Consider the following 72,089-nt stretch of genomic DNA (forward strand, 5'->3'; position numbering starts at 1 on the left):
TATGAAAAAATATTCAATATCATATGTCATTAGGAAATTGCAAATTAAAACAACAATGAGATACTACTACACACCTATTACAATGGCCAAAATCCAAAACGCTGACCACACCAGGTGCCGGTGAGAATGTGGAACAACAGGAACTCTCATTCATTGCTGGTGGAAATGCAAAGCCATTTTGGAGGATACTTTGGCAATTTCTTACATAACTAAACATACCCTTACCATATGATTCAGCAATCATATTTCTTGATATTTACCCAAATAAGCTGAAAACTTACAGCCACACAAAAACCTGCACATAGTTGTTTATAGCAGCTTTACTCATAATTGCCAAAATTTGAAAGCAACCAAGATGTCTTTCAGTGGGTGAATGGATAAACTCTGGTACATCTGGACAATGGAATATTATTCAGCACTAAAAGAAAATGAGTTATCAAAATGTGAAAATATGTGGAGGAAACTTAAATGCATATTACTAAGTAAAAGAAGCTAATCTGAAAAGGCTACATGTATGATTCCAGCTATATGACATACTGGAAAAGGCAAAACTATGGAGACAGCAAAGTGATTAGTGGTTGCCAGGGATTGGGGATAGAGAGGGACGAACAGGTGGAACACAGGGTATTTTTTAGGGCAGTGAATCTGTTCTGTGGAATTCAGAGAAAATACAGGTAAATTTAGGTAGAATTTCGTGTCCAAAGACGATAAGGAAGAATGTTTAAGAGGATCTGGAGGCTTTAATTATTAATAATTAATTCTAAGTATTCAAACACAAGTGATCTAGAGTAAAAGATAGTAAAGCTCTATTTGATTAAGTTCAGGCATCCGATAAACTCTTGACCTTGACCTGCCTGGATGCTAATTCTGGAGATAAAGACACCAAGTCTGAGTGAGTTACAGATCCCTGTGTAGCAGGTGGAGACAGGGCTTAAACCACAGTGTGATTCCAAATCCCTCTTACTACCCAGCCCCACCCCATGCCTCTCACTTGAAATGGGGGGAACCTGCTGAACCCAGAGAGTGGTCACAGTGAGACTAAACTGAGTGTCCAGGGTCCTGGGCCAAAGGCTACTTCGTAAGATGAGATGCTGGCATAGAAACCAGATGACCATTCATGGAGAGGTTAGCATCAGTTTGGTGTGGGCAATGGTGTAAGAGGATGACACATAAATACAGTGCATTTCTGGTTTTTGTCCTATAATGAAATCTGAAAATGAGTTCATGAAGATGAGAAGGAAGGTATGAACAATCAAGCATCCTAATCACATTTATTCCCAACTAACTCATGCAGACCTCTGTTTCTCAGGAGTTCTCAATTCTGACTGCACATGAGTCACCCAGGGAGTCTTTTAAAAGTGCAGGTGCCCAGGCTTGCTTCCTCTAATTTAAATATTTTCCTACCATGCTTACTTGGAAAGGGTGGACTTCTTCCTCTTCCTGCCAGGGCTTCATTAACCCAGCTTTGCTGGGACTGTGGCGGGTCCAAAATTTTAATAGAACAGTTTAGTGTCTGTAATCTGGTTGTTGGAGAGTTTGTGTGTGTGTACATGTGCCCATGCACATACTTAAAGCTCTGTTTTTCTAGTATTTGCATAAAATGAACACATTGTCAAAGCAGAAAAGGCTGGAAGAACTGGGCTAAGGCCTGCTCTTATTGGAGGTTCTACTACTAACCTGTTGAAAAACTGAAGCTTATCCCACAGTAGAAAACTTTCCAGTTTTGATGGAAACCTAAATTGATCTTAAACACAGTATGACATTTAACTTTTTCCTAAGTGTCCTCTTATAACTCAATGGGGCCTTTGTGGATTGTCCCTATACCAGGTGGCATCCTGAAATCCTTCCATCTGTTTTTGATGCTTCGTCTTCTTCATTCTCGGCGGGTACTGACTTGTTTGGTCGGTGCCTACCACACACCTTCTACTCTCATGCTTCTCGGCTGTTGTGAAGTGGAAAAGCAGTTGCCTAAGCACGTGACAAACGTGTGTCCCATGAACATAGAAAAGCTCCCAGTAAAAGGTACTACCTGATGAATAAACTGTAAGCAACTTGGGTGTCGCCGTGCTGATTTTGTCTGCTAGATCCAGCCACGGTTCTTGCTGGTATGTTCCAGACGCTGAGGCTGCAGCTGAAACCCCCAGACAGAAGAACTTCGATCCGGCATCCGGCACTGGCTGAGCCGCGTCAGGGCTCTGAGGTGTCTTTGTGAAGTTCATTTCAGAACGTTAGGCATGTTCAAAGAATCACCAAGAAGCTTAGCCACGTGAAGAGCTTTTTAAAAGTGTCTATTAACCTACTACAGAACCCCAGGAAGATGATAAAATAATAAAGTTTTGACCCAACACTTAAAAATTCCATTTCTAGTTAAGGGAAGAAAAATCCATTTTTTTCTTAAGAAAACAGTTTATTAAAGGGCACGAGGGAATGATGTTTTTAGAAAGTATTCCATAAGCCTTTTTTTTTCTTTCACTTTGCTGATTTCAACAGGAGGAGGTCCATTATTGTTGCAATAGTCTGTTTCAGTGGAGACAGAGGATTAAAGGGTAAGCTGCCCCAAGTCGATCACTCATGCTGAATCGATCAGCTCATTCGAGCTCCTTCCCAAACCAGGAGCTCACTCAGGCCAGGTACCCGTACAGGTGTGCAATGTGGCGCAGGTCTATGCCAAAGAGGAACACGTGCATAACAAAGGGGAACACTGAGCGGGTACTGTGTTCATGTCAAGGACCGTGCTACCTATTGCTCATGACAGCCCAACGTGGTAAGTGCAGTTCTTACCCTCCATTTGAGGCGGAGGGAAGTTACTTGCTCAGGGCCACACAGTGGTAAAGTGACTTTTAGGGATTCTCTACTCTTACATCAGAATTGAACAAACCTAAGAGAATGAGGTGGATATGTAAGTTCTGAAAGGATGCCAACATCGTATCATTCAGTGGAAAGAGAACATTTTTGTAAAACTGGAGTATATTTTAAAACATCACTGGCTTCCTTTTCACGTGGTCTGAGCAGCAGCAGCATCCTCTGAGAACAGGTTGGAAATGCAGAACCTCAGGCCCCCGCCCAATCTTCCTGAGTCAGACACTGAACTGAACAACAGCCCGGTGACCTGCGCACTCCTCGAAGCTTGAGAAGAACTGCGCTAACCTGCCCACGGCATGCCCTTCTCGGGGCTTCTGCACTGGCCGTTCCCACTTCTGGAATGTGCTTCCCCAGGACTGACATGCCTCACATGTCTTTTCACTCTGCTTAATGTCACCTCTCCTGAGAGGTCCGCCCTGACTTCCACATGCAAAGCAGTGTCCTCTGTCAACTTTTATGCACGTTTTACCTTTCTTCACAGCAATGATCACTACCTGAAATCACAGACCCGTGTATTGTCTGTTCCTCCCACTCCAGGGCTGGGCCTTTGTGCCTCTGGCATCTCAGACAGTGGCTGGGATGAAAGCGCTGGATAAATATTTGCACGAGAGGCTTTTATATGCAGGACTACATCTAGTACGAAGGTCTAACTTAACAGGGGAGATCCCTTGGAAATGGAAAGGAGAGACTGAGGAAAGGGCCCTTTTGTACTTTTTGCAATGTTCATCCTTCACCCTTACATAGATATTACAATTTTTCAAAGGAGTATGCACTGTTTTTATAATTTATTAAACACTTTTCAAATAATTTAACAAACCATCTCAAGATATACTGAGCCACAAAAACAAAGCAGATTGCATCCCATTCCTTCTAAAAGGTGTTAGGCTTTCTTAATTTATCTGATTACATTTTAATAAGAAACCATCTCCCTTTAAGGGGCTGCTTGTTTCCCTCCAAAAAGCCATTATATTAAGAATTTTGCTATTGAAACACAAGTTACAACTCTATATGTGGACTGTGCATTGTCCCACCAGCAGGCCAGGCCCATGAAGGCCTACCTGGCTCCTGAAGTGGCAGAGAGACCCTCACACTCAGAGACTGCCACAATTGGCAGAAATCAGGCAGATTCAAATCAGAGTCCACAAAAGAAAATCATCTTTACTGATGAATCATTTATTTGGACAAGACAAAAACATCTTCACACTGTTTTCTTTTATACATCAAGTGGAACATTTCAAATATATTAGTTTTTCTCTTTTTTGACAGAATTCATTTCAGTCTGGTTTTAGGGACTGCTTCTCATTTTAGGATTCACGTTTTAGTAACACATATGCACCCATTACAGCCAAAAGAGCATACTGTAAAGAGAACACAATGGAAAATTACTGTGAGGCCTACAAATAAATTGGTCTATCAATGTATTCAGATGAAGTCTGTTCAACACCACGCAGGGAACAGAATCAATAGATGACCTCTTCCCTGATGCCTTGTTAAAAATCCAAAAATACAACAATGGACTAAGGATCAAACACCTGACAAACACAGCTAATAAAGTGCTTATTCCTGAGTAGGTTTCCTATTGTTTTTCAAGTGATTTAAAAAAAATATATAGATACCATTTTTGTTGAAGTTGAGAGATTACTGAGTTTCTTATACTACTTTTTTACGTATTTGAAATTTTCCATAATAAAAAGCAACAACTATATAAACGTCATTTTAGGATACATTGTATCCTAGGATACATCGTAAACACAAAAGGTGAAAGCAGCCCCTATAAATAATTTAAATGTTGATAATTTAAACATTATGTTAATTTGTAGTTAACTACAAATATTCTTCAGAAAAATTAATGGTAAAGCATTTTAAGAAGACTGCATCTTTACAATTGCACAAGTAAAAGCTCCAATATTTAAAAAAATAAATACAGACACACACATAAATTCCTACCTTGAATTTTGGATAGTCATTCATTATTATGGTGACCATACCAACATATGGCAAAAACCTAAATTGTGGGATAAAAAGCAAGAAATATAAAAATTGTTTATGATGATAGCACATTTGAAAACACTGTAAGTCAACCTTACGAAACAAATCTTACATGAGAATACCACTGACTGGGGCTGTGAGGACAATATCCATCCCTGTCTCTATCAGCTTTATTAGTGAAGAGCACCAGAGCTAACAGCCAGAACAATTTTTTAAGTAAGCACATGATCTGAGATAGTGGTACTACTTGTCTTCACTTGCTACAATTAAAATAATTAGTTGATCTACTGTACAAACAGAATAGGCAACTTTCACAAATCTAGTTATTGTTTTTTTAGGAGAGAAGAATCAGATAGCCTATATAAAAATTGCTGTTAGATAAAGCTTTTAAAGCACATGGATAATTATTTTGTATAATAAAGAGTCATCATTTTCATTTTATAGTGCTTTTCAGATGTAACAGGTTTTTTGGCAATGAATACAAATGTGAACACCATAACTTATACTCAAATATGATTATGATCCCAGAGAGAGAAGATGCAGTGCATAAACTAGCCAATGATTATGCTAACAAAAGTAATAGCAATGTGTAATCAGATTGACCCAAGTCTCAATCATCTCTGCTAATGGGAAACCAGGTAATGCACCCAAGTGCCCTCTAGTTTTATATAAATTGGTATTCCAACCTCTCTCTTATCCAAAGCTTTTCACCTGTATCTAGAAAGAATGAACTAACCAGAAGTCTTCTGGTCTCCCTGCAGATATCTAAGTGGAAATGCAATAGAGAAAAATGGTTTAGGGGTAGAAAGAGGGCTTTCAGCCACAGTCTGATAAATAAAGCTAAATCTTAGAAAATGGTAGGCAGTTTCTCCGGCCTTAAGTAGTTGGTGAGATTTAGATGAGATAAAAAGAAAACATTTCTAATAAGTGTTAAACATAAAATGGGTCACCAAGAGAGGAAAAGAATCTCTTTTTTTGTGGGTTTTTTTTTAATGAGGATACATTCTCTACTGTGTTGAACAGAAGCAGAACTTATTGCTGGAACAATTATACAAAGATGAATATTAAAAGATTTATCACAGAACCGTTTTCAGTCATGAAAAATAGGAAATAACCTAAATGTCCATCCAAAGAGGATAGGTTAAATAAGCTATGATTCTCAATAGAATAGCATGTAGCCATTTAAAAAGGTATAAATGGAGATTTGATACCAAAAAGCTATTTCCAACTTCCTGTTGGGTGAAAAAAAATCAAATTCTTCTAGGTAAAATTATGTATCACGTATGCATACATACACATCTGTAAAGGCACAGATAGTATCTAGAGCAAATACTGAAATGTGAAATAGTGGTTATCTCTGGGAGGATTTCTTGTAATTGTTATTTAAAATCCACAAATGACTAACCTGTAGATGAGAATTTATTTTTAAATAGAATGAAACACATGACATAATATAAGTGGCCTTAGTTTTAGATTTTAGATCTTTAGGAAGGTCTGTGTTTTATTTATCTTCACAGTACAAACTAGAACTGCTTAGAACTCTCCTGACATATTTGTAATGAATGATTCTATTAATATTATCCTATAAATTTGGTTTCTTTGTTTCTGAGTGGTTTTCTGGTTTCTGAACCTTCTATATAACTTAAAAGTGAATTCTCACCCTCTTGCTCTTCCCACCACGTCTTTCTTTTCAAGCCAGTTCTGGCCTTCTTTGTACAAGCCTCTGTCATCAACTTCATTATTGTCTCCTTTGGTCAGAAATTTGATGTCTCCATTATCTCTGGAAAGCAAAGTAATGTCCTCTCAAAAATTATTTTCAGCACAGCAACATTAAAAAAAATATTAGTTTACCCAAGACTTTACCATCAGACCATTTAGAAAAGCAGTCAAAGATAACTTGACCTTCCTTTGGCCTAAGATGATTGTTTACAGACAACCACTCAACTGAAGCACAAACCTAATAACAATTTTGTAGACTTAAATTCCAAAACACTCAAGTGACCTTGACAACCAAAGAGCATGGCCAAGCACAAGGGCAATGATTCACTTTCAGCACAGCACACAGTAAAAAATGAATGAAGAAAAAGCTAGTACCTAACTTATTAGAGTATTAGGGTCATTCATCAGTGAGCAAACTCATGTGAATAACCACTGTACAATCCTCTCAAGTCCACATTCAGAATACCCCAAAATGTTGCTAACAATGAGATTTTCCAGGCTCACTTCAGTCGTTCACCTCAAGTCAAAACAGATCAGAAGTCGGGACATGAGGCTGGTTTAACAAGCTATGTTGGACTTGAACTGTTTTCTTTCTTTCTTAGTCTTCATGGACCAATTTGTTAACATGGATTATATTCCTCTTCACTCTAGACATAAACTTGGTCCCAGATCACACAGATTTGAGCCCAAGGTAATTTAAATGCAAGTGTGCTCTTAGCTGTCCTCAAAGTGATTTTCCTTGCCAAATGCACAATGTGTTGATATGATACTTCCTTCACCACTGAGCATAGTGGTGTAAAGTCCAGTTTGCAAGGAAACAAGAATCACAAATGGCATAAAACCAGCGTGTTAAAGAGACATGTGGGATTAATTTTAAGCATTCTAAACGGGTGCTCACATAGCCTTGACACTAGAAACATAATACTGCAGCATTATGGAGCTTGTAAAAAGGGTCTTCTTTCAATAAGACAAATGAAAAAAATGCACTATTATAATGAGATAAAATATTAAAAGCCCACGCTGATTTGTAGCCATGGTTATAAAGGAAATCCAGAGGATAAAAATCCTGGTAGACGCTCATAATTCATGCAAATCACAGCGAAAAATCATTATTTCCTTAGCTTTGAACAATTTATCATCTTTAGAAATTATTTTTAAATCAAGTGACAGTACTGTCACATTATGACTGAGCATGCTTCTTCCTCAGCAAGTAGACATCAAGTAACCATTAGTGCAGTACCAGTGGAACAACACAAACTGAAACTGGATTGTCTAATGTTTAGAGTGATATGGAGTGAATATTTTAAATATCAATATCTTTGGGGAACACTTTTGGGGGAACAGTGAATGCAATGGGAATGTACTACCAGATATGTACAAATAGTTACCTGTCACATGTGCATACATGCCACACACGAGGTAAGAAATGCTCCATTATTTAAAAACGCACATATGGGCCGGGTGCCGTGGCTCACGCCTGTAATCCTAGCACTCTGGGAGGTCAAGGCGGGTGGATCATTCAAACTCAGGAGTTTGAAACCCAACCTGAGCAAGAGCGAGACCCGGCCGGGCGCGGTGGCTCACGCCTGTAATCCTAGCTCTCTGGGAGGCCGAGGCGGGCGGATTGCTCAAGGTCAGGAGTTCAAAACCAGCCTGAGCAAGAGCGAGACCCCGTCTCTACTATAAATAGAAAGAAATTAATTGGCCAACTGATATGTATATAAAAAAAATTAGCCGGGCATGGTGGCGCATGCCTGTAGTCCCAGCTACTTGGGAGGCTGAGGCAGAAGGATCGCTCGAGCCCAGGAGTTTGAGGTTGCTGTGAGCGAGGCTGACGCCACGGCACTCACTCTAGCCTGGACAACAAAGCGAGACTCTGTCTCAAAAAAAAAAAAAAAAAAAAAAGAGCGAGACCCGTCTCTACTGAAAATAGAAAGAAATTAATTGGCCAACTAAAAATATATAGGAAAAAAAAATTAGCCAGGCATAGTAGCACATGCCTGTAGTCCCAGCTACTCGGGAGGCTGAGGCAGTAGGATCGCTTGAGCCCAGGAGTTTAGGTTGCTGTGAGCTAGGCTGACACCACGGCACTCTAGCCATGGCAGCAAAGTGAGACTCTGTCTCAAAAAAAAAAAACAAAAACAAAAAACACACATATGTATACATCTAAATTTAATTCTATAACTCATACAGATAAACAGGTAAAAATCTACACTAAGCTGCATAAAGGTAAATGAATAACCAAGTATATGAAATGTAATAATTTTGCTAATCATATGAAGTACTCTCTCCATGGGAACTTCCTATATGTGAGCTAGAAATAAATGTTTCTGGTTCCAAAAACACGGTCTTAATAAGTAAGTCATTGTTGGCATTTAAGGGAAAAGCAAGGCTGGCTGAGGGCGGAGGGTGGGAGAGAATTCATGTAGGATATGCAATGACCAAAGCATAAGATGAGCTACGGGAAGGAATTTTTATCCATCCAGCATGAACATTACTGCTGAGAATGCCACTTTGATCAAAGTGACACAGAAACAGCTAGTTTTTCTGCATTTCAAAAAATAATTTTCACAACAATAAAATCCTCTGTTATAATGTGATTTTTCTTTGAGCTCCTTCAAATAACTAACATGTTATAATATATCCCATCTTACATTTGTGTAGCAATTTAAGTTTTTAAAGTGCTTTAGTAAACATTCATTCGTTTAATTCTCGTAATCATCCTGTGAGCTGTTGTGGGTAAAATATTACCACTCCTGTCCTACAGAATGGGTTAAGCAGCTGGTCTGAAGTCACCCAGTTAGTAAATGGCAGAACTAGGAACATAATCCAGTGTGTTTACTACTTTCTAACTAACCATTAAAACTATCTACCAAAAATTTACCAAAAAAACTAAAAAAACAAACAAAAAAAAGTAAAGCTTCTTTACTTTTCATGAACTTTGATTACTCTGTGAACTATTGGGATGTCTCGTCCTTCAACTTTAAAAACAACTATTTCACCAGCTCTAATAGGGTCTTCCCGGAAATTCGTGAGGAACAGAAGGTCTCCCCTGTGAAAGGCCGGCTCCATACTGCCGCTGGAAAGAAGCACAAAGTCAACATCACCGTTACAGTGTGTCCAAAAGGTGACAAGAATAAACATTAGCAGTTAGAGCTGAAAATCTAATCAATAGCAAAGTCAGTCTTCAGAGTTATAAAACAAGCCAGAGTGGTTTCCTTCTGACCACCCTAGGTAATAACAATTTGGGAGAAAGCAAATGATTTCTACTCAGAATTGAGTATGGAACAGGCAGCAGCAGGCCTCTCTGCAGTTGGTATTAGGTAGAAAAAGAACCAAGAATAATGTGAACTCTGAAGTAAACGCTGCCAATTTTTGGCTTTAAAAAAAGTCGTCCTCCTACAAATACATTATTGTTTTCATTCAGAACTGCAGACTCTTACAGCTGGTTAATGCTCTAGCCCAGGCGTCCTCAAACTACGGCCCGTGGGCCACATGCGGGTGTTTTTGCCCATTTGTTTTTCTACTTCAAAATAAGATATACGCAGTGTGCATAGGAATTTGTTCATAGTTTTTTTTTTTAACTATATTCTGGCCCTCCAATGGTCTGAGGGACAGTGAACTGGCCCCCTGTTTAAAAAGTTTGAGGACCCCTGCTCTAGGGCAATTCTTTCATTTCATAGCATACCCCCAGCACTTAGGGTACTCCAATACTTGTTCAAGGAATGAGAAACAAACAAGCGACTGCACTGAGAGAGCATGACCTGCCCAAAAGCCAAGCAGAAGGTTGGGACAAAATTTGAACCTGGGTCTTTTACACCTACTGTGGCATCGTCCTTTCTACCGTATTCTACAAAAGGCCGATTCTAATGAATATTGACTGATTTTGATGCGGAGGTCAATAAGTAACCCCACATGATACCAATTTAAACCCATGCCAAAAATCTTTGGTGGATTCAAAGTAAACTATAATCTACTGGAAGCTGATATTTAATAAATAGAATTCATTGTATAATTTTCGTGCTCTGCTTTAACGTAGGAGAAAAAAATAAGTCCTAGGATTAGGGCGTTATGGGGGCTATATACCAGGATGAGTAATGGCTGTTGAACAGAAAGGGAGAGAAGGAACCAGGCTACTGAACATGTAGAGTTTTAAAGGAAACCAAGGCCCTCCTCCCCGCCCCCAGCCCCGACACGCCTTATACGTCTCAGCAGATGCTTCAGTTTAAGTCAGTAGATGCTTAGTGCAGCCTGTGACTAAGTGCCTACCGATAGGTTTATATTTCAGTTGTAACCAGTGTCACTAACTGGTAATGGATCCAGTATTCAAAAATAAGAGATCTGAATAGAAAGGGAGAAAGGGCTAAAAATAGAACTAAGAGGGAAAGAGAGAAAACATCTGAGTAAAAACAAATTTGGGGTTTTTCTGTCAAATTAGAATTTTATTTTGTCGTCTTCTGAAAATAAAACATATTTGCTTCAGGGTTTTGTTTTCTTAGCCCAAATGGTTAAGATAATTGTTTCTGCATCTATGGCTTCATCTTTACTCTTTCAACAAAATTCCTGAAGATACACAACGGGAAAATGTTGATAGAAAACGTCTCTGTTGGCAGTAACAGTGAAGGGACCGCAGTGAGGACAAGACTCCCTGCACAGGCCACAGAGGCAAGAAGAGGCTGCTGAAGTTTGGCATCAAGGGTGTCATCGTCGCACTCCATCAGGAAAGCAGTTCTTTTCAATGTTTCCAGTATGAACTTCCACTTGCTTTCCTCATGGGCCAGGGGCTCCCCCAAGGCCAAACATCCCTCAGGGATGTAAACGATCTATGGTGACAAACCAAATTGCTTTAGCACCATAGAGGATGCTTTTTATAAAAAGCCCCTAAAGTGCAGCAAGTTCACAATAATGTCTGTGTCAAGTGTGCCTGTGTGATTTGGGAAGGGGAGCCAGCACATCGCAGACCTAGTGTTGGCTCTGCCAAAAGTAATCAAGAGACGCTGTGACTTGGCCTCGCTGGGCCTCAGGTTCCTTATCTGTTAAGTGACAGGGCCCATCTAAATTTGACGTTTTAAATTCCTCCTTCTTTTTTAAAAGCCTTAAAATTCTTCCTTCAAATGAGATCTTACCAAGAAGTATAACCATATAAAATACATAAAAATGGAGCTGTCATAACTGAAGCAAAGCTAAGGCATCTAGAATCTGTGGACATCGTCCCCTTCTCCCTCCCAATCTATCCAGCCGGACCCAGGGGACTCCCGAAGCACAGAGTGAACACCAGTGAATCTAAGGTCCCCTCGGCTCTGCTGTGAGCTATGCTATCATCAGGCTTCTAAATTCAGGAAAACTCTCTCGCTAGAAGTATGCCGCTTGGCCAGTCACACAAGGGCACCCTAGTGAAGTGGGCATCATGGCTGTGGCCCTGTAACATGGTGGCAGGGCCAGCAGAGGGAAAGGGCAATGGTTTGGCAGACAAGTGCCCTGCGTCTGGCCTCGGATCCTGTACTGGCCAGCTGTAACTCTGCCCAAGGTACTGCTATAGCCCACCACTCCACCCGCAAAACAAACGGTCGCTATCCCCACCAACAGTCAGATGCGGTGGTCTAAGACACACAGGACAGAGAGCATCTTGAAGCAGCTGGCTCCCAAACATGGTCATGTGATTGCAAGTTGACTGTTAAGTGTTTCTACTTGGATGACTTTATGGCTGCATGAAGTTAACTCTAGTATTAACTTTTCTAATATAAACATGCTGTACTTATAATAACTATAATAGTCTCAAGAAGACAGTAGCCATTTACATCAGTATTATTAGTGAAGAAGCTTGAAAAAATACTGGGCACACTGCTAGGAGCTGGGGATACACACTCCCTATCTGGTACAAAGAAAACCAATAAGCACGTTTAAATTAGTTATACTTAATGCATTATTTGTTTATAAATTGATTTAATACCATATTACCATCATTTTAAGTGGATGAAATGCACTAGCATCAACATAACTAAAGCTTTAAAATGTTTATTAAAAAAAGATTTTTTTAAGAAAAGACAGAAAAAAATTAGATCTTCTCAAAACAGATATCAATAAAGAAGACTCTAACAGTTTATCCAATTAAAATCTTGAACCTTGGCTCTCACTCAGGCGACCCTGCTCCCCGGCCAGGGCAGGGGAGGATGCGGACGGCCCGCGGGACCCACCTCAGCACCACCACGATCGGGCTCTCGCTGCCAGTGAGCACGATCAGGCCTTTCCAAATCATGAGTGCAGAAGACACGATCATGGCAAAGTTTAACACCTGGTAATAGAGCTGGAACGAAAAAGGGCAAACCACAATGAAAACCAATGGCAAAATATTCACACCCCGAAGCTGGAGATGCACTTATAAAATTTCCAAAAAGATGAGATTTCAAGACATAAAACTGATTCATACAAGGTACAAAATTAGGTAGTATTTCAACTTTTGTCCATGGAAGGAGCCTTGTAAATATCGTCTCTCATTAAGTGAGAGAAAGTGGAGGAAAATACAGAGCCATCTGGGGGACTTGGCTTGCTACAGCCTCAAGGAGCCTCTACTTACCTGCCTCCGGTGTCTCAGCTCCTTAAACGCTAACAGGTTCTGTCACTCTAGTTCTACCACCACAGCCTGCTGCTGTGGGCTAGTCACACACACAGTCCAGAGTAGAGCGGGAGGGTCTGACCCTGATCCACACAGTGTAGATTCACCTAGAACTAACTCCCTTTAGCCCTCTGGTCGAAGATGGCCTCAATGGAAGCTTCAGAGTAGCAGAGTATATGCAATGAGGTCATTTGGCATCTGAAAATTACATTTTAAAAGTGAACAAAAACTTTAAACACCTGGATGTTTAAATTTTCCATAAGTGTTTTAAAAGGTGAACAAATATTTGGTTAAGAGCACAGGCGAGAGGGACACACGAGTTGTTACATAATCAATCGCTAGTTATGTAGCCATGAGGAAGAGATTCAAGCAGATCCACTCTCCCTCTGACCCTGTGTGAAGACCTACAGGGCTTCCCTCGCTCCCTCCTGCGTGGCGCGTGCTGAAGCACAGGCTCTTCCTTGCTCACAGCTGCCTGCTATACCTGCCAACCACTAGGGACAAGGGGAAAGGAACTTTTGCCCTCGCCCCAACACCCTGTTGGGCAGGAGCTGAACTGTCAGCCCAAACGTCTGCCATCCTTCCAGGGGCTACGGTGGTCACGTCAGTATCTAGTACTACCCAAACTCCAAGGAGGTGCTGCGCTTGGGTACCTGTCTCAGTCTCCTCCTCGCAACCCCTGCGATTGTCCAGCTGATTTGAAGAGCCACGTGCACAGCCCATGCAACACTCTGCTGTCCCAATTCCTGGACCTCCACATCTCCAGCGACCTTCTTCCTCCACCTGGACTATCTACTGTCAGCAACACACTCTGGAACTGAAACGGCTCTATCTCCACCTCTCTAGTTCAATGACGCCCTCCCACCTGGCTGCACCTGCCTGTTCCTGGCATCTGTGATCACTTACATATCAGGACCTCCACCCTCACTTCTGCTACATAAAGTCACTCACGGGGTGGAATCCACATCCTCCACCAGGCCTGGCAGTTCTTACTCCAGAGACCACCTGCTTACCTCTTCAGGGAACAAACTTCTAGACCCCTGCCTGGGAGGGGAAGACCTGTGAGTGGAGGAGACAGGACAGCAGGGATCTAATTTATCTTAGCCCTCCCTCCCCTTCACCTCCAGTTCTGGAGACACCCAGGACTGCTGATTCTTGTCTTTGAAGATCCTGTGCACAAACAGTGAAGAGTTATTCCTCAGTGTCCCCCACTGCCACTTAGGATTTTGGCTTTCTCAGGCTCAGGCTATGCCAGCCACCATTCTCCCATCTGTTTTCGGGCTTCTAGTATTTGGCTGATCTTGTTTCCTCTCTGGACTTATCTTGGAGTAACTGACGACTTTTAAATCTCCTTATTATAGTTCTAGCACTTCAGAGGAAGTGACATTAGACAGGTTGGATCCCATCTTAGCTACCTAGCAGCTTACCCTACCAGTTTTCCAGAACATCCTTTTGAAATGAGTTTGGAGCTAGGACCCAGATCATGTGGCTCTGGACAACATCATTTTCCTTAAATATCCTAATTTACTTTTAACTGAGACAGAATGTAGGGGTGTAGACTCTTTTAGAGTATTCAGTACAGTTTAAAATGCACTTTTGAACAGTTTAATTACAGTTTAAAATACTCAAGGCCTGGAGAAGCGGGGCTAAAGATACTCAGGAAGTCCTAACAGGGACGTGCGGGTGACTCTGTAGGGTGTACAGACTGTTCTTTCCAGCAGTGGTTCTCAAACGTCAGCGTGTGCCAGAATCAGCTGGTGATGCCTGAGAACTGCATTTCAGACAAGTTCCCAGGTGACACTGAAGCTGCTGGCCTGGGGACCACAGTTTGAGAGCCCCTGCGCTACACCATTGGCTCTCAACTTTGGCTGCGTGTTAGAATCACCTGGGAAGCCTCCAACACGCTGTCCACCGGCCTCCATCCCAGACCAGCTGCACCAGAGGGGGGTGAGCCGGCGACCGTGTTTCACAAGCAGCTGCCAGGTGACCCTGATGCGCAGTGAAGGGGGAACCACTGCTCTCTCCCTTCTCCTTCCCATCAGCTTAGGACTCACCTGTCTTAAGCCTTCCTCCTCCGCCTCACATCCTTCTCCTCCTCTGGTGTTTACACTCTCTCGCTCTCTCACAGCTCTTTTCCAAAGAGCCTCTGCCCCTTCACTATCTACATTTATCCCTCGACCTACACTAACCAGGCACCATGCTCACAGGGCCTTGGCGGCGATGGGAGGTTTGGTCTTCATCCTCAGAGTAGTGGGTCAATGATAGACCACGTATATGACACCTGATGCGCCGAAACATCGTTGCGTGATGCGTGACTATGCTTGTTTTCAAATGCACATCTCATCATATCTATGCCCTGCTTAAAGCCCTTTGATTGCATCCCACTACTCCAAGGACGAGGATCAAATCTAACATGGCCTCTAAGGCCCTGTCTGATCTGTCCCCTAACCCCAGCCTCAGCTGGTGAAACTCACTACACCGAGTTGCACTGGGGGTACCTGCCAGCACTTCAAACAGCATATGCTACTTTCCACACCAAGGCCTTCACCTGGTTATTCCCTCTGTCCAGAAAGCTCCCTCCCTGGACCCATTAGCATACCAAACACTCAGGCATCTTTAAATCCAAGGTTAAATGTCAGTGCCCAAGGGAAGCCTGCCCTGACCAAACTTTCTGTGTAGATAGCCAGATAGTAAATATTTTAGGTTTACAGGACACACAGTTTCCACTGAAACCACTCATCTCTGCCAGTGTAACACAAAAGCAGCCACAGACAATATGTGAAAGAATAAGCACAGCTTTGTTCCAATAAAACTTTATTTGTAAAAACAGGTGGTGCACTGGAGTTTGCCAACCTCTACTGTAGGCCAGCCTAGGTCTTCTTGTTCTACTGTATATGCTCATTGCATCCTGTACTACTTGAAAGCATCCATCACCATCATAATTATGCATATAATTACTCAATGTGTTTTTCATACTAGACTGTAAGTTCCATAAAAGGGATCATTTCAGCCTTGCTTATAGCTATGTCCCCAATATTCAACACAGGTCTTGCAAAAAGTACTCCATTTGTTGAATAAATACTGATGAAATAAATACCTTTAATATATGGTAAATGCAAACAAACCAGCAGTAAGAAAAACCCTAAAATACCACCAAAAAAGGTAAAAGCTTAAAACTTATCTTCCAAAGAGAAAAAAACAAGTGGCAAATAAACATTTAAAATGTTTAAACCAATAATCCTGCCTCTATCCTCCCCCTGATCCTCTCTCTCTCTCTCTCTCTCTCTCTCTCTCTTTCCTTCCTTCCTTCCCTCCCTCCCTAATACTCAGTGCTGGGAAGAGTATACTGTGGTGGGGATGGATGCATGTTGATATAACCATTCTGAAAGCAATTTGGCATTAGTATCAAGAGGTTAGTCTTGGCCCAGTAATCCTACTTCTAGCAATTCAATCTAAAATAAAGGCGGATAGGGAATTATCACCCAAAGAAATTTATTACAGTCTTAATTCTAATAATGTGGAAAAGGACGTAAATGAGCAACAATAGAGGAATGACTGGGTAGAAAATGGCAGTTTATGTTGCTATTTAAAACAACACATAAAGAACTTTAATGATGTGACCAAACGCTTAAAATGTGTTGAGTGAAAAATCTAAGCTGCAGTAGGATCTCAACAAACTATAAAACGGGTTATAAAACAAACACAAGGAGATGCCCCAAGACACCAAGAGGCTATCTTAGGATGGTAGAATTATGAGAGTTATTGAATTTTCTTCTTTAAATTATTCTCTAATCTTTAAAATTCCTATGATGAACATGGACTGATTCCCAATTCTAGGAGAGAAAAGTGTTTAAAGGAACTGCAATTTGACAGAGTATTATATGGGCATTAAAATAATTTTGAAGAGTATAACAAAATATGAAAACATATTCTGATATGATGTAAGATAGGAAAAGCACAGCTTAAAGCTGTCTCTTGGTCATATTATAATCATGTGAGAAATATGTAATTTGAGGCAATTATGAAGCATGCAACAGAAAGTGAGGACATAAATGAATCAAAATAACTGTTAGGGTATTTTGGTGCAGTAAATGAAAAAAGGAAAGTAAATATAATTCAATATTAAAGTTACACACCATTTTTTGACTACTTGGCTACTGTGTCAATAGCAAATTATGAAACTATCATTACATTTCCAAGAGAGCAAAAAAGGAAACTGGAATACTAAGCAGACGTTGTTAAAGTGTTAGGCTATAAAATGTTAAACTGTTGCTTCTAAAGTAAAATCAGCCTTGCAAGTCACATCAGTCTAAAGCAGAAGTTGTTCACTGGAGTTCACATGCAAAAACTTCTCCACCTGCTCCGCCTGACTAAAAGATTTGATAAACAACACTTGTTTCAATATGAATTACAGATCTGATTTAGAAAGCCCCAAACCATGATTTTAAACAAAGATTGCTGTTTTTAGAAAAGTTTTCAAATCATCAGGCTCCACCCTGATAAAAGCAAATTATAAAACCTTGCCACTTAAAGACCTCATGCTAAGAATATATTTTCTTATGCTTGATATTCTATACTTGAAAATTCATCAAAATTTGCATGACTTTATATACTTGAAAAATTCATCATGGGAAAGTAAAATTAATTTCTCCAAAAAAATTCCTTTGAGCCAGACATCTATCTGCTAAGGAAATAGCCAAATATATATAAAAAAAAACTAACAATCAAACAAACTGCGAAATCATAGAGCATACATATACTTACCTTTAAGGCACCTACTGAAACTGAGTTGAGGTTTAAAATCCTGGAATCTAGAAACAATTTTTATCGAACTACTGACAAGCTGAATGGGATCTAAAAAACAGACTACCATGTTTCACTGGTACCATTTGTTGTTGGTCATCTTTGCCTACCAACTTTGTATGCTTGGCACTTAATAGCTGGAAAAAGAGTTTAGAAGTAAGCCCATATTCAGTTATTGTCAACGAAGAATGAAATAGCCAACGTCTAAGAGTTTTAAGCAAACATGTCAACCCAGATATTTTGGCTGACAAAGCAGCAGCAATACCAGTGGCTGTATTTCTTCCTCTCTTCCTCACTGTGGAAACAAAGAGCCCTTGTCTTGCTTGTGGCTTCTGACTTAATTAATAGTAAGCAGGAGCAACAGAGAAAGGAAGTCCTGCTTCCAAAACCGGTGGAGCATGCAGGCCTGACAAGGTGCCATAGGATGCTATTTTGGAGGGAAGAAGGAAAACAAGCAAAAGGACAAAGCTCAAAAAAGAAAAAGTAACAGGGTGCAATAGATTTGAGCTTCTGAATTTTAATTATAAGACTAGCAAAACAGGCAATAAAACCAGCTGCTGGTTTTATTGTCTACCAAACTAGTTTTATTGCCTGCCAGCTTCATCAGTGACGGTAGAAACACACAGATCTTTTAAAAGGCAAACTGGTTTAGGGATTGATACACTCATCAGAAGACCTTTTCTGATAGTTTGCTCATTGTAACCATCAGTAATCAGTACCAATTTTAGAGACATTTTAAAAATCAGCTAATTATAAGTCTAGATTTTTAAATAAAGCTCTATCTTCTGGAAGATTTTCTTGTGAACAATGTCAATGCTCAGGACATCAGTTGTTGGTCTTTCAAGTTAGCGATATTTTCTATTGCAACTCATCTTAACCACAGAAACTCACAGGAGTTTGTCAATTATTCACACCTAGACACAACCAGATCCTAAACACAGTCCATGAAATCCAAGTCACCAAACTACCCCATACTCCTGCATTCCTCTGAAGTGCTACTTGGAGACACACACACCCACACACACTCATGTGCGCAAAGAAGTAAGTTGTGCCCGGCCACGGCCAACACCCTACATCTCAATATAATGGAAAAAATGAAACTGGATTCCATCAAAATCATGAGAATCAATACTATTGTCAAAGATAATCAAAACTGCCTGATAGGAAGGTCAGATTTTTCATAGTACAATTTATTAGTAGTACAAATAGTAGTATTAGTATCCATCACGATACTTAGGTTAATAGGTCTCCCAAATTCTCTACCTAGAAGCTTAAGCAATCACAGTTTTCCTGACTGAGAGATCTTCTTTTCCAGTCCCTACTCACTCGTGCTTTATGTTGAGGAGATAAAGACCCAAAGACAGTGATGATGGTCAATAACTGGCCAAGGAGAGAGCAAGTTTTCCTCTGAGGTCCTCCCAGAGAGGAGTGAAAAATCAACCCCAGCTGCCCAAAGACCCTAATTGCCTCCTATATCCATGGTGCAGACAAAATGATGGAATCTGAGAATGAACTTAGCTAAGACTTCTGGAATCCCTTTTGGAACGCTGGTTCAGTCCACGATGATCGAGCATACTTGTGAGCTCTCTAGGCACAAGGAGCATTGCTTAGCCCCGACCAACGGTTAGGCGAAATCTGCTTTGGGAAGCATAGCTGGACAGCTCCCATTGTCAGAAAGTTCCCTTTCGCCTGCCTTTCTGCCACTTCCACCCGCGGGCAGTCAGGCCTCTCAAGCCTCACAGAGATATCTGTTCCCTCTTCACCGGGTGGCCCTTCAAATACGTGCAGACAGCTGTCACTCACGCTAGAGTCATCTCTCCTACAAATTGGCTGTGGTTTTCTAATGCACAGGGTTTCTTCGATTCTTTTCCCCTCCTGGCCATCCTCCCCTACTTGTGATCTTGTCAGTGCAAGAGAGCGCGCACACACACGCCCACACGTGGGTCTGGGAGGATTTGCACCCAGGGCCTCTGAGAGCCCAGCGCCAGAGCCTCGGGTCGCTACCGGGCAGCAGTCACCAGGAGCTGCCCTTGCCGAATCCCTACCCAGGAAACCCTGACTCCCCGCAAGCACAGCCGGCGCCGGCCCCCCGGAGCGCTCCCCACCCGGTCTCGGTTACCTGGCGCTTGTTCATCTTCCTCAGATCCCCGAAGATGTCCAAGCCGGACGCTGGGAGATGCGTCCCCACGGCGCCCGCGCGTACCATGGCAGCGTCTCTGGGGACCCAGGTGGCCCGCCAGCTCCGGGTGTCACAGACAGCTGCGGAGCACCGGCCGGGCTCCCGCCCACCAGTCCCGCGTCCTTGCGGGCCACGTGACTGCGATTCGCTTGAGCTTCTGGGACTCGTAGTCCCGCGAGTGTTGGCCATCAGTCAGCCAGGGAGGAGCCTAGTTAAAGAAAACTACCACTCCCAGAATGCCGAGGGGCGAGAGTCTCGGCCAGTGAAGACCCAGGGCTCTCAGGGAGGACAGCGTCGGGGCTCAGGGGCCTCATTCGACCCTTCGGAGCGAACCTGGGGCAGCGGGTGATCCTGCAGGTCTCGGGGGCAACTCGGGTAAGTGACCACTCAAGAGGAACTGAATTTCCCGACTGTGGTCAGGCGCCATGAGGACACCTAAAGCTCTCTCGCAATCAGCTAACCGTGGTACTTGGCCATTGGATGACTGCGAAGGGAAGGCGGTGCTTCTGCACTGTGGGCGGGCTGTGCAGATGGGCGGGGTCTAAATATGTGCAGGGCATGTGAGCGGGGCTTGGAAGAGGCGGGACTTTTGGCGCCTCTGGGTTCAGTGCTCTGAAGACTTGTAGCACTTGAATGCTAGGAAGCATCTTGGATGAATAAATAACCACCTAATTTTATACACAGGGAATCAGAGGCCCAGAAAGGGTCATTGGCATGGCAAAGATTAAGTGGTAGAGTCTGGAATAGAACTCAAATTTTGAAACTTCCAAGTCCTGGATTAACACAGTCCTAATCTTAGATTACCTTTGGGTCATTCACTCACTAATTTATGGATTCTTTATTTCAATCATTTATCCATAAATCTTTATGGAGCACCTACTATGTGATTGGTCTTGTTCTAGGCACTCGAGAAACACCAGTGAACAACTGTCAACCTAAAAATCTCACAATTTATAAATTTAGAATGAAGAACTTTATTTCTTCTAGAGGGCTACAGCCTGCTGGGAAGTGTGGCCTCTGGCAAAGACCAGAAACAAGCACTTCTAAGGAGGAGAGGATGGGGCAGGGATTCACGCTAAACAGGCTGGTCAACTATACATATTCAACAGGTTATAGGAGAATCTATGAATATTCATGAGTGCGGTCCTGTCGCCTGTGTATTGAACAAACATGCATGTAACATACGATCCATGTTCACCTGGGGGTGGAAACTTAACATCTAAATGCGTTACCATTAGGCCCTGTGTGTCAAAAGGTCTTTTCAGGACACAAAGGCTCTCAAGGGCTCGGCCTCTGTAAAACTGTCCAGAACCAGTCTATGGTTGGTGATCTTTCTATCAGAAGAAAGTTACTGAAAACTGTAGTCCAATCAAAGCTGTAGCTATGGCTTGTGGAACAGGGGATCAGTTAGTCAGCATCTGGTGGTGCATGAGCTGCATTTATTTTAACCTTGTTTATCTGAAGGCCAGTGCTTGTTTAGCTGCTTGAGAAAAAGAAAAATATTGTGGCAGTTGGAACACAGTTTATTCTTTACGTGGTCTTCTAATTGGCCTATTTCCTGCAAAGACCCCTGAAAAGGAGCAGAGTTGAATTACTATTGGCTCTACTGCCAATGTCGGGGGAGATCTAGTTTAACTATCGTTAGAAATCAAGGATTCCTCTCCTTGCTTAGGTCCTCATCATCATAGGGTTTTCTTTGATTTATTATAATATATATTTTAAACCAAAGCATAGTATTGCTTTATTTCTCCCTTTCCCATGGAAAAATAAACATACTAATTTTCCTTATGAAATTCCATAAATACAGGCTGACACCACACATCCTTTCTTTAGAATTACCAGATACCTGCCCTCCCCTCGGGTGAGATCATCAGAAATAAAACTTTAAGAAGTCTCTCATACAACAAATTGACTCACTTCCTTATTTATTAAATTATTTGCTCCAGCGGCTACCAGGATTCCAGAGGTGAATAAAACATGATTCTTAGATCCATTGGAAGCTGTAAGTGTGCAGTGTAACTCCTGTCACCATGTAATAGGTAAATTAGGTAGGCCATAAGCAAAGGTGTGCACTCTAGTTTAGAAACCCTTTTGCATACCAGGGTGGCCCTTATGAGGTGGGTACATAATTACTACACAGGAAATGCCAACTGATATTTTTTGCATATTTATTTTGTATTAAGTGCATCTTGTATTTATTATAAATTTCATTCCTTCAAGAAAACCTATGTTATAGAAAATGAGAAATAATTCTTAGAGATGATAAGCAAAGTACCTAATGTCACAGGGCTAAGAGATGACAGAGCCACAACTTGAATCCGGGTCTGCCAGATCCAAACTCACTGTCAACTGCTACACCACACGCAGCCTCTCCTCATTTCTTTCCTGCCCTTTGAAGCCACGGGGACTGCGGAAGCAGACCCAACCTCAGGATGGGAGTTTCAACTTCTGGTTTGTAAATTCAGGTTACTGTCTACAGGCTGAGGGCAGTGGGCACCCACAGCAGCTCCCAGTCACAAACTCTGCAAAGTCTCGGGGATCCTGGTCTGCTTGTGCATGTTGAAGAGAGAGGTCGGACTCATTCTTAAGTGTAGCACAAATAGGATGACATCTGATGAATGACTTGGAATTTGATCAGCCCTAGCAAAAACGCTGGACACTGTCTGGGTAGGAAGGAGGCACGTCATCTCAAATCTGAGTCAGAGGCACCTGGTTAATGGTGCTAGACACCAACTTTCTGAGTCACTCTCTGCCTTCTCTGCCTTTTGCGTCTGTAGAAGGATATGCCTCAGGAGAACCACGCTGTTACTCAGGGATGTCATAAGCAGAGGGTGGAAGTTTAGGCTGCCCCTCCCTCCTCCTCAATCCATCTCCCACTCTGCTGCCTAAGTGCTCTTGTCAAAACAAGCCATTTCTCAAACTACTACCCTCTAACACCCCATCTGCCTGTGACTGTTCTGATTACCTCCCTTTTCCTTGTAGTTGCTACAACCAGCCGTGAGGAATTTCATGCTAAGAAAAGTGTCAGGAATAATGAGAGAGACAGAAAGAGAGAGAGGTGTAGAAAGGAAGATGACATTCATTAACAAAAAATGCTCATTTCGATTCGATTTTATGTCCCGTGCTACTTGACAGGAAACAGTTAAGACCTTTTAAAATTTGGCTCCTAAGTTTAACTGAATCCTCTATTTTTAAAAATGCTAGGAAGACATTTTCTTATGTTCAATACATCAGTGAGACTCAATACTTTCCGCAGGAGTTTGGCAGATGTAGGAAGGCAATACTGTACAATGCTGACACCCTGGAACAAGACCCAGGAGATAAGGCTGTTCCCCTGGCTGTGCCCACACAGCAGGGTCACCTTGAGCCACCATCTTACTCCTTGGACCTCAGTTTCCTCACCTCTAGAAACAAAACTGTGGCCTCTAGTGTTCTGTGGCAAGTAGAAATTTCATAATCATGGCCTCTGGGGAACAAAAATGTAACTTTCTTTTCCTATAATTTAGAATAGTTATGTTATCGCCCTCCTCTGCCTGGTTTGCAGCAAATGAATATAACCATTTTCAGTTTTAAAACTGGGTCAATTTGAGATTATTTTCAAACTCCCTCCTAGCCCCACCCTCTTCTCCCTGGATGGCAAGTGAGTTTAAGGGAGATGTATGGTGACTTCAGGGGCAGCTCTTTGGATCTGCTTCTCCCTCTTGCTCTGTCACTCCTGTTCTAGCATCCTTTGGAGTGTAACCTGTCTTAAAGTGTGACCTCTCTTCCACAGCAACGCCCTCCGAATCATTGGCTTCTGTCCTCACTGCCCCACTGAAATGCCTGAGGTTCTGTCATGGCCACTGGTCCTCAGACCCACACGCGCCTTCAGTAGTCAGACCTGAAGGCCCAGGCATCTTTGAGTCTGCCAGTCCACTCTCTTGGCTAACTTTGTGAGCCCATCTCTATTCTTACCCTACACTGTTGTGACTCAGGGAACACCGGCAAGACTGTTGACACTCAGAGGCACAGATGACACACTTCTATTCTGGAATTATCAATCTTAAAAAGGACAGGTATTTTTATACCTCGTTCCATCTTCAGGATTCAGCTGAAAGGGGGCAGATTCAAAGACAGCCCTTGTACTCTCTTCCGATTCTCATCTAACCTTCCTTCCCATGCCTCAGTTTAGGGAATTTTGAAAGGGGTTCAAAGAAAAATGGATTACTCTAGATATCTTCCCTATTTGTATCTTCTTGATCTTACATTTGAATGGTGCCTTTGATCTTAGAAGTCAAGAATTCACCAAGTCAGGCCTTAATCTCAGACTCTGCAGAGACTCCTTTTCCCCATAGTGGGTAACTCACGCTTGGCTATCCATGCTGGGGCAAGAAGAGTCTTGGGGTTCAAGTGATGGTTAAAGAATAGACATGGATAAATGAAGCAAACCTATTAATACTACATATGACAGTGACAATTCTGTGACTGGGTGACTTGACTCTGTCTTAGAATTGAGTTAGACATCAATTCTAAGTTAAAAGTTGAGTTGAAAGAAACTAGCTTAAAAGACACACATTTATGACTCCTTACTACTTACATTGCTCTCAAACCTGGAGATTCAACCGTGTACAAGACAGACAAGGTACTGGCTTGTATGGTGCTTAGTATGGAGAGAGAGAGTAAAGAAGCAAACCAAAAAATTAGGATAATTTCAAACATTTATATTATTATAAATGATGAGAAGGAGCCAGCCATTCTGTGCCTTTGAGGAAGAGCATTCTGGGCAAAGGGATCAGCAAGTGTAAAGCCCTTCAGTGGAAAAGCCTGGAGTATAAAGATGTCATTTAGGACTGTCTGTGAAAAATGGGTAAATGATCAGAACAGTAGAAACATGTTACTCACATTTTGAAATTGAGATAGAATGGTGAATTTCAATGAGGCTGGGTCCCTCAAAACTGAGATGATGGTAGGGAGATAGGAGCAATCAGATTGTCATTTGGTGATGTGCTTATTTGCATCATTTATTCAATTATTTATTCATCCATTTATTAAGCACTTATGCAGAGTTCTAGGGGTTACAAATGAAAAAAATTACAGTCTTGTCTCACCCAAAAGCTTACAAATCAAGGAAGGAATTGAGATATATGCAAATAATTACAGTTCAGGTGCAATGTGTTAAACACATACCCACACACACAAATTTTCAGGGCACTAGAGTTGGTCTGGAGGAAACACAAACACAGATGTACTGAAAGAGAGCCAGCAGTCTGTAGGATTCTTAGCATTTGCTTTTCAAACTCAAGATTTTGGACTAAAAGAAGAAAAAAGCATTTCTCTCTTATGGTTTCTGGCTCTTGTCATCAAAAGTCCAAACTTTCAAGACTGTGGCCACTACTGGGAGTTTAAGAATCTGTAGTAACTTGGATCTCTCCCAGGATGGTAGCATGAGGAACTCCATGGACGCAGTCCCCAGTGAAACAAGAAAAACTGGTGAAATTTATTAAAAACAACTGTTTAAAATCTCTGGAAATTGTCAAAAGTGCATACACCAAATGAAGAAACATTTATTCAAGAAAATCTGTTAAAGCTCAGTAAGAATACTGAGAGTTTGTGGTATTTGAGCCATACTCCAATCCCTCCCTCAACCCACCCCTGGCTCCACTCAAGGTGGGTGTGGCCAAGAAGATGGAGCTCCCTCTCCTCACCCAATCAGAGATTGCCATATCTCACCAAGATGGGCTGGCCAACAGCATTTCTCATCCCCTCCAACTACAAGTTGAATGGCTAAATTTCTGATGTGTGCAACCAGGAAGTCTATGTCCCTTCATCCTTCCTCCATCAAGCTCCCACTCATGGGCTAGAGCCTCTGCCCCAGGTACAGCAGGCCATCAACACTTGGTGCTAATCACCTTTGCCCCAGCTCACTGCTCAGGCAGTGGTTCTGAGGTCAGGGAGATAAGCCAAGAAGACAAGAGGCTACTATCCCTGCTCAGCTCCCTGAGTAGTAGGTCAGAGATTTTTGACAGGTGAAGTGAGGAAGTCCATGAAGACAGAGACTCTGAAGCACTCTCCAAAAGAACTGACTTTATTTGAAACAGAATGTGGGGAAGTTCAACCCTAAGTGTGCTCTTGAAAAAAAATATTCCTATTAATAGCAAAAAGCTAAACTGTTAGACTAGTGTCTTAGTCTATTCATGCTGCTATAACAAAATACCTTAGACTGGGTAGTTTATGAAGAATAGAAATTTATTTCTCACAGTTCTGGAGGCTAAGAAGTCCAAGATCAAGGTGCCAGTAGATTCAATGTCTAGGAAGGGCATTAAATTGCACCCTTTTAATGGGTGAATTTGTATGTTATGTGAAATGCATCTCAATAAAGCTGTTTCTTAAGTGTCTTTAATAATTTGACCCTTTGTTATTGGCCATAACAGCACTTAGAAAGCTATCACTGCTTCAGAAGGTTAGGGGGTGTGGGGTGCAGGGGGCAATGGGAATAAGAAAGCAAGTCACAAGGCAACCCAGATTTAAGAGATAGGAAGATTGACGCTTCCTCATTATAACAACAATGAAGAATTTGTGCATTTTTACAATATTGCACACACCTTAATGTGCGCACTAAAAACATTTTTCTTTTAAAATTTTCCTTGACTTCATAACGGAATTCCTTTTGACAAACTTTTAAAGACATAGAGGGTACTTGGGGGAGATTTAGGATGTGAACATACACCTACCCACTGGGGCAGGATAGTTATGGGATCCTTGTTCCCCATGGTAGGTCTTGGGAGATAGTTCAGGGCAGTATAGCTATGGCTCAGTGCCTCACATGGTAGAAGATAGGGCAGTGGGTGTGTGATCCAGGCCTCAGCTTTGGGGGCCAACATCTAAGAATGGAGTATCCAGACAGGCATGAAAACTAGGGAAGGACCAGGAGCAGGTAACAGTGGAAACCCAGCAGGCAGGCTCACCAAATGTGGGAAGTGTCTCTTCAATGGAGCAACTCATCCAGATAGCAGAGCTTCAGGATGTTATTATGGGGGCTAGGATCTTATTCCTAAAGTTGCTAAAAGCCTATATACTGTGGGATGGGGACCAGGTCTCAGAGACAAGGCAGAAGGCAGTTCTTAGAACTAGAGCACTGGGTTGACCAGCACCAGACCAATGGAGTAGGAGGCTTCTGCTTTTGATCCGGTTGACTTCTGGATTCTGCAGCAAGGCTGGATAAGACAGCTGTGAGGGGAAGAGGTGGGACAGAGCTGGCCTGTGCTCAACACTGGCCCAAGTCACAGGAACTAAGGGAGTTTTCACAGACTGCAAATTAAATGTAATTATGAGTGTGATGACAGTGCCCAAAGTGAGAGTCATTTTGGGTGGAAATGCCAGCTTCAGATTGTCTACAGCAATGGGCCTGTGCTTCTCTGGGCTGAGCATATTCCACCGTGATTTTTAGCACTAAACAAAACTCTTCGAGAGGATACTTGACAAACTGCAGCAGATCAAGAGAGGAGCTTTGAAAGTGGAGAGAGGATTGGGGTGTACTAGCACATTAGAAATGGATGGAGAAGAAGGAAAGGAGGCTATTCCAGTTGTAAACAAGGAGACATGAAGAAGGGGAAGTAAGGATGGAATCACAACTACCTTAAACTAGCTCCAGGAGACATCAGATATTAGACTCTAGGGAAAAAAAAAAAAAAAAAAAACACCACTGAGTGGAAGATGTCACTTTAGAGGGAAGACAGGTCTAACAATCAGCAGTTGGCAAATGGAACAGGTCTTCTTCTTGTAGGGGTAGCGAGTGCCTGGTCCCTTGGAGCTATACAAGCAGAGGTTGCTGGGAAACTATAGAAGAAATTCATGCATTTGATAAAGAGTAGGTTGAGATGAGCTCTAAAGACCCTTAAAGTTCAGAGAGTCTAGGTCTCTGAGACCTAACTGTCAAAGCAGTGGGAGCCAGAGAACATTCTGAGCAGAAGTCTCATATGGAGGATGGACTTCAGAAAGACCAAGTAAAATTGAGTGGAGAGTGTAGGGACTCGGGAGGGTAGCCAGTCAGGTGGTGTGGGGGGCACCTATAGGATTGTGTTCCCACTACTCCTCTCTTTCTAGGAATTGGCCCCTCCCCTCAGGGCTATCCACAGGGCTGCAGAAGCCGCCCCCATGTTCCAATAGAATCTTGACCCCAGCCCACAGGTCCTGGCATAGATGCCTGACCACAATCGGGCCAACCACAGTGCCCTTCGTGGTCCCCATGGCCTTCATGGTCCAGTCCAGAGGGGTCTCCTGACTCAACTTGCACCATGAGTCTCTCCTCAGCATTTTTGGATTTGGGAATCTTTCCCTCAGTGTCTGAGGCTACACTACCTGCGGTCATGGAGGAACCAGAGAGACAGAGACAATGTATTTGTGGAAAGAAGAAAAGGGCACCCTGAAGAGGTGCACAGGGAGGGACAGAGACGAGAGATGGAGCCCTGACCGTGCTTTAGTTGCATGTTCCACTGTTGTGGGCATAACTGTGTTCCTATCCTCAGTCCCACAAGAGCCCCTGGTCCCCTCATAGTAAAATCCCTTTTTGGTTTAAGCTGGACTAAACAAGGTTTCTGCCACTTGCTACCAATAAAATCTTAGCCAATTCAAAACATCCTTACAATTGTATTGGTAGACTGGGAAGGAAACAAGAATGGAAACGCTATGCTAGCGTCAATAATAGAAAGAAGTGAAGGACTGTCACACTCTTCCCTTCTTACCTCCCTGACCCTTCTCCCAGCAGAGGCTGTGTGGAGCCCAGGATAAGAAGCATCCAAGGCTGGTGGCTGAGAACATGCTCAAGTGCCAATTTACTTAGAGTCACAGAACAGATGCTGCACAGAATGTTACTTAATTTCATTAGCAATTTTGCATTTGCCAAAAAAATGTTTTTGCCAGAAGTGCCAGCACATCAGGGTTGTGTGTTTGTCAAAATTGAACAAGATCCCAGGGAGCCCTGGAGGGGATCACAGGTCTCCTGGCAGATGGACAACCAATTTCGCAGAGCAGGGGGAGAACACGGTGGGCCACATAAAGCTGAGTTTCCCTAGGAGCCTCCGACCCCCACCCACACTCCCCCAAAACTGAACTGGGATCTGCCGCAGGGATGGCCTTTTTGGCTGATGAACCACTCAGCCCTGGAGACAAGATAAGAGTCTTGCTAGCATCCACACCTTTCCAGAGCTCACACTGCCCACTCTCCATACCCCACCCAAAAGGCAGGGTCACCGGTGCATTTTTGTCTGCAGTGTGTAGTCAGTCCTCAATAATAAAACTGGCGTTCCTTCTCTTCTTAGTTAATTTCAATGCTGTTTAATGCAACCACTCCCTCCCTGCACACAAATTCCATGAAATTTAGTTGACTTCTCTAGTTAATAGCAATCCTTCTTTTCCTTGAAGCGAGCAAAGTTTCTTCTTTATTAGACCTTCTTGATTAGAAGCAAATAATGGGTTTGAATTTGCCAAGAGGAACTTCCCAGCCGCACACACCTTGCATTTGCAGCAGGACTCCAGTCTTCACTGATAGCTTCACGTGAGAATCACTCACAGTCTAACAAGTTCAAGGATCTTCATAAGACATCCTTAGGCCTCACCCTCTATAGCAAACGTGCTCACTGGGGCTATTTTGATCCACTTCTAATTAATTCCATGTTTGTGGGTTTTCATACAATAGAACTATTAATATATATTCCAGGTCAAGTGTCTCTGTATGTGCCTTGTCCCTGAGTGCAGGATCATTTAACAATAATAATTTTGTCATGCATTTGCACACTACTTGTAGCTTAAGAAATTTACATAATCTTTAGCCTAGAAATAATCCTTATGTCAGGAGTCGTCAGAATTCTTTGGGTTGCAAGTGACAGAAACCTGACTCAAAGTTGATTAGGCACAAAGGGTCATTTCTACTGCTTTCTACAACCTATCTGGGGGAAGGAAGGGTGGTTGAGCCCAAGGACTTAGGATTCTCTCTCTCTCTCTCTCTCTCTCTCTCTCTCTCTCTCTCTCTCTCTCTCTCCCTCCCTCCCTCCCTCCCTCCCTCCCTCCCTCCCTCCCCCTCTCCCTCTCCCTCTCCCTCTCCCTCTCCCTCTCCCTCTCCCTCTCCCTCTCCCTCTCCCTCTCCCTCTCCCTCTATTTATCTTCTAGATATATTAGTTTCATTCTCTCAGACTAGTTTTTTCCATAGGGCCAAAATCTAGCAGCTAGCAATTCAGGGGACCATTACCTTTCCAGCTTCATCTTCAGAGAAGAAAGGAATCACTTAATTCCATGGAGAAAATTCTGGAGGATTCTAACTGGTTTGGGATTTATGTCACCTCTGTGATCAGGGGTCACAGACACTATGACAGACACCCCCCACATAACCCCATGATTGGAGGGCTACAGTGGGAGAGGGGCTGTTTCCCCAAATGAGCAGGTTGTTCCCATAAGATAGAGAGGATTCCAGACAGAACCAAACAACAGATATCCACTTTGTAGGGGTGTCTGTATTTCACAGAAGAGGAGGCAGAGGCTCAAAGGGTGGGCAACTTGTCTGTGCTTATTCAATTAGTAAAGAGCACATTCTAGACTAGAAAGAACTGAGATCTTCTTGGTACAGTTATAGAGTTTCCAATCCAAAAGTGAAGACAATGTTCTGACAACTAATCTGACACTGGAGAAGAATATTTGAAATCAGGACTGTATTGGAAACTCTGGAATCTTTTCTTAAGAACCATATACTCCCAAAACAGTGCTTCACCTATGCTAGATGCTCAAACGTGTGGAATTTCACAGCCTGACAGTGTTTTATTATTTTTTCTTTATTCTTAATCTCTCTTCCTCTCCTTGCTGGAGTTTCAGATGCCATAGAAGAGAGAAGTGAAAAGCACAGAGCTTCAGCTCAATCCTAAAGCTTGTCACCATCTCCCAGCCTGTTCATCACATTTGGCTCCCCTAATCCTAAGGCAAACAGGACTGTGAGAGAGTGTGAGTGAATGTCATGCAAAGCCAGCTTTTATGGAAAAAGCAAGCAGGGGAGGTGCCCCCCAGCTCGGGCTCAGCAGAGTAAGTCACCACCAGCCTGAGAGTTCAGGAGGCAGCGGACGTGCTGCGGTTACTGTCCCATGTGACCCTCTTTGGTAGCCTTGCATAGTTCAAGTCACGCAGCAGTTCTAGAGGAAGACTTTGGACATGGCTATGAAGCACCTTGCCCTTCTACAACTCTGCACACCTTTTGTTGTCCCTTCCCTCCCTCCAGTGCCTTAGACATCCGGAGCTGTCATGCTGCCCTGTGCCTGTCCAAACCCTCCCTTGTGCTAGTGCAGGCTCAGAATGAACTCATCCATCTGTTTCCTACCCCAGCCTTCCTCCTATCCTTTATGGCCCTGAGATAAACTGGAAGTTGGGGTGATAGGAAACCCATAGGGGTATTTTCCTTGTCCAGGAAGGCCCGGGTTAGCGATGAATATCTAACTCTTAAAAATTCAACTGGACGGACTTCTGTGTTATCGGTATGGCAGACTAAATATTCATAGAGATCCCTTTTGATACAGCACACTGAACTTTTTTTTTAATTTAATGCACAGTTGAACTATCAGGAAAGTAAAGGAATTCCTCAGTAAAGCTTGAACCCAGAGGGCAAACAATACTATTGCCAGTATTTGTTGGTCCCTGGTGGCCTAGAGCCCGGATTTTAATGGGCCACATACATAATACACAAGAATACCCAAGTATACTTTTTAAAATGTTTAAAAAACACAGTTCTCATACAAATACACAGTGAACACATGTAAAAGTTTTGTTTAAATCATTAATAAGAGAACCAGTGGAATGACAAAGCTAGTTCAGGGGAAAATAAGTGTGTGTGTGTGTATATATATATATATATATATATATATATATATATATATATATATAATGTTGGATCATGATTTCTCACCTATTTTTTAAATGGCTTAATGTCCCATAGAGCCAAAAAAAAAAAGCAAAAGCTTTTGGAATTACCTCTTTTACCAGACAAAAGTTGTTTGCATCTCATCAACGACTTTTTTCTATAAACTAACATCTAACATTCTAGAGTTGTAAGGTTTCTGGGTCCTAATCACTAGAAAATAGTAAAAGAAGAAAAATTCCATTCGCCTACCTAGAGAGTCAGATGACTTTTAGGAAGCTGTTTAAATAATGTCCTAAACTGACAATGTAGATCAGGCAGTTATCTTTTTGCCTTATTTCCAAATTTCAGATATCTTTTCTTAATACTCCCAATTATGTTTCTTTCTTTTTTTTTTTTTTTTTGAGACAGAGTCTCACTTTGTTGCCCAGGATAGAGTGAGTGCCGTGGCGTCAGCCTAGCTCACAGCAACCTCAAACTCCTGGGCTCAAGCGATCCTCCTGCCTCTGCCTCCCGAGTAGCTGGGACTACAGGCATGTGCCACCATGCCCGGCTAATTTTTTTTTCTATATATATTAGTTGGCCAATTAATTTCTTTTTATTTATAGTAGAGACGGGGTCTCACTCTTGCTCAGGCTGGTTTCCAACTCCTGACCTCGAGCAATCCTCCAGAGTGCTAGGATTATAGGCATGAGCCACCACGCCTAGCCTCCCAATTATGTTTCTAAGTATCCAAATATTATTTACAAAATAATGCACACACACAAAAAAAAGGCTAGTGTCATTGTGTTTTTATTATCTGGCGTGGCTCACATATATGGGAAGAACAGCAAGTGGTGTTAAGATGAATAAACCTCCTTAGGGTGTGGTTGGCAAACCAGGGCCATTAAAGCTAAGCATATATGAAGGATTCTTCTGGTAAGTTCTCAAGGAATCCAAGGTTGCCATCTCAATAGCTTCTATCATCCCATAGGTTTTAAAAATCACTCTACTACTTCATTTTCTCCAAGGCTACAAAAACAAAATTCATTTCCACCAAGTTTCATTTGTAGTAGCTATAAATTAATGGTTTTTTCCTTGATGGCCCTAAATTTTCTAAGTTTTCTTTTATCAAGAAGTGATTTCCTCTTACCAGATCATTTTCCTGGGAGAGTTTTATAAACATTGACTGTACATATGAAGTTAAGCCTATTTACTGATAGGCTTGTCATATTAAATAAAATGAGACTGATTCTCAAATACCACACTCCAGATTTGCCCTTGGTTATACAATCTATTTGTCTAATTATATTTTGCTTTAAAAATAAAAATGAGGACAGTGTTTTATTGAACTTATGCAAATAATTACATTGCCATGAAATGCAAAAGGACTCAGTAAAATAGTTGATTCTGAATTTTGGTATGTCAAGGAGAATAAGATACCATTTTTAAAGTGTTTCAGTTTGCCTAGTAAATTAAGTATTAGGAACAAATCAAGAAACAAAAGTGAATTTTTATATGCCCATCAAAAAACAATATAAAAACAATGCCAACAATATTTGAAACAAATGAGTACATTTTATTTCCCTCATTGTTTAATTCAGACATATTTCACCAAATATGCCTGAATTAAATATTTCTTTATTTACTGCATCTTGGATCAGCAGTTTGCTTTTGTGAATTCATATCCTTCTAGACTGAAAAGCTTACTGGGAAGTCTAGCTCAGTCCCCTAGTATAGTCTTTGCGTTGTCAACTTGTGGTGGTGGCACTCCATGAGTTTATTCCTTATGGTAACAATTGATATTATCACCTGGCCGAGTGTTTTCACTGAGGCTCTAAGACTGTAGTTCATTGTGAAGACCCAATTTCTGGCCCACAGCTTACAGCAAAGTGTTACTCTAAAGCTTAGGAAATCATTCTTACCACAGGAAAAACTGGGAACATGAGCAAGGTGAGTGGTAAGTCTGAATACCTGTTCATAAAGCCAGGATTCCTAGTTTTTTCCTCTGGAATTCTGATGGATATAATAGAAAAAAATGTTCGCTGTACAGGCACATAGTAAGTATATATGTATATCTGATCTTAGCATTGGATGGAGCAGAAAAAGAAAAACAAATAAGAGTGTTCTCTGGGAATTCCTAATCACTACCACACATTCACAAGGTTTGGGAGCCAAGATCTACTATGAAAGGGCCTAGAAAACCTCAAGCCAAAACTATGGATGATCCAGGTCTGAGCAGCCAGGGCCTGATACCAGTAAACACAAATGGAACAGTGCACTTTAAATCTAGCTTGCAAGTAATTCCCACAAATAATGTTTCAAGGACAATTGGTGATAAAAGTGAATAACTAAGCAAGCACACAGAGAAACAGGCCACCAGAATTGAAACAGAAAAGAAGCAACAAACTTAAGAAACAGACCTGCAAGGATTAGAGATGTTGGAATTATCATATAGCAAATACAAACTAGAATGCTTAATGTATTTAAAGAAAAAAAGAAGATATCAAAAGAAATCAAAGGGAAAAGAGACTATCCAACATGGCTAAGAAAATTTACAAAAGAAATAACTTCCACAAATAAAATGTATAAAAATTGTCATTGGAAACTCAGTGAATGAGTTAAGCAGCTGATTAGATGCAGATAAGGAGAAAATCTTGGACGAGAAGATAGAGCTGAAAATATATGCCCAGATTACTCTCACAGAGAGACAATATGTTGGAATATATAACAGAAGATTTCAGATGCCCATCTGGAGTTCTACAAGGAAATGGTAAAGAAAATAGGAGAGAAGAAATAGTAGAAGAGACAGTGGTGGATTCCAGAATTAGCATAAGACACTGCCATGGGCTGACAGTTTATGTCCCCCAAAATTTGTATGTTGAAATCCTAATCCCCAAGGTGATGGTATTAGGAGGTGGGGGTCTTTGGGGGGTGATTCGATCATGAAGGTAGAGCTCTCGTGAATGGGATTAGTGCCTTTATTAAAGAGGCCCTAGAGAGATCACTCACCTTTTTGGACGTGTGAGAAGACAACTGTCTATGGGAAAGCCGGCTTTCACCAGACACCAAACCTCCCAGCCTCTAAAACAGTAAAAAATAAATTTCTGTTGTTCATAAGCCACCCAGTTTATGGTATTTTTACAGCAGCCTGAATGGACTAAGATAGACACTAATCCTCAATTTCAGGAATTCCAATGAATCCTAAGTAGAATAAATAAAATTAAATCCTCATCTAGACAAATATTAATAAAGCTGCAGAGCACCAAGCCCAAGAGAAGATCTTAAGAGTAATCAGAAAAAAGGGACAGATTATATATACTAAAGAGTGACTATTAGATTGATAAGAGATTCTCAGTTGCAGCAATGGAAGCCAGAAAATCGTGAAACCATTTCTTCAAGTGCTGAGAAAAAATAACTAAGAACCTAGAATTCTTGAAATAGCAAAACTATCTTTTAAGAAAAGCAAAAGAAAAATAAAGACATTTTAGACAAACAAGAAATTGAGAGTATTACCAACAGTCCCTTCCAGTGACTTCTTCAGAATGTTCTCTGGGTGAGAGGGAAATGATTGATCCCAGAAAGAAGAAATTAGAATGATAAATGTTTAAATGATAAATGGTGAAATTTCAACAAACACTAAATAAAACAATGAAAATAATATTTAATGTATAGGTTTTAAAACATCAAAGTAGATCTATAATTTAATACAATAATAGCTTGTAAATTAGAAGGGAAGTGATTGAGCTTAACATGATCTAAGAGCCTCATTATTCAAGAGGGTAAAAATTGATTAATTTTAGACTTGCTACAATAAATGAGGCCCAGAAATTTCTAGGGTTACCATTAAAAAATGCTTATAAAATGTTTAATTTTCAAATAATAGAGCAAATAAGAAATGAAATACTTCTAGAGAAAAATCACTCCAAAAGAAAGTGAGAAAGGAGAAAAAAGAACCAAGAAAATAGAGCCAACATAAAATACAAAATAAGGTAGTAGACATGAATCTAAATATGTAATTAAATAAAGTATCCAATTAGAAGATAAATATTGTTGGATTTGATTTTTTAAAATTTCAGATATATGCTATTTTTAGCAGTCACATCTGAAACATAAGGTTGTGAAAATGTGGAAAGTAAAAGAAAAAGATATTCTAGGCAAGTACTACTAAAAAGAAAAGTTGAGTCACTATATATTAACTTCAGACAAAATAGACATCAAGCTAAAAGGCATCATTAGAGATAAAGAAGGTCACTACATATTACTGAAACGCTCAATTCACCATGAAGAAATAATGGATGAAAGTATGTGTACACCCAATAAAAGACCTTTGCATTTAAATAAAGCAAAATGACAGAACTGAAAGGAAAAATTGAAAAATCCACCACCATACTGGGAGATTTTAACACTCTTTCAAAAACTGATACATTAAGCAGTTAATATCAGTATAATTAGAAAAACAAAATACACAATTTTGATTTAATAGAGATATGTATGGGATAATATATCAAGCAAGTGAAGAATATACATCTTTTAAAGCACATGTAAAACTTTTAAACAAACTGGTTATATTCGTGGTTATAAAACAAGTGTCAAAAATTTTCAAAATAGTATTATACAGAACATATTCTTTGACTAATATTGAGTTATAAATCAATAATAAAAAAATTTAAAAAGAGATCTACATGGAAAATTAAGATACATTTTAAATAAAAATATAAAATATAATTTTTAAATTGTTTTAGTAACAAAATTGTATTATTTTACACATAAATATAATACATAATATAGATGATATTTGTGCCAAAACTCAGAAAATTTTCTTTAAAGACATTAAAGAAGACTTAAATAAATGAAGATATATGCCACAGTTATGGATAGAAGACTCGCTATTAAAAAGATGTCAGTTTTCCTTAAATTGATCTACATGCTCTATGAAATTCAAGTCAGAATTCCAGCGAGTTTGGTTTCTAAAATTTATGTAGAAGCCTACAGGAACAAGAATAGCAAAGACACTCCTGAAGAAGAACGAGGTAAGGGAATTTATAAAGCAGTAGAAATTAAGACAGTGTGGTATTACCAGGCATACACAAATAGACAAATGAAATAGAACAGAGGAGCAGAAAGAGACTCATACAAATATGGAAATCAAACAGAGCAGGCACCCACTATCAGTGGGAAAAAAATGGATCGTTTAGCAAATGGCGCCAGGCTAGTTTATTTCCCATATGGAATGTTTTTTTCTAAAAAAATAAAAATGTTACCTAGCTGATATTACACGTAAAAGTTAATTCCCAATAGATCAAGGACTTAAATGTGTAAAGGGGAAGCTTTAAAGCCCTTATAAGAAAATACAGAAGAATTTATAACCATGAAGGCAGGGAAAGGTTTAGTAAACATATTAAGAACAAAAAATAAAGGAAAATATTGAAAACTTTAATTACATTAATATTAAGAACTTCTTTTTCTCAAAAGATATCATTGAGAAAGAGAGAGAGAAAACATACCACAAACTCAAAGAAGATGCTTAGAATGCATAATACATAAATCAAGAAAGGACTAGTTTCCAGAATAAATCTCTAAGAAAAAGCCATTTTAAAAAAATGGCCTTTCACTTAAATAATATGAATATCTAATAAACATACCAAATAATGTTTAACCTCATTAGTAATCACAAAGAAAATACAATCAAACCCCAGAATAAGATGTCACACTGCCCAGATTGAACCAAATTTAAAACTCTTATGGGACAAGTGTAGATGAAGACTCTGGGTAACAGAAACTCTCAGTAACTGCTGGCGAGAGAGTAAATTGGTAGAACCATTTTGGAAGAAAATTGTCATTATTAAGTACAACTGAAGATGCACAAATTTGTGAAACCATAATTCTGCTCCTAGGTATATATTCTAGAGAAACTCTTGCATATATACATCTGAAGACATGCACAAGAATGTTCATAGTAGCATGATTCTAATAACAAAACTGAAAACAACCAAAATGTCCACATAGAATGGATAAAGGATGCATTCAAACAATGGAATCTTAAATATAAAAAATCAATTATTCCCATATGTATCAACAGGAGTATACTTCAAAAGCATAATATTAAGCCCAAAGCAAGTCACAGTGTGATTAAGTTTACATAGGTTTAAAGAATAGGCAGATCTAAACAATGCATTGCTGAGGGATAGGTACATTTGTGATAAAATTCTAAATCACAGCAAGGGAATGAGGCGTAGGTAATTCAGGCTGGTGGTTACCCTTGCAGAAGCTGAACAGAGAATAGTGAGAGTAAGGCTTCTAGGGAGCTTCAAGGAGATTGGAAATAATGTTTCTTTTTCTTTTTTTTATTTCAATAGGTTTAGGGGTACAAATGTTTTTTTGTTACATGGATGAACTGTATAGCAGTGAAGTCAGGGCTTTTAGTGCACCCATCACTCGAGTAGTATACATTGCACCTAATGGGTAATTTTTGATCCCTCACTCTCTTCCCACCCTCCCCGCTTCTGAGTCTCCAAAGTCCTTTATACCACTCTGCATGACCACGCACATCCACTGTTCAGCTCCCACTTAATAAGTAAATACACGTGGTATTTGATTTTCCATTCCTGAGATACTTCACTTGGGATAATGGCCTCCAATTCTATCCATGTTGCTGAGAAAGACATTTTTATTCTTTATTACATAGTGTGTGTGTGTATAGTGTATACACACACATATATGTACATACATATGTATATATGTACATACACACATATGTACACATACACATATATTCATTGTGTGTGTATAAGTGTATGTGTATACACACACACATTTTCCTTATCCTCTCATGGAAACTTAGGTTGATTCCATATCTTTGTGAATTGTGCTGCAATAAACATGTGAGTGCATGTGTCATTTTGGTATAATATCTTTTCCTTTGGGTAGATACTCAGTAGTGGGATTGCGGGATCGAATAGTAGATCTACTTTCAGTTCTCTGAGGAATCTCCATACTGTTTTTCATGGAGGTTGTACTAATTGACATTCCCACCAGCAGTTTATAAGCATTCCCTTTTCACCACATCTGTGTCAACACCTATTGTTTTAATAATGGCCATTCTGACAAGACATTGATCCTCTCCTCTCTCTCTCCCCTATTCTCTTCTCTCAGGAGAAGCTTTATCTCTTCTTTCGCTCTCTGTATAGACCCGCTCCCTCCACATGGCACAAATAAATATGTCTGCTGCAAGCTCTCAAGGTTTATGTTTTCTGACTCCACCAACACAAAGAGATTGGCCCTTTTCCTCAGTGCAAGTTCTTCCACCCCAGGGAAAGCTTTGATTGGCCTCACTTGGGTCAGATGCCCATGCTAGTCAATCAAACCCTAATGACCAGGCTTTTATGATTGGCTGAACCTGGGTCAGGCATCCAAGCCTGTTTCAAAGCCAGGGATGCAAGGATGCAGCAGCTTCTGCTGGAACCACAAGGTTAGAAGCAGGAAAGGAGAAGTATTCAGGGGAGCTGTTCTTAAAGGAAGGGCAGGGATGCTGGTCACATTAAAAGACAAGTGTCCACTCTACCTCTCACTGCACTTAGTGCTTTGTATTGTGATTATATCACCTGGGTGTGCTCACCTGTCTCCCCACCCCCTGAGCTGGGCCTGGAGGGTAGAGACTAAACTTTCCCCCATGAAGACCCACTACAGTCAATGGGGTGCAACGGAACAAACCCTCATGCCCTCTCACCCCAGGTGGAGGCCTGGCCCTGTCAGGTGTGTGGCTTTGGATAACATTATTAATTTCGGAGAGTCTCAAATTCCTAATCTGTAAGATTTTAATAATATCTTCCTCAGCTGAGTGAATTGCTTGAGGTCCAGGAGTTCGAGACCAGCCTGAGCAAGAATGAGACCCCCATCTCTACTAAAAATAGAAAAAAATTAGCCAGGCATGGTGGCATACGCCTGTAGTCCCAGCTATTTGTGAGGCAGGATGATTGCTTGAGCCCAGGGGTTTGAGGTTACTGTGAACTATGCTGATGTCACGGCACTCTAGCCTGGGTGACAGAGTGAGACTCTGTCTAAAAAAAAAAAAAAAAAATTCCTCTAAGTTTTTTAGGTGGCTTGAAAGAGATAAAGTATATAAAGTACCTCGAATGTATTAGGTACTCAATAATTGTCGACTAAAGAATAGTTACCAAAATTCCTAAGACTCTAAATCTGCATTACTAGTTTTGGTACTTGGTCACTGCTAAGTTAGGGAACAATCCATAAGATCACACTCATTTTTGACACTAACTGCAGAGTTCAAGGGTCCCCAAGAAAACCCTCATGTCTGATACCAATTGCAAGCTCATGGGTCCCCCAAACCTCCCTCAGGTCTGTCATTCTTTAACAGGACTCAGAACAAAAGTGAAAGCTGTTGCGGTCATGGTTATGATTTATTACAGTGAAAAGATATAGATTAAAGTCAGCCAAAGGAAGGGATGCACGGAGCAGGGCCCAGGAAAGTTCCAGGCATGAAGTTTCCACTCCCAGTGGAATCGTGAACTACTAACTTCCTCGACAACAATGTGTGGCAATATGCAGAGTGTTGCCTGCCACAGCAGCTCACCTACGCCTCGGTGTCCAGAGTGTTTATTGGGGCTCCATCATGTAGACATCTGTGTTGCCTTTGTGGCTGAGCTCGTCTCCAGCCCCTGCACGGGTCAAGCTGATACGGTATGACCCAAAGACCCCACCCTGAATCACGTGGTTAGACTATTTGGCATCACCCAAAGTCCCCCCAAAAACATACTCTTATCAGGCATGATATTCCAAGGGCTTAGAGATCACCTCTCAGCAGCCAAGGCCAATGCACAGACTTCTCTTTGGGTAAGGTCAAGTCTTTGCTACATAGGCATAAATTCCTTTATTATCAGCTATGACTCTTGCTTCAATAAACCCTCCAGACAAGGGCTATGTTTTATCTCACGTGTTCATCATACCATCTCATTTAAGACAGAGCCCTTGGCCATTGTTCAACAAATGATATCAGATCAGCTGGAGCCTAACATGAGTCAGTCTAGACTGCAAAGTGAACTCCACTGTGCACAGGAATGGCAAGAACAAGAGACGGCTTGGGTGGGAGGAACAGTGGAGGGAGAGTATTTAGGGAAGGAAGCCAGTGGTGTATTTTTAAAAAGCAGATGATTAAAAAAAAAATCATTTTAATTGCATTTGCTGTTTAAGTAGGTTCACGTTTACATATACAAATTCAAAAACTATGAAAGCATATGCAATGAAAAGTCTTCTAGGCAGGCAATTTTATAATGGAATTTGAAAATGGAAACATCTGCTTATTTATTACGCCCACCCTTCTCCCCTCCAAAAATATTCTGCTTTCAAGAATGATTTGAGGGAATTTTGTTATTGTTTTTACTAAATAAGCTACATAAGAAAACAACCATCTACATTTTAAATTGTGTGTTCTGCTCTCTGCCATTGACAGGAATAAGCTAGAATTTGTTAGAAGACACTTCTAACATGGTAACTTTGCTCTTAGACTCTTCCCTGGCTTGGGGCATCTTCTTTTGAGTGATTAAAGATTTAAAGATTATCTGTTCTTGGAGCAAGGAGCTAGATCCACACATGCCCTCAGTATTTGATGAGTAGATCTTCCTCCGTGTCTCTAATCAGTTGAACTTTATTTTAAGTTTCACAATAATATATTTTCCATCACTTTATTTGCCTTGCCAGTCAGAAGCCTTTATACTAATACAGCCTTTCAGCGATTTATCTGGCAAATAAAACAACAGTATTCTAGGTCTGTTTGTCCCCATGTAGCCTGAGGAAGTGCTGTCGGCCACAGTGCACCTGCGTGGAAGCACGGAGGTTCGTAGGCACCAGCCTTTGCAAACGCAAACACAGTCCAGCTGGGGGAAGGCAGGGACGAGCTCACGTGTGCAACTACCTGTTTGTCCAGAAACCACACAGAGAGCATCTGGGGAGCGCTTTGTTTAGAAGATGCTCCCCACGGGCCTGCTGCACTTCTTGGCATCTGTCATCAAGCTTGGCAGTAACTTTTCCCTGCCTCTTCTCACCGCCCGTGCCAGGAAAACAGAAGGTATGGAAAACAAAGTCTCGAGGGTCAATTAACCTAATGTTGCTTCTCCTCATTCCCAGTAATTCTTCTAAAATGCTCAGAAACGTTTTGTCAATGTGCTGCTTGGGACTCTGTCTTTCCTGCCCGGCATGCTCATGGTGCACCATGGCCTTGCCTTCTGAAGAGGGGACATGGGAGCCCGGCCCGGATTTGCCCCCAGTTCCGTGTGCCAGGTGTAGCGGTTTGCTAGAGCTGCCACAGCAGTATACCGCAAAGGGGGCAGCTTAAACAGCAGAAAGGGATGTCTCCCGGTTCTGGAGGCTGGAGGACTGGGAGGAAGGTTTGGCAGGGTGGATTCCTGCTGAGGGCTGTGAGAGAGACTCTGTTCCATCCATGCCTCACCCCGAGCTCTGGTCATTTGCTGGCAATCTTTGCTGTTCCATGGCTTGTGGGATATCAGCCTAACCTCTGCCTTCCCCTTCGCTTGCTGTTCTCCCTGTGTGCATATCTATTTGTCTCTGTGCCCAATTTCTTTTCCTTAGGACCTCAGTCATGTTGGAATAGGGGCCCGCCCTACTCCAGTGTGACCTCATCTTAACTAATTACATCTGCAGTGACACTATTTCTAAATACAGTCAAATCCTGGGGTATCGGGGGTTAGGACTTCAGCATTTGAACTTTGGGAAGATACAATTCAACTGGAAAAACCAGGTAAGTGATCTGGACAGGTCTCCCAACCTCTTAGACCCTTGGGTTCTTGGAAATTAGGAGACCATGTGCCTTGTGGGCAACTGCGAGAGGGAATCTGAGAGTTTTGCACAGCACCTGACATGTAAAAGACTCAATATCTCCTCAAACAATCAAGGATCCCAAGATTCTTACCCTGTTGTGACTAGGTCAGTTTGGCTCTTAATGGTTTTACTTACTAGGTTCTACTTCTGTTTAGAGAAAAAAGTTCTGCTGCTTACAAACAAACTAATGGGGAGGAGGGGATGACGGGGGGATGGTTAATGGGTGCAAAAATATAGTTTGACAGATAGAATGAACAATATCTGATAGCACAACAAAGAGACTATAATCAATAAGTTAGGGTACACTTTAACTAAAACAATGGAATTAGAATATGCCTAATACAAAGAAATGATACATGCCTGAGGTGATGGATACCCTAATTACCTGATTGGTAATACCAATTTGGATACCCAAATTGGATTTGGATACCCAAATACCCTGATTTGATTAATTCACATGATATGCCTGTATCAAAATACCACATGTACCCTATAAAGATATAGGGTATATATAGTTGTATATAAAGATATACAACTACTATGTATCCATATTAATTAAAAATAAAAAATTTAAGCTAACAGACCACCAAGCTAAGAAATACTGACCTAACGATAGCAACATATATCACTGCCAAGAGTCCTACACAAGATCAGAAGAGCAGGATCCAGTCTCAGCCCGGTCAGGTGCTAAGCAGCAGGGTGACCTTGAGCTTCAGGGCCTTCCTGCGTGGGATGGGATGACTCCTGCAGCCCTCTCTGCTCTGTGGAACAGCAAGCAAAGGAAGGCACGTGGAAGCCCTCTGCCCAGTGTGGCCTGTGAACGAGAACACAATGCCCTGTCTCGCCAGACTCCGCGATCAGAAATACGAGAGGGATTCGCTCTACCGCTCCACAGCCGCACCAGTTCCCTTCTATTCGTCAAGTCTGTGTTGTATTGATCCCCACAGCTGCCGTCCCTGTTGTCTCACACTGATTTGCAGGCCGGGGGACCTGCCGTGCCTCTGTCATTCCTCATACCTCGAGCCACCACAGAATCAATGCAAATGTGTCAGGAAAAATCACAAGTCTCCAGAGTCTGCACCACACCCATAAACTAAGCAAAGTTTTGGGATATGTCATTTAATTCCGCCATCGGTATCAGGGGAAAGAGAGAACACGAAATTGAACAGAAGAGAGGGAGCAAAGTCAAAAGAAGTCAGGCCCCAAAACACAAGGCTTTGAGACTGCTGGGGCTTGGTGGACTGCTCCATCTGTGACCCCCAGTGAGCCACACGCCCTGATTCACACCCTTGCTCAGTTCCCTCCACTTGAGTCTGGGCTGGGCCAGTGACTGGCCCCGTGGAATGTGGCAGAAATGGTGCCGTGCAGCTCTGGGCCTGAGCCTTAGAAGACGTGGCAGCCACCCCTTCTGCGTACTTGGGGGCGCTGAACTACCACGTAGGAATCTGGATACCCTGCTAGAGAGGCCACATGCAGAAGGACCAAGGGACTCGGCCAACAGGAAAAACGGAGGTCCCAGAGCGCTGACGCCCAGGGAGCCATTCCAGGCACCACCCCACCTCGGCCATCTGAGCCCTCCTTGCTGAGGCACCAGACATGGGGCGAAGAAGCCACCCTGGGACAGCAGACACCACATACAGCCACAGCAGCTCAGAGGCCCACCGAGTCACGCAGCAGAGGCTAGCAGAAGGAAGACTGAGGGAACAGGACAGCGGGCCCAGCTGTGCTCTGCGTCTGACAAGTCCTGGTTGGGACTAAGAGCAGATATGGGGGCTGAAACCCGCAAGGGACAAGAGCCTTAAGAAGCAAAAGGGGGAATTCATAGATGCTCCGCGTAAGAATAGCAGGAGGAAAGATGAGGAGAGGAACTTTGAAGGAAAGAACTGAGATGTTCTAATGGGGGATTCGACTAATTTCTTCTCCTTTATCTCAGGAAACTATCAGTAAAGGTAGCCATTTCTTCGTAATGCGTCGTAAAGGTGGATGTTTGCGAGACGCAAGAACTGGGTAATATATTCAGGTAATTCCTGATCCTAGAAAGTTATGGGCAGAAGCCCCAGGGAACTAAATTTTCCTCTTTGATTGGCTAAAGTATGCTCATAAACTTTCAGGATTCAAAGATTTTCCTGCCCAAAGCATCCACATAGCCCCACAGGCACTCCAGGAAGAGGAATCCCGGCTCTAACACAATTTAACAAAATTATTTTGCATGGACAATACCAACCCCAGATTATAGATATAAATCTGACACCTTTTTCAATGGTGACCAAGGTAAGGCAGGTCCCAAAAGAGCCTTGGGAAGAGAGAGCCGGGGCAGATGCTGTCTTCAGAAGCCCGGTGAATGGAATTAGAGGCACATTATCACATGAGAGGTCGGCACGCCAGAAGATGCCACCTTGGGCCCTCAGAGTATCCACCAACTTTGGCCAGATTGGGCACCCCTGGTTTCTTACAGCCACACCAGCTGCACTGGCTCCAGTCTTGGGTTTTTCTCAGACTCAAGGTTTTGCCACTTTGGAAAATGCTCAGCCAGGCCCCGTGAGTGGTATTGGAGGCAGCCTTGTGTGCCCAAGCGAACCTCCAGCCTTTCCCCGAATGGGGCCTCTCCACCCCCTTCCTCCAGGGCTTTTCGATTGGATTTTCACAAAGGGGCATTGTGGGAAAATGTCAGCGACAGGAACGGAAAGTTCATAGTCCCCACGATATGACAGGCAGGACAAGCAAAAGGAAATGTCACCACCTCCAAAAGACGAGTCACACACTGACCTTTCCAATTAAAAACACAAAAGGAGTGACAGCTTGTCCATTGCCCGTGGGCCTCCTCCTCACCTTGCAGCGTGGCGGAGCAGAGTCCCCTGCGGCCTTTGTTCCTGGGCTCCCGGCGAGGGCTGCCCCTCTGTGGCCCCGCAGATATTTCCCGCCCCAGGCCTGCCCAGTGCCATGCAGTGCCACACGCTCTTCTACGTTTTACAGGACCATGCAGTCAACAAACTGTGGCAGAAATCTGCATATAGGCCAGGCGCCTGTAATCCTAGCAATCTGGGAGGCTGAGGCGGGTGGGTTGCTCGAGGTCAGGAGTTCAAAACCAGCCTGAGCAAGAGTGAGACCCCATCTCTACTATAAATAGAAAGAAATTAATTGGCCAACTAATACATATATAGAAAAAATTAGCCAGGCATGGTGGTGCATGCCTGTAGTCCCAGCTACTCGGGAGGCTGAGACAGGAGGATTGCAGGATTGCTTGAGCCCAGGATTTTGAGGTTGCTGTGAGGTAGGCTGACACCACGCCACAGCTAGAGAAGAAGAGCGAAGCACTTTCTTTCCTTCTGTTGTCTTTGAGACTGTGGGGGGAGAGGGCTAGGGGAGAGAAGAAAATTCACACCAGAGCTGCTCGCTCTTCTGCCTATTTTGAAACTCACTGCAAAGATAACAGACTTGGAAGACGAAGCGCACCCAGGTCCCGTGCCCGGGCTGCCTGTGTCATCACTCGTAGTGAAGGCAACGGTGGACTTGCTGGGCAATTTGGCACCCTAATGCCTCTAGTGGCAGCTGTCCTGTGGACTGCAGTTTTGCTATTTTTTTTAAAAAGTGTTTCTTTTATACACCTCTTCTACAGTAGCGGAAAATATTGTCTCAAAGAGCCTCTAAAAGTGCCTTATTAGAAACTTAAAGTTTTGAGAGGTGTTATGGGTTAAATTGTGTCAAATTCATACTTTGAAGTTCCCCTCCCCCTCAGTACCTCAGAATGTGACCTTATTTGGAAATACGGTTGTTGCAGATGGAATTAGTTAAGATGAGGTCACGCTGGAGTAGGGTGGATTTCTAATCAAATATGGCTGGTGTCCTTCTACAACGCTAAGGGGAAACTGGGCATAGACGTGCACACGTGGAAAACACCGTGTGAAGATGAAGGCAGAGATCAGAGTGACGTGTCTGCAAGCTGGGTACGCCAACAATTGCCAGCAAACCATGGAAGCTGGGAGAGGACATGAAATGGACTCCATCACAGCCCCCAGAAGGAACAAACCCTGCTGACACCTTGATCTTGGGCTGCTGGCCTCCAGAACTGCGAGACTTTAAATTTCTGTTGTTTAAGCCTCCCAGTCCGTGGTACTTGGATACTGCAGCCCAGGGAAACTAATGCAAAGTCATTGCCATATGTATAGAGAAGATAAAGGGCAAGTTGAATGGAACTGTCCACTGTCATTTAGTAAATTAGATAGATTCTGAGGGTTGGAAGGAGTTGAAGAGCATGTAATTCAAGGATATGAAATATTGCACCTTCCAAGAATGTGTTTTCTCACTGGAGAGACAAAATAGGCATTCAGGAATCAAGCCTTGTGGTTTTAACCAAATTCCAACTCTCACTTCTTTTTTTACAAAACTGCGTCATTGATGATGTGATCTGAAGTCTTACAGTTCTGCTTACTAGTTCTTTCCTACACATGGGCTACATGTCCTGACCCAGGCAACACGGTCAGGGTCCCAGGCCTGAGAAGAGGGGACGTCCCTGCACCTGCTGCAGGGAAGGCTCTGCTCCCCCCACCCACCCCTTAGAGAGGTTTGCAGAAAGGGAAGAGTTCAAGTGCATGTAACATGTTCGCTGCCCAGACGAGCCGCAGGGGTCTGGTCACCCGCTAGTCACTGCCGCTGAGTCCTCTCCATGGAACACTGATTAGAGGACTAGGTCACGGAAGGGCTGGGAGGGCCCCGTGAGCTCAGTGCGGGAGGCAGTGAGAGGATCATATTCTGTAGCCAAGGGGCAGGTGTCAGAAGAGGACAAGGTCAAGTGGGATGGAGTTGTCTGATGACTGTTGCCATAGACTCTGGTCGTTGTAAAGCTTCCTTTAGCATCTTTGTTCTCAAGGTCTGGAGTCTCCTGTCTTGAGGACTGCCTTCTAGTCGATTTTAGAGTATTGATTAAGAGCAAAGTCCAGGAAATCAGCTGGCCTTGATTCAAATCCTCCTCTGTCAGTTACCATTTGGGTGACCTTAAGCATGTTACTTAACCACTCCGAGTCTCACTTTCCTCAACTGTATTATGGAAACAATAGTGGGGACTTTGGGTTGGATTAAGTAAATCCATCTAAGGGAATTAGTACATCATCAGGTACATGGCAGGTCCTCAATCTATGAGAACTCATTAAGGAACTCACCTCCAAACCTGATAAAACCACCACCACCCTCACCTCTCCTCTGGAAAACATATCCATCTTGCTTAACCAAACCCATTCTCCTGTTCACAGCAGCTAGTGTAGTATCAAAATCTTTTTGTTGTGGCAGGTCAGTGCAGGCCACATCAGATATTGATGATTAAATATTGACTAGACTCATTTCTACTAATGAGATGAAAAGAAATCGCATTTTTCTCGTCCCACACCCAACATCCAGGTTCAGGTGCCCTGACAGTCTACAGGTTCGAGAACGAGGCAGCTTGTTCTGCATATGCAGAGAGAGCATTTTTATGCTTTAACAGAGCCTGGCATCGAAGTAATGGGAGCAAGCTAGGTGAGCAGAGAAAGGAACGCTGGGAAGCTGCATTCTTTCACAGCCAGATTGCACCTGAACTGGGAGGACAGGAGTGACCAAGAGCAGATAAAATTGGCAATGCCGACTTACCGACTAAATGGCCAGCTGTCAGGAGGACTAGATTATATAAAGTAAACGCATGTCTCTAACTGTTGAGTTAGGGAATACTAAGTATTCACATCGGAGCACATATTTCTGCCCAACTATATTAAAGAACTTTTTTAGATATCAATTTTAATTTTTCTAAATGCATACTTTTATTGAGGAATTCTATTTTTATGTGAACTCATAGGCATATTTTTTAAATACAAATAAAAAATTCGATTTTGTTTTTAGAGTTATTTATTTTGTAGTATCAAAATCAACAATTGACACATGGACATATTAAGACATGAAGTGATAAGTGACTCTGGAAACCAATTTAAACAGACAATTAAATCTTGGGAGCGGAGGGAATGAATGCATGCATAGAAAAAAATCGAAATATACACACTGAAGATATTGACAGCAGTCTTACCCCCAACCCCGCCCTTTGGGTAGTAGAAATGTGAGTGATTTTATTTTCTTTGGTTCATTTATTTCTCTTTTGTGTCCATTAGGCTCTCCAAGTTTTCTGAACTTGGAGATGTGCTTGGATGTGCTTGTTTTATAATTAGGAAAAAAGTCATTTTTAACAGATGCTTGAGATTGGTTATCTGGGGTGGAGACAATTAGATTTACATTCTGCTGTCTTTCTATGAATCCAAGTAAGGAGAGCCCCAGCACTTATAAGAGTGCAGAGGAGTCCCAAGTAGAGAAGATTCTAGAACCTTCCAGGTGGCTGGAAGTTGAAGATACAAAAGAAAGAAGAATGTGAAGAGGCAGAGGGAGGACGAGGCCAGAGGAAAGCTGTAGCCATGAGGGCTGTGCAGGGCTGCTACAGCGAAGAGACTCAACAACAGAGTGTTTTAAAGAACAGAGAAGTTTCTTTTCTCTTACATGACTGGTGCTGGAGGGCTCCCTCCTGTCTCCTCTATATATGGTCAAGGATGGGTCCCTGCCACGCTGGGGTTCCAGGCTGCAGGAAAGAGGTCATCCCAGGTGGTGGCGCACACCACTTCTGATCTTCTATTGGTGGGAGCGTGGTCACATGACTGCGCCTGCAAGGGAGGCTGGGAAATGGCGCTCAGCGGGGCAACCCTGTGCCCGGCTACAAGTCTGCCGTTATGGAAGGAGAAGATGGATGTTGGGGGACAAATAGCAGTCCCTGTCACGAAGAGGGAAAAAGAAGGTAGAGGAATTAGTGAGAAAGAAATGAGAATGGAGAAGAGGAGGGAATTATAAGTGGAAGAAAAAACTCCATTTGCTGTGGGAAAGCCTTGGGATTAGAGTCCAATCAGTCCTTGCAAATTCATAGCGTGTCACCGAGTTGCTGTTCTGGGGTTCAAGGAGGGGGTGTCTGCAGTGGGGAAGGAGGGCCTGTTCTGTCTCCTGGGCTCATCTTGTGGCTTCTATTGTGAATTTGTGCTTTAGACTTTTAAAATTCTTCTTTGTTTTATTCCCTCTTAGTGGACTACTTTGGTCAGTTTGACCAGGCAGCTTAAACGGAAGTTGTGACTGAACAGGGAGAGTGGAAGGTGGGGTTCCCGTACTAGCTCGAAAAATATAACACACTTCCTTTCCTTTATACGGTGGTTTAGCTTTCTCAAAATGTTCTTGCAGATGTTGTCTCATTTCCTTCTTAAAGCAAAACCTCAAGGCAGAAAGAGCCACTGTTAATAATGAGTAGCCTTGGCCGGGCGCGGTGGCTCACGCCTGTAATCCTAGCACTCTGGGAGGCCCAGGCGGGTGGATTGCTCAAGGTCAGGAGTTTGAAACCAGCCTGAGCAAGAGCGAGACTATAAATAGAAAAAATCTCTTTTCTATAAATAGAAAAAAATTAATTGGCCAACTAATAATATATATAGAAAAAACTATCCGGGCATGGTGGCGCATGCCTGTAGTCCCAGCTACTCGGGAGGCTGAGGCAGGAGGTTCGCTTGAGCCCAGGAGTTTGAGGTTGCTGTGAGCTAGGCTGATGCCACAGCACTTTAGCCCGGGCAACAGACTGAGACTCTGTCTCAAAAAATAATAATAATGAGTAGCCTCTGGGGTCAGACTGCCTGATTGGAGCCCCAGCTCTGTCATTTATTAGCTGTGTGATCTTGGGGAACTCACTCAACCCCTCTGAGCCTCATTTCACTCAACTATCAAATGGGGATGTTAATAGCATCTACTTGAAAAGATTGTTTGGGACCTGTGAGTCACTGTGAGGATTAAATGAAACGATTCTGTCTGGTACCTGACAAGCACATTACAGATGGGGAAACTGAGGCTTAACTCCAGTGGTTTACCTAAAGATTCAACATCTGGTTTTCTGACTTCCAATTCTGCTCCATCTCAAAGCATAGATCTGTGAAGCTCAAATAAGGCAAGTGGCTTGCTGGATGAAATGAAAGTTAATTTAAGATTAAGAAACAGCACAAAATAAACGTATGGATCAGGGAAAAGAAACCCAAGGGCTGGAGATGGCTGTACCACAGGAAAGAGCCAGGGGGGTAATAAGAGAAGGGAAAAGGAACAGAGCTAGGCAGAGGGGAATAATGGCTGTCAGAGGCACTAGGGTCCTAAAGTTGTCATTTCCAGAAAAGGAAACTGAGGCATGAGGCAGTCACATGCAACTATAGCAGTTAGAGCTGTAGAAATCTGGAAGGAATCCCATCCACAAGAGAACCCCGGGGGATTTTCTCATTCTGGTGAGAGCTGCCAGCCAGCCATCTGCGTCAGTGTCAGCCTCCCGAGTTCCTGGGGACATTTTCTGGAAGAACTTTGGGATCTTCCCTCCGGCTGCCCATATCGGCAGTCAGACAAGCACAGCCAGTGGAGTGAGGAACGCATACATCACAGTATGTTCTCCTTTCTTTTGTTTTATTTTAATCCCTCTAGGAGCAGGAGACAGATAACCTTTCAATAATCTGAAATTCCAATAAAAAGAAACTCTCTCTGAAAAGTACACAGTGTTTGGGAAGGCTTTAGTATTTAGTAGACTTTAAAGATTTTCATCAACCCTCCAATTCACTGTGTGCTTTGGAGGCGTTGAGGGGAGTAATATTAGCTGAACAAAAGGTCACTACCACCAGAGTTTCTTTTAGCTAAATAAATTTGACAGCAGTGTCGAAAGCTCTAGATAGATATTTAGTCGCTGATAATACTCCCAAAGCAGGTGCAACTATCATTTCTCACACCCAGGCGGGGGTAAGGGAAGCTCGTTCACGCTATGCTTGCTGGTACATTTTTTTCTTCTCTATTTTTACTCTTTTTCTATATTCTTGCTCTCATTTCCTCTATAATTTACTGCAAGCTTCACCTGGCTTTGCAGCCATAAACATTTCCATTCAAATACTGCAATTACTGGTTCTTAAACTCCACATGCACCGGAATTGTCTAGAGGGCCTTTGGGAACACTGATTGCTGGGCCCCACCCCCAGAGTTTCTGATGGAAGAGGCCTAGGGTGGGAGCTGAGAACTGGCACTTCCAACGGGCTCCCGGGGTGATACTGCTGCTGCTGCCTAGGACCACACTTGGGAAAAGGACTTGCGTAGACAGCCCTCCCTCACGTGGCTCCCTGGACTCCGCCCCAGCCAGGGCCAGCAAATCACTCTGCACTTTTGTCTTACTGTGGCTCCGAGATGATACTGTCAATGTTGCAGCACTCCATTCAGGACCCCAAGATGCACCGGTGAAGCTTCCAGAAGGGGCTATGGCAGTCCGCCTGAGAGCTGAGCAATGCCATGGGGCGCTAACTCTGGAGCATCTAGGCCCACAGCTGTCCCAGAAGGCACGCTGACTTTTGTCGCTCCCGAAGCAGAAGCAGGTTCCACGTTTGTCCTTAGGTTAGTGATATCTCTGAGCTGGCCCGGGGGGTTGGCTTGATCAGAGAGACTCTGGCGCCTGGAGCAGAGTGGCTCTCCAGGCCGTCCTCTGACCCAGGAGTGCCAGAGACTGCGGAAGGGATCCCCGTCACCCAGGAGCCAGCGCTGCCCCTAGCCACGGGCAGGGTGGAGGGTAGGGTAGGGTGGGTACAGGTAGGGAGGGAGGGGAGGGTGGGGAGGGCCCGGCGGGGCCTTGTCTGACGCACCGGCTGTTAAAGATCCTGGAACTTTGAGGTCACGTCTGAAAGGAAGTCCTCATCTTAAAAATAAAAAAAATAAATAAATGAAGCATAAGGTTCATTTCAAGTTCCTCAGAAGGAAGGCAGTGGAAATCACCGAAAAGATACAAATTGTTTTCTGTTTTCTAACAGATATATCAGATTAGAAATATTCATAATAGATATACTTCCTAATGGATTAAGTGAAAACCTTATTTGGGCATTCTAAGTTTCCTAGTAGGCAGGCCATTTACAAGGAAACCATAAATGCTCTTTGAGTCTTCTGATTCAGTTGAACAAGGGTACAGCTTTCCTAGGAAGCTTCTGTTGTGTTCAGGAGGACCTTAAGCTGGTCTCTCTGGTGCTGCCCTCTTATGGCCGCCTGAACACACGCAGCCAAAGCTCGCCTCTGGATTCTGCTCACCTCTTTGTCCAAATCAGCAGGAGCAGAGCCCGGGGCTTGGCTTCTTCCACCAAAGGAGCAACCTTGATGGCAGTGGGGATGGCAGTGGGCCACTACACCGCTGTCGCCACACGTCTGACACTATTGCCACACGTCTGACACTATTGCTACGGCCAGTGCTTCATCAATGTCTGGAGTTTAGAAAAGGTAACAGAAATCAGCATGGCAAGTAATATTGATTTTTCTAGATTTTGTTAAGATGAAATTTGGAAAGTAAGAAAGAAAACAGGTTTATGTATATAAATGCGTGTGTGTTGTTGTATGCGTCTGAGTACAGAGATGGAGAGGGAGAGAGACAGAGGAGAGGCAGAGATAGAGGGAGAGAGGGGTTTGTTTTGCTCCACTGCCCTCCCCATGTGGCCAGCAGGAAGAGCGGGTGAGTGAACTTGGACAGGTTACAGCTCAGTTGCTACACCTAAAATGATGTCATTGAGTAAATAAGCTCTAAAGTCCCTTCCCATTCCAAATTCTGATTCTACTTAAAACAAAATAGAAAAGAAACCCCTTTCCCCTGCTCATTGCACAGGCCTGAGCTGGTATTCCTCGCCACCCTCTTGCCTGCTGCCTTCTTGCTTCTCTTTCCATATTTTCTGGCAAAGAACTCCTTACATGGCCACTTTGGTTTATCCACAGGCTACCTTCTTTCTGCACCCATGGATTTTCCATAGTGTATAGTGAGTGTTTCTTTCTTTCTTTTTTTTCTTTTTTTGAGTCTTAGTCAAAGTTATTCCATTTGTCTTATCTCTGTTTTTCCTTTTTTTTTTTCATGCTCCCCTAAACTTTCATGTGTATCTTATAGTCCTTCATTGTTGTGAAAGATTAAGTTTCTGCCCAAAAGTGGTTCACAGAGCTCCTCTTTCAGGTAGAACATAAACCAGAGTCATTCATTACATGAATTAACTGACATATCAGCTTACAGCAGTGATTCTCAAAATGTGGCCTGAGTATCCCCCAGGAGTCCCTGAGAGCCTTCCAGAGGATCCGCAAGGTTAACCCTATTTTCATAATAAAACTAAGACACGTGCTTTTCCCTCTCTCGTTCCCTCGTGAGTGCACCCTGAAGTTTTCCAGAAGCTACGTGACGTGTGGTACTACAACAGACTGACAGCACTAGCGGCTGTAAGATGAGATATATCTTCTATTAAGCCAGCCACTAAAGAGGTTTGCAAAACTGTAACACAATGACAGTCTTCTCGCTATTATTTTTTAGCTTTCTGCAGATACTCAGGCAAACACTGCCACTGGTGTCCCCACCTGCCCTGGCCCCTCTGTCAACACCGTGCCACCTACCCCTCAGTGCAGGCCTGCTGATGTTTGCCTAGGCCTCGAGACACTCAACCTCTTTATTCTCTTCACAGTCAATGCAACTTGCTTACTTGCTTTGAACCAAAGAGCAACTGAAAAATCAGATTTCTGTAGCTGGAACTGCTTAGCTTCACCAACCAAGTGTCCATATTATGTCAGGATACAGGGAGCACAATATTTTGATTTTTTTAAAATTTAACAGCTAGGTAGTATGTCTCCAAAACACTCAGTAGTAAGTACTGAAGGGTAGACTGTCTAGCCCCCTTCCAGATGCCTGCTGCTCCTCACAGGGGTTTTATGAAAGGAGAAGGGACATGATTCCCTTTCAGCCCAGAGAGGGGTGTAGGGAACCTAGAGTTAAAGAAAATCCCTCCTGGTCCTTGGGTTCTGTTGCTCATGTTGGACACTGATTTGCTGTGTGACTTAAAGCACATTTGTCTCTGGTCCATTCTCTGTACAATAAGTCATTCCCCAGGAAGGGGTTCCTACATGTCCCAGGCTTTATGAGGCTGCGAGGAAGATGTCGCCAGCTCACTGTTCATAAGTCTGTGCCATTGGTGCCAATCTCTTCAAAGTTCCTCTGTGGCTTCTGGCCCAGATCCCTGAAGCCCCTCAGCAGGTTTTCAGTATCTGGGGGGAGCAAGGGGGTTCACCCGAGGAGATACAGGGAGTGATGCTGGGAAGAAAGCCACACATTTGGAAAAGCCCTGGGTCCCCGAGGTCTGGTGACGAGTCCTCCCTTAAGCCTCCTCGGTCCTCATTTTCCTTTAAGTATTGAGGAAACAAAAATTCCTCACAGAACCCTCATGAAGTACGGACGTGCTATGTCTTTCCCATCTTCAAACCCACCTCCCACTTCCACTTCCCACTGTCTCTCTCCTCCCCTTCACAGTCCAACTTCTGGGAAGAATTTTTCATAAACTCCCTGCTGGGTTCACACCACTCCTCCTGGGAGCCACCAGGACACAGTGGCTGAGAGCTCTGGCGTAAAACTGCTTCAGTTTACATCCTGGCGCCCCCACCTGGCCATGCGGCCTTGAGCAAGTGACTTATCTCTACCTCAGTTTCTTCATGTGTAAACAAAGATGACCATAGCACTTCCCTCAGAGTGCTGTGTTAGGGTTAAATGCCTTGGTTTCTGTAAAGTGCTTAGAACAGCACCCGGCACGCAACGAGCCGTCAATAAATATTAGCTCTGATTGTCTTTCAGATCTCAATTTAAGTCCAGTTTCTCAGAAATTGCATCTCTGGCCTCCCAATTGGGTTCAGGCTTTCATAGTTCTCACCTGAGTTGGAAATATGCATTTTTGGTCTGATTGTTAATAGCCTCACCCAGAGCAGTATAAGGTCAAAGAGAGCAGAAATTTCATCTCTGTTTCTCAACATTGTATTCCCACTGCTCAGCACAGTACCTGGCACATAGCACAAGCAAATAAATATCTGTTGAACGTACAAAGGAATAAGTGAGTGAGTGAGTGAGCACTGGCCTGTGTCCATCTGTCCATCAGTGAGTGGAGGTCACCCTCAGAAACCAAGTGACCCAAATTCCTGCATGAACCTCCTATGGAAGAGACTTTTCACCAAAGGATACCCAGTGCCTGGAAAGACTAAGTATGACTCCCAAAGTGAGCCTACTAGGGTCGCTCTTTGGACATTAGAAAGCTCACTTTGGGCCAAAGACTGTGCATACCTTGGAGAAATTGCTATTTTCACACAAATGCCATTAGTTCAGATTCCGTGATGTAGAACAAATCCCATCACTCATTGAGTCCAGTGGCTCAGAAACACAGTTACTCATTAGAATCCTTTGGAAAGTTCTGAAAAAAAGTACAGATTCCTAAGTCCCACTCCACTCTGGAAGTCTCCAGGAGTATATTCTGAGGACCTGGATTTTTCAAAAGTTCTTCAGGTGCTGTTGCAGCCAGCCTGCATAGACCAGCATTCTCTAATCTGGTCAAATTCTGTCCTTTTACAGAAGAGGAAACAGAGACATGCTTACTCTCTATCAGTAAAGATAACATGAATTTTTTTAATGAACAAAGTTCATTTGTTAATAATCTGATAATTTGCTTGGGACCAGAAAATATGAAGTGCCTTTGGAAACAGCACATAATACAAATCCTTCATGGTAGGGTTCATTAGCTTGGAGGTGTAGCCTGATTTAAAGCCCTGCTCCTCTTCCTCCTCCCCCTCCTCCTCCTATTGTGATTAAAGCAAATATTAGACTGTTTGGCAGACTCAGTCAAGTTTCCTCCAATAGACTCGTCACACTTGGCCACAGTGTGTTTGCCAAGTTCAACACAGTATGGCCCAGTTCTGCTTGTCTGAGTGCTGACAGCCCAGGCACAATGCTAAATCCTTCTCATCTGGGGGCTTTGCACTCGAATATCCCTGGCTTGTATGGACTTAGCAACGATTACCATCATTCACTCCAAGGTTCTCAACCTGGACACTATTGACATTTTTTATTGGGTAATTCTTTGAGGGAAGGGGTTGCGCTATCCTGTGCACTGTGGGATGTTTAGCGGCATCCATGAACTGTGGCCCCTATCCACTAAAGAACAATAAAAATGGTTTTTAGATGTTGCCAAATCTCCCCTGGGGAGGAAAAAAACCTCTCCTCTCCCTCTTCCCCCATCGAGAACTGCTCTAACCTCACAAATTCACCTTGCAAAGAACTCAAAGGACCGCAGCATGAGATCAGGAATTTTCATTGGAGCCTTTTCCCCATAGAAAAAATATAAAAGAATATTTCTATGGATTTCACAAACAGGACCCAAAAAAGGACAAACCAAAAAGAAAGGATTGATAATTTGGCCTACATTAAAATGTAAAACTTTTATATGAAAAACATCATATGAAGTTGCCATAGACTAGAAGAAAGTATTTATAGCACAAATACTCGACAAAGGATTTGTTTTTAGCCTACATGAGAGATATCTGAGAATCAATAATTAAAAGACAAACATTCAGTAGAACAATGGGCAAAGGATACGGTAGTCTGTGAAGAGGAAACTCCGAGGAAACTCTGAATGGCTAATACACACATGGATTGGTAGACAGGGAAATGTAAATTGAAATTAACATACTACCTTACACTCATCAGGGAGGCAGTAAATTAACAGGTTGATAGTACCAAGTGTTGGAGAGGCACTGAAGCAATTATATCTACTCCCACACATCACTGGTGGAGGTGTAAATTGGCAAAATCATTTTGGCAAACTATCTAGCATTATCAGGTAAGGTTGATTCTGCCATTATTGTCGTGAGTATAAACCCTAGAAAACTGCTAAGTCTCTACAAAGAAACATGCACAAGGAGTTTGTTATGGTTATATTTGCGATACTGAAAAACTGGAAACAAATCAAATGTCTATCTACCAACTAGTGAATGGATAAGTGATTAAGATACACATGCATACAATAGAATACCATTAGCATTAAAAATTAATGGACTAGCTATGTAAACTACATTTAATGAGGAAATCATATTTTGAAAGGATAGTACAGTATGGATCCAATTATAGAAAACTTAAAAACAAGGAGTAGTACATATCATTTATAGGCACAGGCATATTTTTTTAAAAAAATGGGTGAAACCTACATGAAAAAGGAAGTAAATGGGATGCAGGAGGGTCTACAATTGAGTTTACAATGTTTTATTTTTTAAACAAAAAGCACATCTAAAGGAAAAATGGCAAAATGCTAACTTATATTCTGATAGTGGATATGTGCGGTTTCATTCTCTAGACTTGTTTGAATGTTTTAAATATTTTATACTTTTATTTCTAAATATTTTTAAAAATTAAACATTTAAAAATAAATACATCTGAAAAAAGGCAAAACTATAGTGATTGAAAACAGATTGGTGGTTGTCTTGGGTAGGGATAGGGGTTTGCTATAAAGGGGCCCCAGAAATTCTCAGCCATGGTGGAACTGTCCTACCACTTGCTATGGTGGTGGTTACACAACCATATGCATTTGTCAAAACTCACAAATGTACACTTTTTAAAAGATGAATTTTGTATGTAAATCATGCATTAATAATAAAACAAAAATGAAAAAATAGCATCTGCTAATAATATAGGAACAAAAGGTACAGAATTAGACATTATTTTATGCTTCTTACCTAACAAAAAGGAAATATTATATAAAATAGGATTGTTACTGTGAGACATACATTAATTAATACACTCCTAGTTAACTGAATGACTAAATGAAAGAAAATAGAAATAGAATCACTTCTCTGTCTTAGCATCCTGTTTCTATTTTTTTTTTTTTTTTTTTTTTGAGACAGAGTCTCCCTTTGTTGTCCAGGCTAGAGTGAGTGCCGTGGCGTAGCTCACTGCAACCTCAAACTCCTGGGCTCGAGTGATCCTTCTGCCTCAGCCTCCCGAGTAGCTGGGACTACAGGCATGCGCCACCATGCCCGGCTAATTTTTCATATATATATCAGTTGGCCAATTAATTTCTTTCTATTTATAGTAGAGACGGGGTCTCGCTCTTGCTCCCTGACCTTGAGCAATCCGCCCGCCTCAGCCTCCCAAGAGCTAGGATTACAGGCGTGAGCCACAGCGCCCGGCCCTGTTTCTATTTTATTGGGGGCAGTATCTTCTCTTTCAAGGACAGTGATAGTTTTAAATGTTCTTCTCCTTGCATAATCTCCTCTCTCCAATTCCTTTGTTCTGTGGATTCCTTTTAGTCTTAACCCTTTCAGGTGCCAGGTTTGCCGTAACCCATGGTTGTTCTGCACGCAGTTAAGAGTGAGGGACCAAAAGGCTGACTGGGAGCTTTGAGTTAGGATGACCAGCCATCCATGTCTGTCCAGAGCTGAGGGATGTCCCAAGACATGGGAGTTTCTGTGCAAAAACTGAGAAAGTCTCCGACAAGCTGGGCCGGGTTGGTCACCCTACTCTGAACTCACGGTTTGAGCTTGTCAGCTTTGAGCTTTACTGGAAGAGATCTGGCTGGGAGGTTTCTGGAAGAGCCTCTGATGTCAATATTTTTAGGACTTTCACCTTGGGCCACTCAGAATCCTCAAAGAAGCAACTTCTAACCACCCTAAAGAGTCATAACTTGTGTGGCAGGTTCTGGCAGCCTCCAAGATGCAGTCTTCGTTTTGTTTTTTCATTCTTCTGATCTTGGTGTAGCATCCACACCCGCAGTGTGTCTGGCCTCCCCCAACCAGAGATGCTGCTCTGTCAGCTTTGGTGCATCAGCCTTGCCCACCCTCATAAGTACAAGACGCCACTGCATCTCCAGATCTTGGCGTCTGACAAGACAAGCCTGAAGATGGCGAAGACTAGAGGGACTTTCTCCTTGGTGCCCACCCCTCTCTTCCGAGAAGCCCATCTATCCCAGAAGGCCTCTGTGCACTTCTCCTGGTGTCTCATTAGTCAGAGTTGGATCACATGCCCACCACACCTGGACCAATCACTGGCAGAGGCAAAGAGGAGGAACATAACTGGTTTCTGCCAAGTATGACTTCCCCTCAGTTTGGGCACATTGATGCTAGAAGAACCTCAGGGTTTGTTTAGCAAGAGAGGAGGGGGCATGAATGTGGGCTGGTGGCCTATGTGGGTTTAAATCCTGCCTGAGCTCTAGGTCTGAAGTTCTAATGGCTTCCTGCCTCTTCAGGTGCCCTGGGAACTCTCAACTTTGAGCCATGTGGGAATGGAGGCTGTGCCATTTGGGGACCGATTCTTATACAATTGAGCATGTCTGAGACCTGTCGAGAGGGGCCTGCCCATCCATATGAGAACCTCCTGGAAAGGGATCATCTAAAGGAAGAAGGGGCTGTTTCCATCACTGTGTCCACTAATGTTTATTTAACACCATGTTTCCCAAAAAATAAGACAGTGTCTTATAATATTTAGTTTTCTTTAATAAGACACCATAGGGCTTATTTTCAGGGAATTTTTTTTTAAGTAAGGTACAACAATCTACATTTATTCAAATATAGTTAAGTCATCTTTTTCTGGAACATCATCATAACTCTCCAAACCCAGAATTCCATCCTGAATTTCTTGCGACTCTATTTCCTTTAGAACCATTGACCTCAGTCTCTCATGTCGAGCACTAGAGCTCTCATGGGGCAGATGAGAAGGACTGCTCATCTTCTTTACCGCTCCGCGACGAAATGCATGGGCTGTGCAGATGCGCTGCGTAGCCGTGCCCGTCACTAGGGCTTATTTTCGGGGTAGGGCTTATATTGCGCAAATGCTTAGAAATCCTGCTAGGGCTTATTTTATGGGTAGGCCTTATTTTGGGGGAAACATGGTACTATGTGCCCATCATGGTGTTAAGGCTGGAGGCATAGTGGTGAAAAGGACAAATGCAGAAGGAAAGCAGTTGTCACTCAGGTCACCCTTCACCCAGCACACATAGACTCAAGCTGCATCCAAGAGAGACAGACCTATACAAGAATGAGTGAAAGCTGTAAGGGCAGTTTGGGCACAAATGTGGTGACCACCACCGGCCCTGCTTCAAAGTCTGAATGAGAAGGCACAGATGGCAGGAGTGGGGACAGAGGGGACTTGTTTGTTTGTGGCGTTTGTGGAGACCATGTGTGCACTGAGGGACACAGAGGTCTGAGTGGCAAGGCAGCGCCAGCCCACGCGGTGGTTGGCTCGCTTTGGGGAGAGGAATGGGGACATCAGCAGGTGTTGGGGACCTGGCCCTGCCTGCAGCTGGTAGCAGGGCAGGGGTGGGGCAGGTCTGCGGGGAAGCAGATCCACGAAAAAGGAAAAGAGCAGAGTCCAGTTGTTCACAAGGCAAGCGAGACAGCCCTGAAGTCCCCCAAAGCCAATCAATCTAGAGGAATTTAAGGGTGAGGGGTTGGAGTTACCTTTCAGTCTGCTGTGGTGATTATTGATGTGATCTGTTTTCACCCACAGATTTGTATGTGGGGATCAAACATGGATTTCAGAATTTAGAAGAATTAGAGGAGACACCCCTCAATTGCTACTTACTCTACTCTGAAAATGCTGTTTCTATACATCTTTCTCTTTATTACTATATGAATGTCAAACACCTACAAAATAGAGAAAATTGTATAATGAGGTCCCATGTACCCATCACCCAGCTTCAGAAATTAACCACATGGTCAATCTTGTTTCAACAATATTAGGCCATTCTCTTCCAATATTATTTTGAAGGCAAATACCAGATTTTATATCATTTCACCCATAAATATTATAGTATGCCTCTAAAAAATAAGTGCTCTTTATAAATAAATATATATATCACTGCAATGCTATTGTCCTATAAAATTTTAGTCAGTCTTCAATATCATCAAATACTTAATGAGTGTGTAAATTTCCAGTCTTCTAAATGTCACAACACCTTTTTACGATTTGTTTCAGATACAAATATACACACATTCTATAATTTCCAGGTAATTCTGGGTTGAAATAAAACCCTGGACAAAATTGGATTTCTCTAACCCTACCTTATGTTTTAAGAAATTGCAATAGTGGAGTTTTTTTAAAATAAAAAAATCTTTCCAAGGCTATATTAATCATTGAAAAGCCATTTCCACAGGTCCCAGATTTCTATCCCTATAACTGGAAGCATTTGGCAATTTGACCACAGAACAATGTTGGCAGGGTTGGACTTCCCACTGGAGTCCACCCACGTTGCAATGTGACCCTGAAAATGCCACTCGTCCTCAATACGCCTGAGTCCTAATTAAGTTAGAGGGATCAGCTGCCAAAACAGCCACCAGGGGGCTCCCGAGGAACTCGATGAACTTGAGCTTCACTGAAAAGCCAACTAGGCTGCTTTATGCAGGAGAGACTGAATGTACCAGGTGAGACTGGGAGCCTCCCTCCCTCAGGTCAGCTTCTGCCAGCAGAGACCAGAACTCAGGGAGATGTGGCTTGTCCCCCACGGCTGGCTGGCAAAGGCCAAGGTTAGCTGCCAGTTGCCCTCAGAGGATTTGAGCCCTCTCCACCCCCCAGTGGAGACCCTTTCAGATCTATGGGATAGCAAAGCACATACACAGATGTGGCGCATTCCGTGCTAATCAGCACCTTGTACCCATGACTGTTGACGAGTACTTCAACAATCAAGTAAACAAAGAGCTTTATGATAGGTGTGGACGGTTAATGTGAAGTTGTATACCTAGAAAAAAACATGAGCCTGACATCCTGGAGACCAGACTCTCCACTTGACCTTGCAAGTCTCTTCTCACCTCTAAGCCTCATTGCTGGAAATTGAGTGGTTGGGGTAGAAGCTGCTAGCTAAGGTCTCCTCTTTTTCCGTTAGGAGTTTTTGTTGAGGCACTGTATTAATTCCCTAGGGCTGCTATAACAACGTACCACAAGCTAGGTGGCTAAAACAACAGAAATGTATTTTCTCACAGTTCCGGAAGCCAGAAGTCCAAAATCCAGGTGTCCGGCAGGGGAGTGCTGTCTTAGATGGGTCTAGGAGAGATTCCGTCCTCAATGCTTCTAGCTTCTGGTGTTTGCTGGCAATCCTTGATGTCCTTAGCTTGTCGATGACTGTCTTCTCCCTGTATGTCTTCACATCTGCTTCATTATGTGCGTGTCTGTCTCTGGGCCCAAATTTCCCCTTTTTATAAGGAAACTCATCATGTTGGATTAGGGTCTCCATTCCCAATGACTTCATTTTAACTGAATTGCCTCTCTAAAGACCCTACCTCCAAATAAGGCCATATTTGAAGCACTGGCGGTTAGGACTTCAGCATAATTTTTCGGAAGCATACAGTTCAACTCAAACCAGGGACCATGTTGTAGAAAAGAAAAGATGATGTTTGAAAGGCCTATAACGACAGACCCATGAATTGTGCGTGCAAGTGGGTCATACCACCCTGAGGTTCTAGGATAAAGTTAGAAGTCTACAAAGATTCCATAAAAAACATAAACAATTATGTTGCAAGAAACTACATACTGTGATTTTACAGAGAAAAGTGGGCATTATAATCTAAGCAATCTCCATCACACAAATTACATTAAATTCACTACATTTGATTATTTCCTGTGATCATTGATACAGAAAATCAAATATAGACCAAAATAATCCAGATTTTTTTGGGTAAAAAGGTACAACAAAAGTTGATTATTGTGCTACTAAAAAATTATCATAGAACTCTTTTATATAGTAAACACTCAGAACTCTTTGATGTAATATATTAAATACAGAGAACTTGTATATATTAAACTTTCACAAAATCGGATTCATACAAGCATTCATTACATAAACAAGGCCACCACCAACAAAGGGCTGTCCATGCTTTTGGGTTTTAACCAGAAGACTCATGGCCCAGCAGGTGCCGCTTCAGTTCCTGACACGGCTTCTCAATGAACAGAGTCAGGGCCAGCCCAGTGATGAACGTCAGCAAACAGTGTCCGGAGAAGAGATAGAGCTGGAGAGGAAGAAGGGCAGGGGGACACAGTGTTACTCCAGAATTGCTCTTGTGTTCAGATCCTACGGTGTGCCATCCTGGCTATACGAAATGCATCTGTAGGACAATCTGTGCTAAACAATAAAAATAAAATAAATAAAGATGTTATCCTGTGCTACAGCCTTCCTTCTTTCTCCCACAGATAAAGCAAAGAGCAAGGCTCTAAAAAAAAAAAAAAAAAAAAAAAAGGAAAGAAAAAGACAGGAAAGAAGGAAAGTCTTCCAAAGAAGCAAGTAGGTTGCTTTGTTGCTCAAGAAGAGAACAAGCTGCGGCACTGAGACACAACTGGCTGCGAGCCGGCTCACCATGTTGGTGTTGGTGTAGTGAATAAGTGTTTCCTGGAGCCCGTTGTAGAGGATGATCAGAATCGGATGCACCAAGTAGCAAGCGTAACTAATGCTGGCCAGGGAACGCCAGATGTCCCAAGAAAGCATCCGGTTCACCAGCCCTGGAAGGAGCAGACATTGATTCAGGGAGCCGCGATCCCGTCTCTGGGCCGGGGAAGACACCCTGTCATCACTGCTCCCTTTGGATTCGGCAACTAAGTCTGGGAACCTTTCCTAAGAAAGTCTTTGTGCAATAAAAATTTTAAGAGGACGTACCAAAAAAATAAAGGCTTCCTGTTGCACGAATAGATAGTACTAATATGAGAGAGATGCTAATCTTGAGTTTATAGTCAGGCTTTCTTCCTTAGCATGGTTTCAGCCCTTGAGCACAGAATACTTCCCATATAAAACAAGGTATAAAATCCTTGCACAGGGCTGGGCTCTGGTTCAAGATGTGGCCACAGGAGCCCCTGGCCTTGGGGACGAGGCACTTGACATTGCCGGGCCCCAGACGTCATCTGTGACAGGCTTGCATTCGATCCCCTTCTAGGTCCCTTTCGGGACAAATATTCTGTAACTTGGCATACGTTCTAGAACTGTGTTGTCCCAGACAGTAGCCACTAGTCACTTGTGGCTATCTAAATAGATTAAAATGAAATGCAGGCCGGGCACGGTGGCTCACGCCTGTAATCCTAGCACTCTGGGGGGCCGAGGCGGGCAGATTGCTTGAGGTCAGGAATTCGAAACCGGCCTGAGCAAGAGCAAGACCCTGTCTCTACTATAAATAGAAAGAAATTAATTGGCCAACTAATATATATAGAAAAAATTAGCCGGGCTTGGTGGCACATGCCTGTAGTCCCAGCTACTCGGGAGGCTGAGGCAGGAGGATCGCTTGAGCCCAGGAATTGGAGGTTGCTGTGAGCTAGGCTGATGTCACGGCACTCACTTTAGCCTGGGCAACAAAGCGAGACTCTGTCTCCAAAAAAAAAAGAAATAGAGCTGACAATATTCTAGGTCTACCTGTGGGTGAAGTTTTCCACAGGGCCTGGTATACAGCACATGCTCAATAAGTAGGAATTATTAATCACTTAACTACTTTTCTCTTTAAGCTATGATCTCCAACTGCTTTGCTGAGGCCAGCTGGTTTGGGTCCACAGGCTGAATTTAATTAGCCTGATTAATTCCCTGGAGTCTAAAGCTGTCCTGTCTCCACCTGGGTCCGCTTCTCCTGCTTTGGGCGTCTGGGGGGCTTGGGGCCAGAACCTTTTCCGGATGCTCCCTGCCAGCCCTTGTCCTGCCGTTTGCTGGCACCCCAAGCACCCAGTTCCCACCTCATGCCAAACAGAGGAGAAAGGGAAGAAAGCATCAGGTGACTTGAATACACATTTCTAATCTGGAGAAGATTCATTTCTTTCCGTTCAAGCTCTCGATCTGCTTGGCTCCCTGCGTGTTGGAAGCTTACTCAATGGAAACAGTTTTCCCGTTTTGGAAGGGGATCTTGGCAACTATTTAGTCTGATACCTTCAGATGGGGAAACTGAGGCCCGAGGTGGTGTGACCAGCTGTCTTGCCCCCCAGCACTGGTGTGTTGGTTTGTTTGTTCTCTCGTGACATTACTTTGCCTGAGTTCTCTTCCAGCTTCTAAACTAGCTTCATTGGAGGGGCTGCAAATCTTTCTTTCAGAACCTGCATTTGTACCTAAATCCATGTAAAAAACCTACAACAGGCTATGTGGGATGTTTTCCCCAAGGATATAAACCAATCAATGTTTTTGAGTCACTGTGAGTCACTCGTCAGCCACTCCAGCAAATAGAAGCCCCTCTGGGTACGCTCCGTGTGTGTTAAATCTGTCACCTTTGCAGGAACAGCCTGCAATCCCAAGGGCAAAGGCTCGAGGGACGTCATACCTCCATAGCCTTCCCAGCAGGCGAGAAGGACCCAGCCCACGGCCGCCGCCCACAGGGTCCGGTGGAGGGCCTGGTAGAGGGCCGCGACCACCGAGGAAGTGGCAGAGGCGTCGTCCACCGTGTACGCCAGAGCGACCACTGCAAACAGAGTGGACAGGGAGCAAGTCCACCCCAGCAGGGCCTGCACCTGCAGGGAAAAGAGAGGTGAGTCCAGCCCAGCCCACCTGAGCCATTGTGTGATTTCCTCCTGTTCAGTGTCATTACTGTCACTTCAGGTCTTTATTTGTAAACCCCAGTCGCTGCTCAGATTTGACTAAAGTAGAAGGTTGTAACTAGAAAGGGGTGGCAAGAGGGAGATCGTTGTGATGACAGAGTTGTGTACCTTGATTGTGGTGATCATGCAAATCTGTACACGTGACAAAATTATCCAGAACCACACACACACACACACACACACAGGAGTGCATATAAAACTGGCGGATCTAAGGCCTATAGATTGTGCCAAAGTCAGTTTCCTGGTTGTGATCTTGTACCATAGTTATGTCACATGTTCCCGGTGGCAGAGCCAGGTGAAGGGTTTTGCAGCTTCCCATAACTCTATAATTATTTCAAAATGACAGTTAAGATAAAATCAATAGAGTAATCCTCTAACCCACTCCTGATCTCCCATCCTGTCCCTTAACCAAGTAAGACTCTGTGATGAATTTTATCCTCCCCCATCCCCAATGTGAGGGCCTACAGCACACACCCCTGCCCGGGCAGCACCCTACTCAGCAGGGACATAGAACGGTAGGAGGGATGGGAGAAAGGAGAAGTTTTCAATTCAAAGGATAGCTGCATGAGTTAAATCCTAATACTTAGCTCAGTTCAAGATCGTAGATCTTATGTCATCTTACATGACTATTTTAGACCCAGGCCTATCTTGCAGGGAGCTCTCTTGCTTCTCTGTGCTCTGGTGCTCAAGCTGGTGTGGTGCTGTCTACACTGCACTGAAGAGGGGGAAAGGCTCTTCTCTCTTTCAGCCTAGGATCCTTCTCACCCCCTTGCTGAGTCCTTGGCCTAAACGGGCCTGCAGTCTCTCGAGATGCATCCCGGGCATCGTGTCCTCTGTCTGTCCTTGCCCGCTTGTCTTTCCTCGTGGTGCATCCTGCCTGTCTCACTCCTAGCCTGTAGTGCAGGCCCTGCTTCCTCCAGCTCAGATGCGGTGTTACTTTCTAGCCTCTAAAGCTCTGGTTTGGTCTACCCAACCCTTCCACGCTGTTTCTCCAGCTCCGCTTGGGTTGTATTCCAGCTCCGCTCTTCCTGGTCCTGAGCCTGGCCCTCAGAGTGGTCCCCAAATGCTCCCTCTTCATCTTGGGTTTTCTCTTTTTCTCACGCCCATTTTCCCCCCGGGCCTTCATGTAACCTGGACTCTGTCGAAGCATCTCTTTCATCACTCTGTTATAATCTACAATGGAGTTGTGCATTTCTGGGGAAATAGCCTAATTCCAACCTATAGAAAAAGTCACATGGCTCCTGTGTAGGAGCCTGCAAGGAGCAGCACAAGATTTGCCAAGGACCAGGCCTCTTCTCTGAGACATCTAGGTGAGGTACCCACAAAACCTAGGCAAACAAAATTAAGGGCTAGTGGGGTTTGGGGCAGGAGTTGCATCTTAATAGCACAGGGAGATTCCTGGCCCTCTTTCCATTGAGAAGCAAATTATCTTTTATTAAGCCATGTATTAAGCACCTTCAGTGAGTCAGGATCTCAATCAGATGCTGGTGATTTGGAGGTGAGATGGGTCGTGCCTTCCAGGAGTGCACAGCCTATGGGATGGTTGAACGCGTTGCTGCAGAGTGAGAACCAGGCAGACTCCCTGGAGGTGAAAAGTCTAGGTGAGTTGTTGAAGCTGAAGATAAAAGCATGAGATAAAAGGGGGGGCAGGTGGGGGAGAGCTGGGGGTGGAGAGGCACATTCCAGGCAGAGAAGGCAGCGTGAGCAACTGCACACGTGTGGGAACAGCCCGTGCATGTGAGTGGTGGCCGTCAAAGACACTGTGGGCAGGTCGCTATCACCGATGCACAAAGTGCAAGGCAGAGAGTGACGAGAGAGATGACGCTGAAGAAACAGGAAGAGCCATGTCATGGGGACCCTGAGGGCCTTGCTGAGCAGATCCAGCCTTATCCTGCAGGTCAAAAGGAAGCCATTGAAAGGTTTTTCGTAGTTCAACGACATGGCAAAGGTGTTGTTGTTTTGAGTAGATCATCCTGAGAGGGGATACAAGATCAACTAGACTGTAGGCAAAAAAAAAAAAACTAGTGAAAAAGTCCAGGTGAGAGATGAGAAGAGATCCCACTAGGCCAGCTGGAGAGGGTAGGAGAAGGCGGCAGGAGAAGCAAGCAGTGGGGCTTGGTGGCCAATTGCACGGGGAGGAGTGAGCAGCAGGAAGGAGGCATCCGGGTTCCAGCTTGAGCAGCGAGGTTGGAGTGTGAACCTGAACGATTGCCCACAAAGGAGTTAGAGAAGAGACTGTGTGCTCAAGGTGCACCTGAAGGCAAATGACAGCTTCTCCCCCTCTAGACACCGCACGTCCTGATTTGCAGGTGGAACCATCAAATCTGACCAAGAATCCTGTCTACAGAAACCATGGAGCGTGTGCTGTTCAAAATCCAACCCAACTCACTATCTTCTTCCAGAAGAGGGTCTTGCCTTTATAACCTCACTAGGTGTATTTTCCCACACCGGTAGTTTCTTTGGGTAGGTACCAAGGCTCCTACGGGCAGGACCCCACGGGGTTCCAAACCTGTAGCTCCAGACAGGGAGCTGAGTGAAGAAAGCAGAGAATTAAGCTCTGGCAAGAGAGAAAGTCTTTGTTCTCTGGTATGAAGAGCCGTCTGGAACACACTGCAGCTCAATACCCAGCAACCTGACTCCTCCGTCCAGATGGGCCACGCCAGTCCCAGTCATACAGTAAGGCTTGGGGAAACCATACCTTGGTTTTCAGAATATTTTCCTGGTGGTTTTGGTGCATGAAAATGCTTAGAAACACACCCACAAGGAACGGCCCGAATCGGCAGTAGGGCTTGGTGTAATACTCCAAGAAATACAATGCAGCTGCATTTTCACTGCAAAACACAAGAAAATAAGGAAAAAGGTTATGTTTGATCTGGATGTGGAATAGGGAATCCCCAAAATGTCCATTGGGGAAATCAGCAAATCCAGAGGTAGATTTGGTGCACATTTGCCAATTTCCTCAGTAACAATCTGTGAACAGTGACCTCAGGATCCTGCCTTAGGTGGCAGCTGGCTTGTTCAAGTTCCAAATTCCCTGGGGCCCCTAATCCTTGATCCCAAGGAAATATGATGACTGTGTTCATTTTAAATATGTAATCGTTTCTAACGGCTGCTGTGTCAGGATGGCTCTAAAAATGTAGCGCCCAGAAGTAAACCCAAGGCTCCCAAGAACAAAGGTTGATCCTGGGGGCGTGTTAGGGTGCTCTTTCTGAAGTCAGTTGCCTGGGCCCCACCCCTAGAGACTCGGGTCCAAGGAGAGGCTGGACGCATCGGTGGGATCTGAAAACTTCCCAGGTGACTCTAGCGTGCAGCCAGGGTTGAAAACTGCTGGGCAAGACATGCTGAGCCGCCCCCCGATCACCTGGGCACGCACACATAGGCAGATGGCATGATGTGGGGAGGGCACGACACTCTCCTGGTTAGGAGGCTCAGGTGTAGTGACTGGCGCATTCATTTATTCACACTGTCCACCGGCTCACAAACCCATTTGGGCACTTCTGTGCCAGGCACAGTTCTGGGCTATTTTATTTCAAGGGGTCCGCAAAGGCTACTCTGAGAAGGTGGCATTTGCACAGACACCTGAAAGCCATGAAGAAGAGGGCCCTGCCGAGATCTTAGATTCTAACAGAAAGGCTGTCCCCTGTAGGTTGCGGGAACAGCAAGTGCCAAGGCGCTGAGGGGGGCATGCTTGGCGTGGGGGTCCAGGGTGGCTGGTCCAGAGTCAGCAAAGGAGGTGATGGGGAGGCTGGCCAGCCACTGGAGGAATCCGAGCAGATGCATGACATGAGCTGACTTTCATTTGTGTCACTCTGACTGCTGCACTGAGAATAGCCATCCATACATCACCGGGGAGGCAAAATAGCATGTGGGTAAGGTCCGAGGTTCAGTCACTCCTATGCCACCTCCCAGCGGTGTGACCTGGAAGAGGTGACCCCAACTTCCTTAAGTTTCAGTTTCTCCACTCAGCAGTGGAGCTTCCAAGTAGCAATTTGCCACTGGAGGGGAAACGATGCAGCCACGCGGGGGCGCTCCTTTCCTCTGGAAGCATCTCTATGGGCACCGTGAGCTCAGAGAGGACCCCAGCGTCAGCACCACTACTGCAAGCTGAAAGGTTTGGAAGTTCGGAAGCAAAAATGCAACCATCTTTCCCATCCAGACCGAAAATTTCCCACCTAGGTTTTCTATGAGCTGATGGGCACAGGACAAACGGCCTGACATTCAGCAGCCCTCCTGGGAGGTCTTGGCCACGGAGGGGGCCGGCGGGGGAGTCCCCCTTACCTGGCTTCTGTCGGAGCCACCACAGGAAGTTTATGAGCCAGCGTGAGCAGAGCAGTGGCGGTGAAAGATGCCAAGAACAGCACAGCCCCGAGGAGGATGAGGACGTGTTTATTTCTGCAAATAAAAGAGGACGTGGAGAGGGGCATCCTTCAGTGTCTTTCATGCAACATTTATGGACACAAATGGCTGGGAATCGTGACAATCAGAGGAGCTTCCCACAGTCCTGCTTTGGAGAGGCTGATGGAGGGCGGAGAGCTGGCCTGGGCAGAGTACCCCAGGTAGCCTTTGGTCATGGCTCTTGACCATTGACTAGCTGTGCGACCAGGGCAGGGCCTTGAACTTGAGTTTCCATATCTGCACAAAAATAGCAATAGGATCCTTGCCTGCCCCACCCTGAAGCTTACTGTGCAGCTCAAAATGAGACCATGTTGGGATGTCCCTAGGTCCCTTGTCAGCTATGATACACGATATGGACACAAGTGGTGGTTGATTTAGGAAAGAGGACTGTCCAAGCAGGGTAAGACACAGGCAGGACACGGTACCCACTCCAAGCACAGGGCAGGGTGGGTAGAGTAGGAGGGGTGTCTAGGTGTTCCCACCCACCCTCAAACCTGAAAGCTGGTAGCTCATGTGGGAGTAAGAATGAGGGATTGGGTCGTAGAACAGGGAAGTGGAGAAAGCCAATACAAGGATGTGCCATCAACATAGTCAATGCTCAATTCTTCCAGAATGTTCTGCAGAGCTCTATGAAATGAACCTCAAAACTGTCCTGGGGGATGAAAGAGGGAAGCCTTTTCCCACTGTCTTCTGTCCCCCATGGGTCAAGGGTGACCCCACACAAATTAATTCCTCCACACTTTGGGATCGTGCATGTGTAAGGCCAGGAGGGGCCTGCAGAGGTTCTGGGACAAAAGAGATTTGAGAGCACAGGCTCAGAGCGAGGCACTGTCTGCTTGGACCTGCTCAGAATCGTGAGGGTTGGGACCAAGAGGATTGGCAGTGGTGTAGAAGAAATGTCAAACGCAGGCATAAGACCATCCAGCCACAACCCTACCCAAATGACGCCTTTGACAATCCTATTCCACTGCTTGAAGTTGCATGGTTCTACGTGAGGAAAGGATGACATAGATACTATTCAGTTCTCACCATACTGACACAGGGAGAGAGTGATTTTCATCCAGTGTGCCAATTTTAGTTGAATGCTTGGAAAGAAGGATGAATCCTGGCTCTGTGGTGCTGTGATTGACTAGTAGTGTCTGCTGTGAGTATGGACAGGGGAGGGGGATATGGTAAGAATACTGTATATCTACTGTGAGTTTTGCCAGACCCTCTAGCTCCGTTCTCCTTGAATTACCAAGTTCTAAAAAGACTCAATTCCATTGACATTCTATTCAGGTGTATTCTCTGAAGGAATAAAGCCCTACCTTTTATAACTCCCTCCATTTAGAAGCTAAATGTAGTTGCATAGTCACAAGCGTGCACAGTATTGGCTTTCAGCTGAGGGATTGAAATCTACCTCCCATGACAGCCTCTAGGAAAGATGCTG

At 43.4% G+C, this 72,089-nt stretch overlaps 1 protein-coding gene and 1 long non-coding RNA gene across 2 annotated transcripts; one reads left to right on the top strand and one right to left on the bottom strand.

Annotated features, from left to right (window-relative positions):
* Window positions 1-4,014: 4,014 nt before the first annotated feature.
* SEC11C (SEC11 homolog C, signal peptidase complex subunit) lies at window positions 4,015-20,315 on the bottom strand. The gene is made up of 6 exons (XM_020282121.2): window positions 20,106-20,315; window positions 12,765-12,874; window positions 9,500-9,649; window positions 6,512-6,631; window positions 4,810-4,867; window positions 4,015-4,220 (listed from the first exon to the last, which is right to left on the bottom strand). Exons 1-6 carry the CDS (start codon window positions 20,190-20,192, stop codon window positions 4,167-4,169), a joined length of 579 nt encoding a protein of 192 aa, XP_020137710.1. The 5' UTR covers window positions 20,193-20,315; the 3' UTR covers window positions 4,015-4,166.
* Window positions 20,316-20,440: 125 nt separating this feature from the next.
* Window positions 20,441-53,572, top strand: LOC105860628 (uncharacterized). Its single transcript, XR_012912876.1, has 3 exons — window positions 20,441-20,540; window positions 52,126-52,308; window positions 53,007-53,572. It is a non-coding gene; the product is annotated as an uncharacterized LOC105860628 (long non-coding RNA).
* Window positions 53,573-72,089: the final 18,517 nt, after the last annotated feature.

This window comes from Microcebus murinus, chromosome 17, assembly GCF_040939455.1.
Source record: "Microcebus murinus isolate Inina chromosome 17, M.murinus_Inina_mat1.0, whole genome shotgun sequence".
In the NCBI taxonomy this organism is placed as follows: domain Eukaryota; kingdom Metazoa; phylum Chordata; class Mammalia; order Primates; family Cheirogaleidae; genus Microcebus; species Microcebus murinus.

Excerpts from the sequence above, each read along its gene's own strand:
- SEC11C (XM_020282121.2), bottom strand. The coding sequence starts at position 20,192 with ATGGTACGCGCGGGCGCCGTGGGGACGCATCTCCCAGCGTCCGGCTTG. Across the intron at positions 12,875-20,105 it reads GGAAGATGAACAAGCGCCAG|CTCTATTACCAGGTGTTAAA; the intron begins GTAACCGAGACC and ends TTTTCGTTCCAG. Across the intron at positions 4,221-4,809 it reads ATGACTATCCAAAATTCAAG|TATGCTCTTTTGGCTGTAAT; the intron begins GTAGGAATTTAT and ends TTCTCTTTACAG.